This window comes from Schistocerca gregaria, chromosome 10 (assembly GCF_023897955.1).
Source record: "Schistocerca gregaria isolate iqSchGreg1 chromosome 10, iqSchGreg1.2, whole genome shotgun sequence".
NCBI classification, from domain to species: domain Eukaryota; kingdom Metazoa; phylum Arthropoda; class Insecta; order Orthoptera; family Acrididae; genus Schistocerca; species Schistocerca gregaria.
This window is the reverse complement of record NC_064929.1, coordinates 58,728,939-58,801,027: the sequence shown is the minus strand read 5'-3', so window position 1 is coordinate 58,801,027 and position 72,089 is coordinate 58,728,939. Positions and strand designations below refer to the sequence as shown.

Genomic DNA, 72,089 nt, shown 5'->3' with positions numbered 1-72,089 from the left:
TAGTAAAATCTATAAAAAGTAAAGCACATTTGATATTAGAAACCGATGCTAAGGCGATGATGTCTCTATATTCAGAAATCGTATTAAAAATACTTCTATTTGCTGCACATGACTGATGTTGACTAATTAATTTGTCGGTCAGAGGGGAAAGTCTCTTTTTTAAAATCCTGCATACTATTTTGTAGTCAGAGTTTAAAAGTGAAATAGGGCGGTAATTGTTTAAACTTTTCGTCCCTTTGTTTTTCGGTAGAAGTACAATTTTGCTGTCTTTAAAATCTGCAGGTATCGTCTGCTCGTTAAAAATCTCATTGACAATGCATGTAAACGTGTCACCAATTAAAAACCAGAACTTTCTGTAAAATTCTACAGGGAGTCCGTCGGGTCCAGCAGATTTATTCACCGGGGACTTGGTTATTGTCTCACGAACCTCTTCGTTACTGACTTCAGAAAGGATTTCGTCGTTTTCAGAACTTGTCAACTGTGGGGATAAAACACTGAGAAACTCTTGCAGAGACCCCTCGTGAGGTGGGCTGGAGGAATATAATGCATAGTAGTACTGGTATACTGCATTTAGAATCTCCTTCTGAGACGTCAGTGTTGTCCCATTGGGGGTTTTAAGTTCACTAATAACAGTGCGTCGCCTATTCTTTGCATGCCGAAGCAGATGATGTAAGGATGTTGTTTCATCATCTACCACCGACTTCGCCTTTGACTTCAGTTTTAAACCTTCCATCTGTTGTCTTTTAATGGCGAGTAATTTCGCTTTGGTGTGTCTGATGTCTTGTAATCTAATGGTTGACACGTTTGCCTGTTCATAGAGGTCTCGCAACAAACTGTAATAAAATTCCATACTGTTTTTTAACTCCCACGCTCTTTCTCTGCTGTATCTGATACACACTTTTCTCAGTCTCGGCTTTGCAACCTTAAGCCACCAGTCTAATACTGTGGGGTGCCTCTCGATCGATCGCAGACATAAGGTCCACGCATCCGATACCGCGTCTGCCAAATCTTGCTCTTTTAAGAGAGAGACATTTAGCTGCCACTGGTTCCTAAAAATCTGAATCGGCTGTGGAGCTAAATTAATGCACGCCTTCATACTGCAGTGGTCACTAAAATATACAGGTACGATTTCTGAATTTACTAGACATCTTTCCAAGTTTTGGGAAACATAGATTTTGTCTATTCTACTGGGCGAAGTCTGTTTTATATACGTATATTCAACCTTCGTTGGATATTTTAGTTCCCATGCGTCCTTTAGTTTTAGGTCGATTACTAGGCGTTTAAGTTCTAAAGAACCGTTAAAATGTGGTTGTTGATCTTTACGATTTAACACGCAGTTAAAATCACCGCCCATTATAAAACTGTTTGGGTTTCGACGTAATAAATATATAAGTTCCTCTTTATAAAATGCTGCCCTGTCCTGTCTATTACTATTTCCTGAGGGCGCGTATAAGTTAATCAATGTGGTTCAAATGGTTCAAATGGCTCTGAGCACTATGGGACTCAACTGCTATGGTCATCAGTCCCCTAGAACTTAGAACTACTTAAGCCTAACTAACCTAAGGACATCACACACATCCATGCCCGAGGCAGGATTCGAACCTGCGACCGTAGCAGTCCCACGGTTCCGGACTGCGCGCCTTGAACCGCGAGACCACCGCGGCCGGCAATCAATGTGGTACCTAAAACGTTAATACTAATTGCCGTTCCAGATTCCAACCGCTCCACTTGAGATACGGGAATCCCTTCCCTGAGCAGAACCGCTGTTCCTGTATGTGTGTCACAACATACGTTAACAATTGCGGTGTATCCTGGTATTACAAATTCCGTCGTTACAACCTCCTGTAGCAAAGCGATATCGGTTCCAGAGTCATACAAAAATTCCTTGAGAGCAGCTAGCTTTAATGAGGTTCGAATTTTATTTATATTGATCGTTGTGATAGAGTATGCTTGCATCCCTAACTTGCTATTGGCCACGGACAAAGTTGGTCAAAAAAAAAAAAAAAAAAAAAAAAAAACTGTTCTACTTTTGGTATGCTGAAATCCGGTTTAGAACTACAGTCATTCAGAACTTGGTAGCAGTCCTAGTAACACGGTCGCTAAACGTTAGTTTGTCTGCCATTGTCATCCCGCACCTTAGTACTGAGGGGCTGTTCTACATTGAGTGTGTCAGGAGGCTCATCTGGAGCACCTTCTCTGACAATTTCATATCGTATATTTTTCTGTGATTTTACGTCCGACTTGTCCGCTTTTTGTTTGGCTTGGGTGCGAGAAACAGTAAGATTCGGTTGTGGTTTTTGCGTACGGCGGTGGACGCCCTGAAAACCCTGACCTGATTTTGTTGTGGCAACACTCGACGCGGCCGCTTCAGCAGCAGTGTCTAGAGAGACCTGGTTTGTAAACACTGCCTGCTGTTTACATGCTACCTTCGGTTGATGTGACGCTTGCGACGGTGTTTGCTTATTTTCCGGTTCAGGAGTAAACACTTTCACTTGTTTACACTCTGGTGCCGGTTGCTGTGCTGTTGCGGTGTCGCGGTGTTGTTATTCTACCGCTTCCGCGAACTTCCCGTCGGTAAACAGCTGATTATCGCTGTTTACAGCTGGGCAAGTTGTCACTGCTTGGGGGACTTCTACTTTCTCGCTGTCGGCAGCTGCCGTTGCATTTTCTGGCAGTGAGCGAGATGTATCAGAAACTGCAATTAAATCTACTTGCATTCCGTCTTGGGGCACATGCAGATTTTCATCGCCAGCTTTCTGTTTACGTACAGCAGGAGATTGTCGGGAGGTGTCATCATCAGAATGATCATCTGTATGTTCAAGTGGTCGTTTCTTGGTTAGTACGTCTAACTCACGGGCAGAGGAATCACAATTGAAGCGTGTTCCCAGGGGTGGAAAATCACTGCCTTCAACAGCAATAGTTCCAGTACTAAGTACAGGATCCGAACCCTCACCCTGTTTGGCCGTGTTATCGGTTGCCAAAACTTCGCTCAAGGTCATCTTGCGGCGTTGGACTAAATTTGGTTTTAGTACAAAGACACGACGGGGACAGTCCTGCCTTAAATGATCCGATTCATTGCATATATGGCACGGAGGGATTTGACCAGTATAAATCACGTGTGCTTTATGCCCGTCAACAGTTATATGAGACGGGATATTCGTCTTTACTTCCATCTCTACCGAACGAATACCATTGAAGCTCTGAATTTTAAATTGCTTAAACCAACGTTCGTTAACTATATCCTTTACCTCACCATATTGAGACAGGGCAACCTTGATTTTCTCATTATCTATCTCGATAGGTAAATTTAACACCCGCACAGATCTATAAAGAGCATCAGCTCTCCTGATAGCCACTTTACTTGTAGAGCCGTCTCTATGCAAAAATTCGACATGATACCCGAATTTTCCAATAATTTTATCGACCGAAACGGGATCCAAAAACTTTACGAAAACACAGTAGTTGTCAGTATCTAGCTGAGTGGTATGCACCATATCAGAATTTATGCCAAGTACCTGATCAAGCCAATCATGAATTTCCAGAGCAGTCGGCTGAACACGTCGTGTTTCCTTAGCGAAGGCAAAAACCAGCGTATTCTTCCTCACAGTTGTAGCCATGGTATGCAGTAATCAAGGGGAGATTCCGGTAATTACCGAAAACTCCACAAACGACAAATAATCGTCGGTTGAAAACACAAAAACAGAACAAAGGAGACAGAAAAAACACGAGTTACACACGAAGAAAATCAAAAAACTCAAAAACACCGAAACGCAAAGATAAACACTGGAGAAACACTGACTACACGCAGCAACCGTGACACGTCCGTACGCGTCGGCAGCTAGAGCCAGAATACCAACTGAGCTACGCCCCATGCACGACCAAACTGCGCTATTCCCCATTCTTTGCGACTCTGATGCGCACGGACACGATGGTTGGTTGGTTTGTAGCGGTGAAGGGAGCAGAGTACAAAGGCGCGGACACGTTCATATACACAAAAGTTCCAAGTAGTTTCGATGCTCTGGTATTACAAATGCAAATTCCGTCTGTTTTTAACGTCTTAAATTGAAAGAGCCGTCACAAATTGCTCCGTTTTCACTCCTTGTCGACAATCATACAGCACCTGAGGTAACAAACACATCTCGAGCCCCATTGTGCACTCCATTATTCATGCCAACTCAGTGCCTCGCTCTTTACTACTGTGTACCTATCTTGTCGTCCAACTGCAAAACACTGGGCCACAACAAGTTTCCGCGTCTCCATTGCACTGCGCATACTACAAAACGCTCCCCAAACTTGGCACTCACCCACGCAGCCGACTTTTCCGACTTTCCACGACGCTCACGCTAGTGACAGTATTATTTATAGTTCGACGTCGCGCCAAAGCGAATGAGCACATTTCGCCTACGGCTTAGGCCGCCCTCCTAGTGTGGCTGCTCGGTGTCTGCAGGCAGCGAGGGTCTGCTAGCTTCCTGTGTTCGCACCTATGTCACCTGTGCTTGCTTGTCAGAGACAGACTATCGCAAAACATACAACTCACTCCATGAATTGATTGCTACGGCATCTGTTATCAGCAGTCACAACTAGCAACACCAGTAGCAGCCGACTGCACGCAAAGAATAGGAATGTGCAGTGGGATTTACGTGAACTCGGCGCAAGGCAGATCTTTCTGACATAGGCTTGAGAATCTTACGGGAACACTTGTACTGCTTCTAAATTAAGTGTAGGCGTGGCAGGAGGGTGTGTGCCGCGCACTAATAACAGCACGCTTGCCAATTGTGGATGATAATCATTCGCTTGTATCTTCCTAGACCCATCTGCAGGCTGAGAATTATTCCACTTGCATGGCCAGGTGCGCATGTAGGTGTGTTAAAAATTCTGGAGGCACTGTGTATTGATTCCAGTACCTCTCGCATACTAAGCGAGCGCCCTACCATCTGAGCTACGCCCACCCCCCCAAGGCTAATGGTGCTACATACAGCCATATAGACGACACAGACCCTTGCACTCCCATTATTCAGCAGACATACACTACTCTCTATGTATCCGTTAGGGTGTCTTTCAGGTTTCGTGCATTCTGTATCGAATAGTAGTTGGCCACAATGAAAGTGGCACGTATAACGTTGAAAATAGAGTTCGGACACCGCTCTGAGTAAGACGAACGTGTTGTCCACCCTCTAGACTTCAATGAGGTTAAGCCGTGATACCTAAGATAGATCTGCACTCGATGACACCTCGATAACAGCCGGTCCCCACACTTACATCTTGCTCTCCTTACGTCAGTACACATCATATCAGTCTGTGACGCTGGCTTTGCAACATTTTGCGTGCCTTTAGGTTCGCCGCGACCAACACTTACCATGCACTGAACACAAAAAATGGAGGCCCCGCGGCTTGAACCCTGCACCTTTCACATCCGGAGCGAACGCTCTACCAACTGTGCTACGCCCCATGCACGACCAAACTGCGCTATTCCCCATTCTTTGCGACTCTGATGCGCACGGACACGATGGTTGGTTGGTTTGTGGCGGTTAAGGGAGCAGAGTGCAAAGGCGTGGACACGATCATATACACAAAAGTTCCAAGTAGTTTCGATGCTCTGGTATTACAAATGCAAATTCCGTCTGTTTTTAACGTCTTAAATTGAAAGAGCCGTCACAAATTGCTCCGTTTTCACTCCTTGTCGACAATCATACAGCACCTGAGGTAACAAACACATCTCGAGCCCCATTGTGCACTCCATTATTCATGCCAACTCAGTGCCTCGCTCTTTACTACTGTGTACAAATCTTGTCGTCCAACTGCAAAACACTGGGCCACAACAAGTTTCCGCGTCTCCATTGCATTGCGCATACTACAAAACGCTCCCCAAACTAGGCACTCACCCACGCAGCCGACTTTTCCGACTATCCACGACGCTCACGCAACGCTCACGCTAGTGACAGCATTATTTATTGTTCGACGTCGCGCCAAAGCGAATGAGCACATTTCGCCAACGGCTTAGGCCGCCCTCCTAGTGTGGCTGCTCGGTGTCTGCAGGCAGCGAGGGTCTGCTAGCTTCCTGTGTTCGCACCTATGTCACCTGTGCTTGCTTGTCAGAGACAGACTATCGCAAAACATACAACTCACTCCATGAATTGATTGCTACGGCATCTGTTATCAGCAGTCACAACTAGCAACACCAGTAGCAGCCGACTGCACGCAAAGAATAGGAATGTGCAGTGGGATTTACGTGAACTCGGCGCAAGGCAGATCTTTCCGACATAGGCTTGAGAATCTTACGGGAACACTTGTACTGTTTCTAAGTTAAGTGTAGGCGTGGGAGGAGGGTGTGTGGCGCGCACTAATAACAGCACGCTTGCCAATTGTGGATGCTAATCATTCGCTTGTATCTTCCTAGACACATCTGCAGGCTGAGAATTATTCCACTTGCATTGCAAGGTGCGCATGTAGGTGTGTTAAAAATTCTGGAGGCACTGTGTATTGATCCCAGTACCTCTCGCATACTAAGCGAGCGCTCTACCACCTGAGCTACGCCCGCCCCCCCGAAGACTAATGGTGCTACATACAGCCATATAGACGACACAGACCCTTGCACTCCCATTATTCAGCAGACAAACACTACTCTCTATGTATCCGTTAGGGTGTCTTTCAGGTTTCGTGCATTCTATATCGAATCGTAGTTGGCCACAATGAAAGTGGCACGTATAATGTTGAAAATACAGTTCGGACACCGCTCTGAGTAAGACGAACGTGTTGTCCACCCTCTAGACTTCAATGAGGTTAAGCCGTGATACCTAAGACAGATCTGGTCTCGTTGACACCTCGATAACAGCCGGTCCCCACACTTACATCTTGCTCTCCTTACGTCAGTATACATCATATCAGTCTGTGACGCTGGCTTTGCAACATCTTGCGTGCCTTTAGGTTCGCCGCGACCAACACTTACCATGCACTGACCACAAAAAATGGAGGCGCCGCGGCTTGAACCCTGCACCTTTCACATGCGATGCGAACGCTCTACCAACTGAGCAACGCACCATGCACGACCAAACTGCGCTATTCCCCATTCTTTGCGACTCTGATGCGCACGGACACGATGAATGGTTGGTTTGTAGCGGTGAAGGGAGCAGAGTACAAAATCGTGGACACGTTCATATACACAAAAGTTCCAAGTAGTGCCGATGCTCTGGTATTACAAATGCAAATTCCGTCTGTTTTTAACGTCTTAAAAGGAAAGAGCCGTCACAAATGGCTCCGTTTTCACTCCTTGTCGACAATCATACAGCACCTGAGGTAACAAACACATCTCGAGCCCCATTGTGCACTCCATTATTCATGCCAACTCAGTGCCTCGCTCTTTACTACTGTGTACCAATCTTGTCGTCCAACTGCAAAACACTGGGCCACAACAAGTTTCCGCGTCTCCATTGCACTGCGCATACTACAAAACGCTCCCCAAACTTGGCACTCACCCACGCAGCCGACTATTCCGACTTTCCACGACGCTCACGCAATGCTCACGCTAGTGACAGCATTATTTATAGTTCGACGTCGCGCCAAAGCGAATGAGCACTGAAGCAAAGCAAGCGCTGTATCATGTATAAGATACAGAGGCGAGCGAGTGCACGGGACTTACCCTAGTTCACTGCTAGTAGCGTCACGTCATCGTAACGCGCCTGCATATAGTATTGCACCACATTTAACATAAAAGTAAAAATTAAGATTTGTGTGTAAAACTTTGTTAAAGTATAGTTCTATGTAATAATGTTTCAGGTAACAAATCTTAATGTTATAAAATTAGTTGTTTACGTAAAATTCACGTTTTGAAAGAAAAATAGGAGGCGCTAAATAATGACGCTAGGAAGCCAAAATTTGGTGAGAAGGTGCAGTAAGAAGTCATTAATGAGTGGTGCTGGTTTCCAAAACCATAAAACTAAAATTGACTCCAGAATCCGCGTTTTTCGGAAAAATCAGAGGCGCGAAATAATAGAGCTACAATATCGAAAATTGGTAGGATGCTTCAGTTCACCCTAATAATAATAATGGAAATACCACAATCAGTTACCTCTTCTAGTTTTTTAGTAATTTAGTAAAAACTACTTTTGTGAGTAAAATGTACATAAGCATTATAGATTAAGTACTTTAAATTTTAATGATAAAACAAATTCTTTAAGACCAATGATCAGATAGGACAATTAACAAAGCTACACCAAGTTTTAGTCTTGTAGCATAATTAACAGCTGATACAAGTCTTGATAAAGCTATGGTTCAGAGGTAACAATCTACCGTTAGTTCCATTGTAATAATTCTAGAGAGTAAAGTTTTAATTTTAGCGGGTTGAGATTTTCTACGTGCTTCTGTACTGCTCAGATGTATGTATACAAAAATTGAGAAGTTTGTAAAGCTATTATTAAATGTGATATTTAAGATTATGTGCCTGAGATAGCGATCATTTGGAGGCGGCAGGCATCTGCATAGGAACGGAAAGAACAGATGCTCTCTTGGCGGTACGCGCCGGAGCTATATAAAAAGAGCGGCAGAGGCAGTAGTAAGCTCACTCCGCATTAGACCAACGCCTAGTCCACGCGAGCTTAACGTCCGATCGCGCCTCGCCTCGGGTGACGTCATAGCGGGCTGTGACATGCGCGTACTTAGCAATGTAAACGGACATTGAAAATCGCGAGGACTGTACACCGTCCTGGATCGTTTAGACTTCGGTAACAAACTGTTATTGTGCCGTCCGTGTGAAGTATAATTCCGCGTGGCAAGTGGTGGCTAACTCCACTTTTAAGGCGAGCATTAATTTTTTTTTTAACATTATTGCGAACTATTAATAGAGCACCGTTAGTTAGAGTAATGAACTATTCGGGAGGAACTTGCTGTAGAAGTCGCCTCTGAACTATTAAACGATTGGCTGAATTAACAATATTTAATGCCTTTAGCATTTTCAGAAGTTTCGAGTAATTTGTGTGAGCCTTTAAGATAATAAAATCTTGTTTGGAACTTTAAATTTTATTGAAGCAGCCCTAATCCCGTGAAGAACTATGGATATTTTTCGTTTAGCAGGGCTGTACAGGAATGTGGCCGTGCAGACTGGGAACTAAGGTCAGTAAGTTTCCCTTCGCTTTCTGACTGGCCACCAAATTAGTTGCCAGGCTCGCGTGATTTAAGGTGGCAATGTTCAACTTTCATTCAACATTAAACAACGACTTCTTCGCCGTCCCACATATGTTGCATCGGCAATAGTCTGTTACGTGAAATGAACATTCAAACAACTCATTCGACAACTTCTTCGCCGCCCCACATATGGTGCTTATCGGCCGGGAAAACTGAATTAAAAGCAAATAAAAGTGCTCGATGTGTGAAAGCGATTGGTATAAATTAACGAACTCGGTAGGCAATAACAGGACACTGAATTGAACTAGTGTGGGAACAGTGTTACCAGTAAAGGCGGGTGTAGTGTATAAACAATAAGTGTCTACCGCTGTACGTTGGTTAGTGACGATGGTGAGGAAGGCGACGATGCTGGATCGCGGCTGCCGACGGCGCTGAGACTAAAGGAAGACGGTGCGTCATCGCGGAGCTGCGCTGATCTGCGAGACAGCTGCCGGCTGCGCCGAGCGGTCAACGGTGCCTTGCTGCCCCCCCCTGGAGCTATTGCAGTAGGCGATTCCTGTGGCGGTACTCGACGCTACAGCTGCTGCTGCTGCCTTCAATACGTCGCGACGCGTCGCATCACGATTGCTGGTACACCGCGACGACATCATTCGTCGGAATCAAGCATTTAAGTTAAGTCAAAGACTTTTAAAATATTTATTAACTGCTGCTAACAAACTAAAAGATATGGAAAGTAGTGTACATTTCAGAAGGGAACCGGTCTCTGACCAAGAATCCTCAGGATCAGGAATTGAGTTTAATGAGGATGGTTCCATTAATCCCTCAAATATTGAACTAGAACGTAATTTGTCACCAGTAGATTATGACTTTAATTTAAATGAGAGTGCAGGGATGCAATCAATAAGTGAAATAGAAGTCAAAAGGGAGCCAGTAGAGTTGCTAACTTTGTCAGGTAGTGAAACTGAGCTCAATATATCTCCAGCTCAGTCAAGTCAAGAGATACAAAGTATCAAGGTAGAAGCTCCGGATTGGATGCAAATACTGTTTGCCAAACTCGAATCAAACCAAAATAAAATTGAGGCTAAAATTGAGGATAGTAATAAAGAACTAAAAGAAGAACTGCAATCAAAATGGAATAGTTTGAATTATAAGATAGATGCTATTCATCATGACATTCAAGTAGAAGTAGGGAAACAGTTAACTAAAATGCATAGTACTTTCAAATGTGAAATAGATCAAATTCAAAAAAATTATCAAGAGGCAGATGAACTTTTGGAAGTGAGGTTGTCCGAAAGATTGAGCAACAAGTCCAAACTTTGCTCTGACAAAGTTAAAGAGGTACAAATTAAAGTAGATACTTGTCAGAAAAACATTGAGAAAGTAAAAGAAACCTGTACCGAAATTCGTGGTGCAGTGGAACAAAGATGTTCTGCCAGGATAGAAGCAGTAGAGTCACAAGTAGAGGAATTAAATACTAACATTGCTAACCTAGAAAATAGAGTAACCTCTGTTAATTCTAGTCATTCTACTGTACAGCATGTGACTTCAGTTGACGCCGCTTTTATAGGGTGTCGACAGTTTTTGCGCTTTGATCCTGATAAGTACATTCACCCTCTTGAATTTTGGAATGACTTTGAGGATGTTCTCCCCAACACTTGGTCAGAAAGAGAAAAAATTTCATTTATAAGAAGTCATTTGTCAGGTGATGCTTTGCGATGGTCAGCGGATGTAATGATCAAATGTAAAACTTTATCTGAATGTAAGTCTGCATTTCTCAACGAATACTGGTCACATAACAAACAAAATGATGTGTTAAGGGAATTCTGGAGTGGTAAGAAATTTTTCCCAGGGCGTGAATCAGTAAAGGATTTCGCTAGGAAGTGGGTTTCAAGACTGTCACATTTGACAGAAAAGATGAAGCCAGATATGATCATTATGGGTTTAGAAGGTAAGCTGCCGTGGTACTGGCAGAAGAGGATCATTTCCGCCCCTAGAGATAATATAGACAAATTTATTGAATATCTGGAAAGAGTGGAAAGAGTAGCTGCTGCTGAGGAGCAGGTGCAGCAGAATAACAAATCTTCTAACAATCACGTACAAAATAATGGAAACGTGAACGTTAGAAATATGGAAGTTAGGCACACCAAAACAAACTATCGAAACCAAAGCCGTGGCAGAGGAAGAGGGGGTAGATACTCACCACGCTTTCGTAACAACTACTATGACGAAAGTGGAGAAGTAAATACTATGCCATTAAGACAAGAAGGGAGTCATGATGCTACTATATCTAGTGGTGTCACAGATGAACACAACAGGCCGCGTGTGGGAAACTAAATCCCGTCTATGAGGAAACTGGCGCTCACCAGGCGGTAACAGTAACACAGCCAGTAACGGAAACACAGACAATCAGCCAACATACACAGACAGACAACATGGATGACGAAATAAATACAGATAATACCAGTGATGTGTTAAGCCACTCTCACAAAATAGTGGATAGTATTTTGGATACACTAGAAAAATGGGTCAAGGAAGAACAGGAACTCAAGGTAGATAATGGGGAAGAAATAGATAATTGGTTTGAGTCTGATGGGAATAATGATGAAGTAAAAGCTTACATCTTCGATGAAAATGGCAATCTAAAAGCTGAAGTAGAAGTAGCAGAAGTAGAATCAGTACTGCAAAACTTTAGAGAGGAGGAAATGATGAATGAAGGGGGTAGAAATAGTAACGAGGTGAAAGAATCTAGTAGCTGTGTAAACGTGCCACAAATGGTTGAAGGTGACGACATTCTTATGAACAGCAATATTGCGCAGGGACGCAGTTGCTCAGAGGTAGGGGATAGTTTGGCTGATGTGCAGCAAACAAAAGTAGAAAAAGTCGTCAGATGCTTCGATTTAAAGTTAGTGGACAGATTAGAGAAAGCAGCTAAGATTATAGAGCATGATGAGCCCCAGGATGTAAATGTAAATGTAATTGCAACTGATCAGAATTACTTTAGCTGGAAGAACATAGAACGAGATTTATTAGACGAGGTGTGTGAGCAACCTGTTCAATGTAAAATAACTCACCCTGTTATCAAAGTAAACATATCAGGAGTCACTGTGCGTTGTCTGCTTGACAGTGGCAGTGAAGCAAGTGCTTTATCACAAACATTTTTTGACACCATACCCAATAAAGAGAAGTTAACAGTTATGAAAGTAAGTGGCTTAAAGATTATAGGTGCTACTGGAAAAGTCTCTAGACCAGTTCAACACGAAGCTTTGATACCCATTGGTATAAATGACGTAGTAATAGATCATCCTTGTTTGATTGTGCTAGGCTTAAGTGTTGATATGTTGATTGGTACTGATTTCTTATCAAAGTACCAGGGAAAGATCAATTTTGATCAGAACAACTTAATTTTAACTTTACCTGACTCTAAAGTGATAAGAGAGTCTTTTATAGGAAGTCATATAGGCGGTAGTAATGAAACTTGGGAACTGCCTATTAGAGTAATAAAGAATAAAGGATACTTGCAGGAAAATTTGGTTTTCAGTGAGAATGAGGAAAGTGCTAAGGTTGAAGAGAGACACATCCTAAAGGAAATAGAGGAAAAGGTACAATCAACAAAGCAAATTGCTGACGAACAAAGATCAGAGTTAAAGAGTGTGTTAACTAAGCACAGTAATGTATTCTCAAACGCACCTGGTGAAGTTAAAGGTTATGAATGCCATTTGAATATCAAGCCTGGGAAGGTATTTTTTAAGAAGCCTTATCCAATACAGGATGCAAGGGCTTCCCCCACTAGTTTTAAAATTGGTGAGCTAGTGCTGGTCAAAACAAAAGAAAAATCAAAGAAAATTTCTGCAGAAACTAAAAAGTTTATGCATGTATATCATGGACCATTTAGAATAGTAAGTAAACCTCATGCAAATGCCTATCGTTTGGAATATCCAAAGAGTAAGAGAGAACTAGGTCTAAGAAATATTGTGGATCTAAAGGAATTTAAAATTAACAGTAATTAATTACTGTAGGGAGTCTGCCACTCTTTGGCGGATACACGGTTTGGCGTACCGTGCAGTCCCAGCTGGGTGAAACTTTATTTCCTTTTCAAGTTTCATTCCCTTCTTCTGGTCTATCATAACAGGTAAGAATCACATATGTCTTCATGTTGTATATATGCTATTAGGTTTTAAGTATTCTTAGTAAGGATCTACCTAGTGAATGGAAAAACAAAAGTCTGAGTACCAATAAGAGGCAAACATGGCTAAAATAAATAAATTAAAATATTTCATGTAATTGTAAAGGGTTAGAAACTACAACTAAGAGAGACACTTTGCAGTATACGAAGTACGGTATGAATATGAATAATCCATGAGATTATGCAGAAGGTAGTATGTTGCTAGAAATAAGGTTGTCTGAAGGAAAACAGCGTAAGAAGGTAATGCTCATAGAGGCAAGCAATGGCGTTTTAGAATTAAATAAATGGAGATGTGTGGAAGTGGTGTGAGGATCGCACCAAATATATAGAAACAGGACGTCAATAGGCTGACAAAAGGAAAAGGGAGAAAGAAGTGGAGAAATGAAGTATTTTGAATCTGGAAGAAAAGGGAGAAAATGAATAAGGTGAAGAAGTGAAGTAAGTAAATTGATGTAAATGATGTAGGATTAAAGAATAATTCCCTCACGTCTCGTGAAATGGTGAAAAACGCTAAATCTTGCTTGAGGCAAATAAATAGTTAAACAGACAACAGAAACACACAAATATTGGAAAATGCAGATATTTGGAATCGGTATACTGAAAATAACTAATTTCTTTAGTAATTCATACAATAAAGCAAAGTGCTGGTCAGCAAATGACTTCTTTGATGAACTAATCCATACGATAATTAAGCCAGAGTACATTAAAACTAAAAGGTTACTCAATTTTCTAAGTTGAAGCAAGATCTTAATATATTAATTTGCTAAAAGAATTTTCACTATTTAGGAACCTAAAAGATTATTTATGAAAGAAGAAAGTAGGAGCTATTGTATCAGATACGACTTAGTGCTAAATGTCTTTCTGACAACTTCACAATTAGTAAAATAGTGGCAGAATATAAACTATAAAATGTACTTTGTCCTACCTTAGATATAAGTTGAAAACAGAAACTTAGACTGTATTGTCTGTTTCTCAGGGACATGCAGGCTGCATGAATGACTGACAACAAGCGGTAGGGAGATTGGAAGTAGAGACGCAAACCACAGTGAATACAATTTCCTCCCACAATTTTGTCAATCAGTGAAATTAAATGAGTGTTACAATAGGACACCTACCACAGTGCCGAGTATTATAGTAAAAGAAAAATGTGAGTGTGTTGCAGTGATAAAAGTCGTGTGTATTTTCTTTTTCAGGAAGAGACTGATTTTAAAGAAAAGAAAAATAACTATTTTGTAACCATTGAAAAATTTATATTTCCATGTAAATGTATGTAAATAATTTGTGAATGTCTTCTGTACTAGGATTTCTATGTGTATATGAGTATGGTTATTTTGTGTATGTAGTAATAAGGAATTTCCTAAGAAGAAGCAACTTAAGTTGAAAGAGGTATACTAAAGTAATCCATCGCTTGTTTGTTCTTTTAGAAATTTAATTTTGTTCAAAAATAGATTTTCACGAAAATTAAAAAGGGGGTGATGAAGCAAAGCAAGCGCTGTATCATGTATAAGATACAGAGGCGAGCGAGTGCACGGGACTTACCCTAGTTCACTGCTAGTAGCGTCACGTCATCGTAACGCGCCTGCATATAGTATTGCACCACATTTAACATAAAAGTAAAAATTAAGATTTGTGTGTAAAACTTTGTTAAAGTATAGTTCTATGTAATAATGTTTCAGGTAACAAATCTTAATGTTATAAAATTAGTTGTTTACGTAAAATTCACGTTTTGAAAGAAAAATAGGAGGCGCTAAATAATGACGCTAGGAAGCCAAAATTTGGTGAGAAGGTGCAGTAAGAAGTCATTAATGAGTGGTGCTGGTTTCCAAAACCATAAAACTAAAATTGACTCCAGAATCCGCGTTTTTCGGAAAAATCAGAGGCGCGAAATAATAGAGCTACAATATCGAAAATTGGTAGGATGCTTCAGTTCACCCTAATAATAATAATGGAAATACCACAATCAGTTACCTCTTCTAGTTTTTTAGTAATTTAGTAAAAACTACTTTTGTGAGTAAAATGTACATAAGCATTATAGATTAAGTACTTTAAATTTTAATGATAAAACAAATTCTTTAAGACCAATGATCAGATAGGACAATTAACAAAGCTACACCAAGTTTTAGTCTTGTAGCATAATTAACAGCTGATACAAGTCTTGATAAAGCTATGGTTCAGAGGTAACAATCTACCGTTAGTTCCATTGTAAAAATTCTAGAGAGTAAAGTTTTAATTTTAGCGGGTTGAGATTTTCTACGTGCTTCTGTACTGCTCAGATGTATGTATACAAAAATTGAGAAGTTTGTAAAGCTATTATTAAATGTGATATTTAAGATTATGTGCCTGAGATAGCGATCATTTGGAGGCGGCAGGCATCTGCATAGGAACGGAAAGAACAGATGCTCTCTTGGCGGTACGCGCCGGAGCTATATAAAAAGAGCGGCAGAGGCAGTAGTAAGCTCACTCCGCATTAGACCAACGCCTAGTCCACGCGAGCTTAACGTCCGATCGCGCCTCGCCTCGGGTGACGTCATAGCGGGCTGTGACATGCGCGTACTTAGCAATGTAAACGGACATTGAAAATCGCGAGGACTGTACACCGTCCTGGATCGTTTAGACTTCGGTAACAAACTGTTATTGTGCCGTCCGTGTGAAGTATAATTCCGCGTGGCAAGTGGTGGCTAACTCCACTTTTAAGGCGAGCATTAATTTTTTTTTTAACATTATTGCGAACTATTAATAGAGCACCGTTAGTTAGAGTAATGAACTATTCGGGAGGAACTTGCTGTAGAAGTCGCCTCTGAACTATTAAACGATTGGCTGAATTAACAATATTTAATGCCTTTAGCATTTTCAGAAGTTTCGAGTAATTTGTGTGAGCCTTTAAGATAATAAAATCTTGTTTGGAACTTTAAATTTTATTGAAGCAGCCCTAATCCCGTGAAGAACTATGGATATTTTTCGTTTAGCTGGGCTGTACAGGAATGTGGCCGTGCAGACTGGGAACTAAGGTCAGTAAGTTTCCCTTCGCTTTCTGACTGGCCACCAAATTAGTTGCCAGGCTCGCGTGATTTAAGGTGGCAATGATCAACTTTCATTCAACATTAAACAACGACTTCTTCGCAGTCCCACATATGTTGCATCGGCAATAGTCTGTTACGTGAAATGAACATTCAAACAACTCATTCGACAACTTCTTCGCCGCCCCACAGCACATTTCGCCTACGGCTTAGGCCGCCCTCCTAGTGTGGCTGCTCGGTGTCTGCAGGCAGCGAGGGTCTGCTAGCTTCCTGTGTTCGCACTTATGTCACCTGTGCTTGCTTGTCAGAGACAGACTATCGCAAAACATACAACTCACTCCATGAATTGATTGCTACGGCATCTGTTATCAGCAGTCACAACTAGCAACACCAGTAGCAGCCGACTGCACGCAAAGAATAGGAATGTGCAGTGGGATTTACGTGAACTCGGCGCAAGGCAGATCTTTCCGACATAGGCTTGAGAATCTTACGGGAACACTTGTACTGTTTCTAAATTAAGTGTAGGCGTGGGAGGAGGGTGCTTCCCGCGCACTAATAACAGCACGCTTGCCAATTGTGGATGCTAATCATTCGCTTGTATCTTCCTAGACACATCTGCAGGCTGAGAATTATTCCACTTGCATGGCAAGGTGCGCATGTAGGTGTGTTAAAAATTCTGGAGGCACTGGGTATTGATCCCAGTACCTCTCGCATACTAAGCGAGCGCTCTACTATCTGAGCTACGCCCGCCCCCCAGAAGACTAATGGTGCTACATACAGTCATATAGACGACACAGACCCTTGCACTCCCATTATTCAGCAGACAAACACTACTCTCTATGTATCCGTTAGGGTGTCTTCCAGGTTTCGTGCATTCTATATCGAATCGTAGTTGGCCACAATGAAAGTGGCACGTATAATGTTGAAAATAGAGTTCGGACACCGCTCTGAGTAAGACGAACGTGTTGTCCACCCACTAGACTTCAATGAGGTTAAGCCGTGATACCTAAGACAGATCTGCTCTCGATGACACCTCGATAACAGCCGGTCCCCACACTTACATCTTGCTCTCCTTACGTCAGTATACATCATATCAGTCTGTGACGCTGGCTTTGCAACATCTTGCGTGCCTTTAGGTTCGCCGCGACCAACACTTACCATGCACTGACCACAAAAAATGGAGGCGCCGCGGCTTGAACCCTGCACCTTTCACATGTAAAGCGAACGCTCTACCAACTGAGCTACGCCACATGTACGACCGAACTGCGCTATTCCCCATTCTTTGCGACTCTGATGCGACCGGACACGATGGTTGGTTGGTTTGTAGCGGTAAAGGGAGCAGAGTACAAAGGCGCGGACACGTTCATAGACACAAAAGTTCCAAGTAGTTTCGATGCTCTATTATTACAAATGCAAATTCCGTCTGTTTTTAACGTCTTCAATTGAAAGAGCCGTCACAAATTGCTCCGTTTGCACTCCTTGTCGACAATCATACAGCACCTGAGGTAACAAACACATCTCTAGCCCCATTGTGCACTCCATTATTCATGCCAACTCAGTGCCTCGCTCTTTACTACTGTGTACCAATCTTGTCGTCCAACTGCAAAACACTGGGCCACAACAAGTTTCCGCGTCTCCATTGCACTGCGCATACTACGAAACGCTCCCCAAACTTGGCACTCACCCACGCAGCCGACTTTTCCGACTTTCCACGTCGCTCACGCTAGTGACAGCATTATTTATAGTTCGACGTCGCGCCAAAGCGAATGAGCACATTTCGCCTACGGCTTAGGCCGCCCTCCTAGTGTGGCTGCTCGGTGTCTGCAGGCAGCGAGGGTCTGCTAGCTTCCTGTTTTCATACCTATGTCACCTGTGCTTGCTTGTCAGAGACAGACTATCGTAAAACATACAACTCACTCCATGAATTGATTGCTACGGCATCTGTTATCAGCAGTCACAACTAGCAACACCAGTAGCAGCCGACTGCACGCAAAGAATAGGAATGTGCAGTGGGATTTATGTGAACTCGGCGCAAGGCAGATCTTTCCGTCATAGGCTTGAGAATCTTACGGGAACACTTGTACTGTTTCTAAATTAAGTGTAGGCGTGGGAGGAGGGTGCTTCCCGCGCACTAATAACAGCACGCTTGCCAATTGTGGATGCTAATCATTCGCTTGTATCTTCCTAGACACATCTGCTGGCTGTGAATTATTCCACTTGCATGGCAAGGTGCGCATGTAGGTGTGTTAAAAATTCTGGAGGCACTGGGTATTGATCTCAGTACCTCTCGCATACTAAGCGAGCGCTCTACCATCTGAGCTACGCCCGCCCCCCTGAAGACTAATGGTGCTACATACAGCCATATAGACGTTTCAGACCCTTGCACTCCCATTATTCAGCAGACAAACACTACTCTCTATGTATCCGTTAGGGTGTCTTTCAGGTTTCGTGCTTTCTGTATCGAATCGTAGTTGGCCACAATGAATGTGGCACGTATAACGTTGAAAATAGAGTTCGGACACTGCTCTGAGTAAGACGAACGTGTTTCCACCCTCTAGACTTCAATGAGGTTAAGCCGTGATACCTAAGACAGATCTGCACTCGATGACACCTCGATAACAGCCGGTCCCCACACTTACATCTTGCTCTCCTTACGTCAGTATACATCATATCAGTCTGTGACGCTGGCTTTGCAACATCTTGCGTGCCTTAAGGTTCGCCGCGACCAACACTTACCATGCACTGACCACAAAAAACGGAGGCGCCGCGGCTTGAACCCTGCACCTTTCAAATGCGAAGCGAACGCTCTACCAACTGAGCTACGCCACATGCACGACCAAACTGCGCTATTCCCCATTCTTTGCGACTCTGATGCGCACGGACTCGATGGTTGGTTGGTTTGTAGCGGTGAAGGGAGCAGAGTACAAAGGCGCGGACACGTTCATATACACAAAAGTTCCAAGTAGTTTCGATGCTCTGGTATTACAAATGCAAATTCCGTCTGTTTTTAACGTCTTAAATTGAAAGAGCCGTCACAAATTGCTCCGTTTTCACTCCTTGTCGACAATCATACAGCACCTGAGGTAACAAACACATCTCGAGCCCCATTGTGCACTCCATTATTCATGCCATCTCAGTGCCTCGCTCTTTACTACTGTGTACCAATCTGGTCGTCCAACTGCAAAACACTGGGCCACAACAAGTTTCCGCGTCTCCATTGCACTGCGCATACTACAAAACGCTCCCCAAACTTGGCACTCACCCACGCAGCCGACTTTTCCGACTTTCCACGACGCTCACGCTAGTGACAGCATTATTTATAGTTCGACGTCGCGCCAAAGCGAATGATCACATTTCGCCTATGGCTTAGGCCGCCCTCCTAGTGTGGCTGCTCGGTGTCTGCAGGCAGCGAGGGTCTGCTAGCTTCCTGTGTTCGCACCTATGTCACCTGTGCTTGCTTGTCACAGACAAACTATCGCAAAACATACAACTCACTCCATGAATTGATTGCTACGGCATCTGTTATCAGCAGTCACAACTAGCAACACCAGTAGCAGCCGACTGCACGCAAAGAATAGGAATGTGCAGTGGGATTTACGTGAACTCGGCGCAAGGCAGATCTTTCCGACATAGGCTTGAAAATCTTACGGGAACACTTGTACTGTTTCTAAATTAAGTGTAGGCGTGGGAGGAGGGTGCTTCCCGCGCACTAATAACAGCACGCTTGCCAATTGTGGATGCTAATCATTCGCTTGTATCTTCCTAGACACATCTGCAGGCTGAGAATTATTCCACTTGCATGGCAAGGTGCGCATGTAGGTGTGTTAAAAATTCTGGAGGCACTGGGTATTGATCCCAGTACCTCTCGCATACTAAGCGAGCGCTCTACTATCTGAGCTACGCCCGCCCCCCAGAAGACTAATGGTGCTACATACAGCCATATAGACGACACAGACCCTTGCACTCCCATTATTCAGCAGACAAACACTACTCTCTATGTATCCGTTAGGTTGTCTTCCAGGTTTCGTGCATTCTATATCGAATCGTAGTTGGCCACAATGAAAGTGGCACGTATAATGTTGAAAATAGAGTTCGGACACCGCTCTGAGTAAGACGAACGTGTTGTCCACCCTCTAGACTTCAATGAGGTTCAGCCGTGTTACCTAAGACAGATCTGCACTCGATGACACCTCGATAACAGCCGGTCCCCACACTTACATCTTGCTCTCCTTACGTCAGTATACATCATATCAGTCTGTGACGCTGGCTTTGCAACTTCTTGCGTGCCTTTAGGTTCGCCGCGACCAACACTTACCATGCACTGACCACAAAAAATGGAGGCGCCGCGGCTTGAACCCTGCACCTTTTACATGCGAAGCGAACGCTCTACCAAATGAGCTACGCCACATGCACGACCAAACTGCGCTATTCCCCATTCTTTGCGACTCTGATGCGCACGGACAAGTTGGTTGGTTGGTTTGTAGCGGTGAAGGGAGCAGAGTACAAAGGCGCGGACACGTTCATATACACAAAAGTTCCAAGTAGTTTCGATGCTCTGGTATTACAAATGCAAATTCCGTCTGTTTTTAACGTCTTCAATTGAAAGAGCCGTCACAAATTGCTCCGTTTTCACTCCTTGTCGACAATCATACAGCACCTGAGGTAACAAACACATCTCGAGCCCCATTGTGCACTCCATTATTCATGCCAACTCAGTGCCTCGCTGTTTACTACTGTGTACCAATCTTGTCGTCCAACTGCAAAACACTGGGCCACAACAAGTTTCCGCGTCTCCATTGCACTGCGCATACTACGAAACGCTCCCCAAACTTGGCACTCACCCACGCAGCAGACTTTTCCGACTTTCCACGACGCTCACGCTAGTGACAGCATTATTTATAGTTCGACGTCGCGCCAAAGCGAATGAGCACATTTCGCATACGGCTTAGGCCGCCCTCCTAGTGTGGCTGCTCGGTGTCTGCCGGCAGCGCGGGTCTGCTAGCTTCCTGTGTTCGCACCTATGTCACCTGTGCTTGCTTGTCAGAGACAGACTATCGCAAAACATACAACTCACTCCATGAATTGATTGCTACGGCATCTGTTATCAGCAGTCACAACTAGTAACACCCGTAGCAGCCGACTGCACACAAAGAATAGGAGTGTGCATCGGGATTTACGTGAACCCGGCGCAAGGCAGATATTTCCGACATAGGCTTGAGAATCTTACGGGAACACTTGTACTGTTTCTAAATTAAGTGTAGGCGTGGGAGGAGGGTGCTTCCCGCGCACTAATAACAGCACGCTTGCCAATTGTGGATGCTAATCATTCGCTTTTATCTTCCTAGACACATCTGCAGGCTGAGAATTATTCCACTTGCATGGCAAGGTGCGCATGTAGGTGTGTTAAGAATTCTGGAGGCACTGGGTATTGATCCCAGTACCTCTCGCATACTAAGCGAGCGCTCTACCATCTGAGCTACGCGAGTCCCCCTGAAGACTAATGGTGCTACATACAGCCATATAGACGACACAGACCCTTGCACTCCCATTATTCAGCAGACAAGCACTACTCTCTATGTATCCGTTAGGGTGTCTTTCAGGTTTCGTGCATTCTGTATCGAATCGTAGTTGGCCACAATGAAAGTGGCACGTATAACGTTGAAAATAGAGTTCGGACACCGCTCCGTGTAAGACGAACGTGTTGTCCACCCTCTAGACTTCAATGAGGTTAAGCCGTGATACCTAAGACAGATCTGCACTCGATGACACCTCGATAACAGCCGGTCCCCACACTTACATCTTGCTCTCCTTACGTCAGTATACATCATATCAGTCTGTGACGCTGGCTTTGCAACATCTTGCGTGCCTTTAGGTTCGCCGCGACCAACACTTACCATGCACTGACCACAAAAAATGGAGGCGCCGCGGCCTGAAGCCTGCACCTTTCACATGCGAAGCGAACGCTCTACCAACTGAGCTACGCCACATGCACGACCAAACTGTGCTATTCCCCATTCTTTGCGACTCTGATGCGCACGGACACGATGGTTGGTTGGTTTGTAGCGGTGAAGGGAGCAGAGTACAAAGGCGCGGACACGTTCATATACACAAAAGTTCCAAGTAGTTTCGATGCTCTGGTATTACAAATGCAAATTCCGTCTGTTTTTAACGTCTCAAATTGAAAGAGCCGTCACAAATTGCTCCGTTTTCACTCCTTGTCGACAATCATACAGCACCTGAGGTAACAAACACATCTCGAGCCCCATTGTGCACTCCATTATTCATGCCAACTCAGTGCCTCGCTCTTTACTACTGTGTACCAATCTTGTCGTCCAACTGCAAAACACTGGGCCACAACAAGTTCCCGCGTCTCCATTGCACTGCGCATACTACGAAACGCCCCCCAAACTTGGCACTCACACACGCAGCCGACTTTTCCGACTTTCCACGACGCTCACGCTAGTGACAGCATTATTTATAGTTCGACGTCGCGCCAAAGCGAATGAGCTCATTTCGCCTACGGCTTAGGCCGCCCTCCTAGTGTGGCTGCTCGGTGTCTGCAGGCAGCGAGGGTCTGCAAGCTTCCTGTGTTCGCACCTATGTCACCTGTGCTTGCTTGTCAGAGACAGACTATCGCAAAACATACAACTCACTCCATGAATTGATTGCTACGGCATCTGTTATCAGCAGTCACAACTAGCAACACCAGTAGCAGCCGACTGCACGCAAAGAATAGGAATGTGCAGTGGGATTTACGTGAACTCGGCGCAAGGCAGATCTTTCCGACATAGGCTTGAGAATCTTACGGGAACACTTGTACTGTTTCTATATTAAGTGTAGGCGTGGCAGGAGGGTGCTTCCCGCGCACTAATAACAGCACGCTTGCCAATTGTGGATGCTAATCATTCGCTTGTATCTTCCTAGACACAACTGCTGGCTGTGAATTATTCCACTTGCATGGCAAGGTGCGCATGTAGGTGTGTTAAAAATTCTGGAGGCACTGGGTATTGTTCCCAGTACCTCTCACATACTAAGCGAGCGCTCTACCATCTGAGCTACGCCCGCCCCCCCGAAGTCTAATGGTGCTACATACAGCCATATAGACAACACAGACCCTTGCACTCCCATTATTCTGCAGACAAACACTACTCTCTATGTATCCGTTAGGGTGTCTTTCAGGTTTCGTGCATTCTGTATCGAATCGTAGTTGGCCACAATGAAAGTGGCACGTATAACGTTGAAAATAGAGTTCGGACACCGCTCTGAGTAAGACGAACGTGTTGTCCACCTTCTAGACTTCAATGAGGTTAAGCCGTGATACCTAAGACAGATCTGCAATCGATGACACCTCGATAACAGCCGGTCCCCACACTTACATCTTGCTCTCCTTACGTCAGTATACATCATATCAGTCTGTGACGCTGGCTTTGCAACATCTTGCGTGCCTTTAGGTTCGCCGCGACCAACACTTATCATGCACTGACCACAAAAAATGGAGGCGCCGCGGCTTGAACCCTGCACCTTTCACATGCGAAGCGAACGCTCTACCAACTGAGCTACGCCACATGCACGACCAAACTGCGCAATTCCCCATTCTTTGCGACTCTGATGCGCACGGACACGATGGTTGGTTGGTTTGTAGCGGTGAAGGGAGCAGAGTACAAAGGCGCGGACACGTTCATATACACAAAAGTTCCAAGTAGTTTCGATGCTCTGGTATTACAAATGCAAATTCCGTCTGTTTTTAACGTCTTAAATTGAAAGAGCCGTCACAAATTGCTCCGTTTTCACTCCTTGTCGACAATCATACAGCACCTGAGGTAACAAACACATTTCGAGCCCCATTGTGCAATCCATTATTCATGCCAACTCAGTGCCTCGCTCTTTACTACTGTGTACCAATCTTGTCGTCCAACTGCGAAACACTGGGCCACAACAAGTTTCCGCGTCTCCATTGCACTGCGCATACTACAAAACGCTCCCCAAACTTGGCACTCACCCACGCAGCCGACTTTTCTGACTTTCCACGACGCTCACGCAACGCTCACGCTAGTGACAGCATTATTTATAGTTCGACGTCGCGCCAAAGCGAATGAGCATATTTCGCCTACGGCTTAGGCCGCCCTCCTAGTGTGGCTGCTCGGTGTCTGCAGGCAGCGAGGGTCTGCTAGCTTCCTGTGTTCGCACCTATGTCACCTGTGCTTGCTTGTCAGAGACAGACTATCGCAAAACATACAACTCACTCCATGAATTGATTGCTACGGCATCTGTTACCAGCAGTCACAACTAGCAACACCAGTAGCAGCCGACTGCACGCAAAGAATAGGAATGTGCAGTGGGATTTACGTGAACTCGGCGCAAGGCAGATCTTTCCGACATAGGCTTGAGAATCTTACGGGAACACTTGTACTGTTTCTAAATTAAGTGTAGGCGTGGCAGGAGGGTGCTTCCCGCGCACTAATAACAGCACGCTTGCCAATTGTGGATGCTAATCATTCGCTTGTATCTTCCTAGACACAACTGCTGGCTGTGAATTATTCCACTTGCATGGCAAGGTGTGCATGTAGGTGTGTTAAAAATTCTGGAGGCACTGGGTATTGTTCCCAGTACCTCTCACATACTAAGCGAGCGCTCTACCATCTGAGCTACGCCCGCCCCCCCGAAGCCTAATGGTGCTACATACAGCCATATAGACAACACAGACCCTTGCACTCCCATTATTCTGCAGACAAACACTACTCTCTATGTATCCGTTAGGGTGTCTTTCAGGTTTCGTGCATTCTGTATCGAATCGTAGTTGGCCACAATGAAAGTGGCACGTATAACGTTGAAAATAGAGTTCGGACACCGCTCTGAGTAAGACAAACGTGTTGTCCACCTTCTAGACTTCAATGAGGTTAAGCCGTGATACCGAAGACAGATCTGCAATCGATGACACCTCGATAACAGCCGGTCCCCACACTTACATCTTGCTCTCCTTACGTCAGTATACATCATATCAGTCTGTGACGCTGGCTTTGCAACATCTTGCGTGCCTTTAGGTTCGCCGCGACCAACACTTATCATGCACTGACCACAAAAAATGGAGGCGCCGCGGCTTGAACCCTGCACCTTTCACATGCGAAGCGAACGCTCTACCAACTGAGCTACGCAACATGCACGACCAAACTGCGCTATTCCCCATTCTTTGCGACTCTGATGCGCACGGACACGATGGTTGGTTGGTTTGTAGCGGTGAAGGGAGCAGAGTACAAAGGCGCGGACACGTTCATATACACAAAAGTTCCAAGTAGTTTCGATGCTCTGGTATTACAAATGCAAATTCCGTCTGTTTTTAACGTCTTAAATTGAAAGAGCCGTCACAAATTGCTCCGTTTTCACTCCTTGTCGACAATCATACAGCACCTGAGGTAACAAACACATTTCGAGCCCCATTGTGCAATCCATTATTCATGCCAACTCAGTGCCTCGCTCTTTACTACTGTGTACCAATCTTGTCGTCCAACTGCAAAACACTGGGCCACAACAAGTTTCCGCGTCTCCATTGCACTGCGCATACTACAAAACGCTCCCCAAACTTGGCACTCACCCACGCAGCCGACTTTTCCGACTTTCCACGACGCTCACGCTAGTGACAGCATTATTTATAGTTCGACGTCGCGCCAAAGCGAATGAGCTCATTTCGCCTACGGCTTAGGCCGCCCTCCTAGTGTGGCTGCTCGGTGTCTGCAGGCAGCGGGGGTCTGCAAGCTTCCTGTGTTCGCACCTATGTCACCTGTGCTCTCTTGTCAGAGACAGACTATCGCAAAACATACAACTCACTCCATGAATTGATTGCTACGGCATCTGTTATCAGCAGTCACAACTAGCAACACCAGTAGCAGCCGACTGCACGCAAAGAATAGGAATGTGCAGTGGGATTTACGTGAACTCGGCGCCAGGCAGATCTTTCCGACATAGGCTTGAGAATCTTACGGGAACACTTGTACTGTTTCTAAATTAAGTGTAGGCGTGGCAGGAGGGTGCTTCCCGCGCACTAATAACAGCACGCTTGCCAATTGTGGATGCTAATCATTCGCTTGTATCTTCCTAGACACAACTGCTGGCTGTGAATTATTCCACTTGCATGGCAAGGTGCGCATGTAGGTGTGTTAAAAATTCTGGAGGCACTGGGTATTGTTCCCAGTACCTCTCACATACTAAGCGAGCGCTCTACCATCTGAGCTACGCCCGCCCCCCCCGAAGTCTAATGGTGCTACATACAGCCATATAGACAACACAGACCCTTGCACTCCCATTATTCTGCAGACAAACACTACTCTCTATGTATCCGTTAGGGTGTCTTTCAGGTTTCGTGCATTCTGTATCGAATCGTAGTTGGCCACAATGAAAGTGGCACGTATAACGTTGAAAATAGAGTTCGGACACCGCTCTGAGTAAGACGAACGTGTTGTCCACCTTCTAGACTTCAATGAGGTTAAGCCGTGATACCTAAGACAGATCTGCAATCGATGACACCTCGATAACAGCCGGTCCCCACACTTACATCTTGCTCTCCTTACGTCAGTATACATCATATCAGTCTGTGACGCTGGCTTTGCAACATCTTGCGTGCCTTTAGGTTCGCCGCGACCAACACTTATCATGCACTGACCACAAAAAATGGAGGCGCCGCGGCTTGAACCCTGCACCTTTCACATGCGAAGAGAACGCTCTACAAACTGAGCTACGCCACATGCACGACCAAACTGCGCTATTCCCCATTCTTTGCGACTCTGATGCGCACGGACACGATGGTTGGTTGGTTTGTAGCGGTGAAGGGAGCAGAGTACAAAGGCGCGGACACGTTCATATACACAAAAGTTCCAAGTAGTTTCGATGCTCATGTATTACAAATGCAAATTCCGTCTGTTTTTAACGTCTTAAATTGAAAGAGCCGTCACAAATTGCTCCGTTTTCACTCCTTGTCGACAATCATACAGCACCTGAGGTAACAAACACATTTCGAGCCCCATTGTGCAATCCATTATTCATGCCAACTCAGTGCCTCGCTCTTTACTACTGTGTACCAATCTTGTCGTCCAACTGCAAAACACTGGGCCACAACAAGTTTCCGCGTCTCCATTGCACTGCGCATACTACAAAACGCTCCCCAAACTTGGCACTCACCCACGCAGCCGACTTTTCTGACTTTCCACGACGCTCACGCAACGCTCACGCTAGTGACAGCATTATTTATAGTTCGACGTCGCGCCAAAGCGAATGAGCATATTTCGCCTACGGCTTAGGCCGCCCTCCTAGTGTGGCTGCTCGGTGTCTGCAGGCAGCGAGGGTCTGCTAGCTTCCTGTGTTCGCACCTATGTCACCTGTGCTTGCTTGTCAGAGACAGACTATCGCAAAACATACAACTCACTCCATGAATTGATTGCTACGGCATCTGTTATCAGCAGTCACAACTAGCAACACCAGTAGCAGCCGACTGCACGCAAAGAATAGGAATGTGCAGTGGGATTTACGTGAACTCGGCGCAAGGCAGATCTTTCCGACATAGGCTTGAGAATCTTACGGGAACACTTGTACTGTTTCTAAATTAAGTGTAGGCGTGGGAGGAGGGTGCTTCCCGCGCACTGATAACAGCACGCTTGCCAATTCTGAATGCTAATCATTCGCTTGTATCTTCCTAGACACATCTGCAGGCAGAGAATTATTCCACTTGCATGGCAAGGTGCGCATGTAGGTGTGTTAAAAATTCTGGAGGCACTGGGTATTGATCCCAGTACCTCTCGCATACTAAGCGAGCGCTCTACCATCTGAGCTACGCAAGCCCGCCCAAAGACTAATGGTGCTACATACAGCCATATAGACGACACAGACCCTTGCACTCCCATTATTCAGCAGACAAGCACTACTCTCTATGTATCCGTTAGGGTGTCTTTCAGGTTTCGTGCATTTTGTATCGAATCGTAGTTGGCCACAATGAAAGTGGCACGTATAACGTTGAAAATAGAGTTCGGGCACCGCTCTGAGTAAGACGAACGTGTTGTCCACCCTCTAGACTTCAATGAGGTTAAGCCGTGATACCTAAGACAGATCTGCACTCGATGACACCTCGATAACAGCCGGTCCCCACACTTACATCTTGCTCTCCTTACGTCAGTATACATCATATCAGTCTGTGACGCTGGCTTTGCAACATCTTGCGTGCCTTTAGGTTCGTCGCGACCAACACTTACCATGCACTGACCACAAAAAATGTAGGCGCCGCGGCTTGAACCCTGCACCTTTCACATGCGAAGCGAACGCTCTACCAACGGAGCTACGCCACATGCACGACCAAACAGCGCTATTCCCCATTCTTTGCGACTCTGATGCGCACGGACACGATGGATGGTTGGTTTGTAGCGGTGAAGGGAGCAGAGTACAAAGGCGCGGACACGTTCATATACACAAAAGTTCCAAGTAGTTTCGATGCTCTGGTATTACAAATGCAAATTCCGTCTGTTTTTAACGTCTTAAATTGAAAGAGCCGTCACAAATTGCTCCGTTTTCACTCCTTGTCGACAATCATACAGCACCTGAGGTAACAAACACATTTCGAGCCCCATTGTGCAATCCATTATTCATGCCAACTCAGTGCCTCGCTCTTTACTACTGTGTACCAATCTTGTCGTCCAACTGCAGAACACTGGGCCACAACAAGTTTCCGCGTCTCCATTGCACTGCGCATACTACAAAACGCTCCCCAAACTTGGCACTCACCCACGCAGCCGACTTTTCTGACTTTCCACGACGCTCACGCAACGCTCACGCTAGTGACAGCATTATTTATAGTTCGACGTCGCGGCAAAGCGAATGAGCATATTTCGCCTACGGCTTAGGCCGCCATCCTAGTGTGGCTGCTCGGTGTCTGCAGGCAGCGAGGGTCTGCTAGCTTCCTGTGTTCGCACCTATGTCACCTGTGCTTGCTTGACAGAGACAGACTATCGCAAAACATACAACTCACTCCATGAATTGATTGCTACGGCATCTGTTATCAGCAGTCACAACTAGCAACACCAGTAGCAGCCGACTGCACGCAAAGAATAGGAATGTGCAGTGGGATTTACGTGAACTCGGCGCAAGGCAGATCTTTCCGACATAGGCTTGAGAATCTTACGGGAACACTTGTACTGTTTCTAAATTAAGTGTAGGCGTGGGAGGAGGGTGCTTCCCGCGCACTAATAACAGCACGCTTGCCAATTGTGGATGCTAATCATTCGCTTGTATCTTCCTAGACACATCTGCTGGCTGTGAATTATTCCACTTGCATGGCAAGGTGCTCATGTAGGTGTGTTAAAAATTCTGGAGGCACTGGGTATTGATCCCAGTACCTCTCGCATACTAAGCGAGCGCTCTACGATCAGAGCTACGCCCGCCCCCCCAAAGACTAATGGTGCTACATACAGCCATATAGACGACACAGACCCTTGCACTCCCATTATTCAGCAGACAAGCACTACTCTCTATGTATCCGTTAGGGTGTCTTTCAGGTTTCGTGCATTTTGTATCGAATCGTAGTTGGCCACAATGAAAGTGGCACGTATAACGTTGAAAATAGAGTTCGGGCACCGCTCTGAGTAAGACGAACGTGTTGTCCACCCTCTAGACTTCAATGAGATCTGCTCTCGATGACACCTCGATAACAGCCGGTCCCCACACTTACATCTTGCTCTCCTTACGTCAGTATACATCATATCAGTCTGTCACGCTGGCTTTGCAACATCTTGCGTGCCTTTAGGTTCGCCGCGACCAACACTTACCATGCACTGACCACAAAAAATGGAGGCGCCGCGGCTTGAACCCTGCACCTTTCACATGTGAAGCGAACGCTCTACCAACTGAGCTACGCCCCATGCACGACCAAACTGCGCTATTCCCCATTCTTTGCGACTCTGATGCGCACGGACACGATGGTTGGTTGGTTTGTAGCGGTGAAGGGAGCAGAGTACAAAGGCGCGGACACGTTCATATACACAAAAGTTCCAAGTAGTTTCGATGCTCTGGTATTACAAATGCAAATTCTGTCTGTTTTTAACATCTTAAATTGAAAGAGCCGTCACAAATTGCTCCGTTTTCACTCCTTGTCGACAATCATATGCACCTGAGGTAACAAACACATTTCGAGCTCCATTGTGCACTCCATTATTCATGCCAACTCAGTGCCTCGCTCTTTACTACTGTGTACCAATCTTGTCGTCCAACTGCAAAACACTGGGCCACAACAAGTTTCCGCGTCTCCATTGCACTGCGCATACTACGAAACGCTCCCCAAACTTGGCACTCACCCACGCAGCCGACTTTTCCGACTTTCCACGACGCTCACGCTAGTGACAGCATTATTTATAGTTCGACGTCGCGCCAAAGCGAATGAGCACATTTCGCCTACGGCTTAGGCCGCCCTCCTAGTGTGGTTGCTCGGTGTCTGCAGGCAGCGAGGGTCTGCTAGCTTCCTGTGTTCGCACCTATCTCACCTGTGCTTGCTTGTCAGAGACAGACTATCGCAAAACATACAACTCACTCCATGAATTGATTGCTACGGCATCTGTTATCAGCAGTCACAACTAGCAACACCAGTAGCAGCCGACTGCACCCAAAGAATAGGAATGTGCAGTGGGATTTACGTGAACTCGGCGCAAGGCAGATCTTTCCTACATAGGCTTGAGAATCTTACGGGAACACTTGTACTGTTTCTAAATTAAGTGTAGGCGTGGGAGGAGGGTGCTTCCCGCGCACTAATAACAGCACGCTTGCCAATTGTGGATGCTAATCATTCGCTTGTATCTTCCTAGACACATCTGCTGGCTGTGAATTATTCCACTTGCATGGCAAGGTGCGCATGTAGGTGTGTTAAAAATTCTGGAGGCACTGGGTATTGATCCCAGTACCTCTCGCATACTAAGCGAGCGCTCTACCATCTGAGCTACGCCCGCCCCCCGAAGACTAATGGTGCTACATACAGCCATATAGACGACACAGACCCTTGCACTCCCATTATTCAGCAGACAAACACTACTCTCTATGTATCCGTTAGGGTGTCTTTCAGGTTTCGTGCATTCTGTATCGAATCGTAGTTGGCCACAATGAAAGTGGCACGTATAACGTTGAAAATAGAGTTCGGACACCGCTCTGAGTAAGACGAACGTGTTGTCCACCCTCTAGACTTCAATGAGGTTAAGCCGTGATACCTAAGACAGATCTGCAATCGATGACACCTCGATAACAGCCGGTCCCCACACTTACATCTTGCTCTCCTTACGTCAGTATACATCATATCAGTCTGTGACGCTGGCTTTGCAACATCTTGCGTGCCTTTAGGTTCGTCGCGACCAACACTTACCATGCACTGACCACAAAAAATGTAGGCGGCGCGCCTTGAACCCTGCACCTTTCAGATGAGAAGCGAACGCTCTACCAACTGAGCTACGCCACATGCACGACCAAACTGCGCTATTCCCCATTCTTTGCGACTCTGATGCGCACGGACACGATGGATGGTTGGTTTGTAGCGGTGAAGGGAGCAGAGTACAAAGGCGCGGGCACGTTCATATACACAAAAGTTCCAAGTAGTTTCGATGCTCTTATATTACAAATGCAAATTCCGTCTGTTTTTAACGTCTTAAATTGAAAGAGGCGTCACAAATTGCTCCGTTTTCACTCCTTGTCGACAATCATACAGCACCTGAGGTAACAAACACATTTCGAGCTCCATTGTGCACTCCATTATTCATGCCAACTCAGTGCCTCGCTCTTTACTACTGTGTACCAATCTTGTCGTCCAACTGCAAAACACTGGGCCACAACAAGTTTCCGCGTCTCCATTGCACTGCGCATACTACGAAACGCTCCCCAAACTTGGCACTCACCCACGCAGCCGACTTTTCCGACTTTCCACGACGCTCACGCTAGTGACAGCATTATTTATAGTTCGACGTCGCGCCAAAGCGAATGAGCACATTTCGCCTACGGCTTAGGCCGCCCTCCTAGTGTGGTTGCTCGGTGTCTGCAGGCAGCGAGGGTCTGCTAGCTTCCTGTGTTCGCACCTATCTCACCTGTGCTTGCTTGTCAGAGACAGACTATCGCAAAACATACAACTCACTCCATGAATTGATTGCTACGGCATCTGTTATCAGCAGTCACAACTAGCAACACCAGTAGCAGCCGACTGCACCCAAAGAATAGGAATGTGCAGTGGGATTTACGTGAACTCGGCGCAAGGCAGATCTTTCCTACATAGGCTTGAGAATCTTACGGGAACACTTGTACTGTTTCTAAATTAAGTGTAGGCGTGGGAGGAGGGTGCTTCCCGCGCACTAATAACAGCACGCTTGCCAATTGTGGATGCTAATCATTCGCTTGTATCTTCCTAGACACATCTGCTGGCTGTGAATTATTCCACTTGCATGGCAAGGTGCGCATGTAGGTGTGTTAAAAATTCTGGAGGCACTGGGTATTGATCCCAGTACCTCTCGCATACTAAGCGAGCGCTCTACCATCTGAGCTACGCCCGCCCCCCGAAGACTAATGGTGCTACATACAGCCATATAGACGACACAGACCCTTGCACTCCCATTATTCAGCAGACAAACACTACTCTCTATGTATCCGTTAGGGTGTCTTTCAGGTTTCGTGCATTCTGTATCGAATCGTAGTTGGCCACAATGAAAGTGGCACGTATAACGTTGAAAATAGAGTTCGGACACCGCTCTGAGTAAGACGAACGTGTTGTCCACCCTCTAGACTTCAATGAGGTTAAGCCGTGATACCTAAGACAGATCTGCAATCGATGACACCTCGATAACAGCCGGTCCCCACACTTACATCTTGCTCTCCTTACGTCAGTATACATCATATCAGTCTGTGACGCTGGCTTTGCAACATCTTGCGTGCCTTTAGGTTCGTCGCGACCAACACTTACCATGCACTGACCACAAAAAATGTAGGCGCCGCGGCTTGAACCCTGCACCTTTCACATGCGAAGCGAACGCTCTACCAACTGAGCTACGCCACATGCACGACCAAACTGCGCTATTCCCCATTCTTTGCGACTCTGATGCGCACGGACACGATGGTTGGTTGGTTTGTAGCGGTGAAGGGAGCAGAGTACAAAGGCGCGGACACGTTCATATACACAAAAGTTCCAAGTAGTTTCGATGCTCTGGTATTACAAATGCAAATTCCGTCTGTTTTTAACGTCTTCAATTGAAAGAGCCGTCACAAATTGCTCCGTTTTCACTCCTTGTCGACAATCATACAGCACCTGAGGTAACAAACACATCTCGAGCCCCATTGTGCACTCCATTATTCATGCCAACTCAGTGCCTCGCTCTTTACTACTGTGTACCAATCTTGTCGTCCAACTGCAAAACACTGGGCCACAACAAGTTTCCGCGTCTCCATTGCACTGCGCATACTACGAAACGCTCCCCAAACTTGGCACTCACCCACGCAGCCGACTTTTCCGACTTTCCACGACGCTCACGCTAGTGACAGCATTATTTATAGTTCGACGTCGCGCCAAAGCGAATGAGCACATTTCGCCTACGGCTTAGGCCGCCCTCCTAGTGTGGCTGCTCGGTGTCTGCTGGCAGCGAGGGTCTGCTAGCTTCCTGTGTTCGCACCTATGTCACCTGTGCTTGCTTGTCAGAGACAGACTATCGCAAAACATACAACTCACTCCATGAATTGATTGCTACGGCATCTGTTATCAGCAGTCACAACTAGCAACACCAGTAGCAGCCGACTGCACGCAAAGAATAGGAATGTGCAGTGGGATTTACGTGAACTCGGCGCAAGGCAGATCTTTCCGACATAGGCTTGAGTATCTTACGGGAACACTTGTACTGTTTCTAAATTAAGTGTAGGCGTGGCAGGAGGGTGCTTCCCGCGCACTAATAACAGCACGCTTGCCAATTGTGGATGCTAATCATTCGCTTGTATCTTCCTAGACACATCTGCTGGCTGTGAATTATTCCACTTGCATGGCAAGGTGCGCATGTAGGTGTGTTAAAAATTCTGGAGGCACTGGGTATTGATCCCAGTACCTCTCGCATACTAAGCGAGCGCTCTACGATCTGAGCTACGCCCGCCCCCCCAAAGCCTATTGGTGCCACATACAGCCATATAGACGACACAGACCCTTGCACTCCCATTATTCAGCAGACAAGCACTACTCTCTATGTATCCGTTAGGGTGTCTTTCAGGTTTCGTGCATTTTGTATCGAATCGTAGTTGGCCACAATGAAAGTGGCACGTATAACGTTGAAAATAGTGTTCGGGCACCGCTCTGAGTAAGACTAACGTGTTGTCCACCCTCTAGACTTCAATGAGATCTGCACTCGATGACACCTCGATAACAGCCGGTCCCCACACTTACATCTTGCTCTCCTTACGTCAGTATACATCATATCAGTCTGTGACGCTGGCTTTGCAACATCTTGCGTGCCTTTAGGTACGCCGCGACCAACACTTACCATGCACTGACCACAAAAAATGGAGGCGCCGCGGCTTGAACCCTGCACCTTTCACATGTGAAGCGAACGCTCTACCAACTGAGCTACGCCACATGCACGACCAAACTGCGCTATTCCCCATTCTTTGCGACTCTGATGCGCACGGACACGATGGTTGGTTGGTTTGTAGCGGTGAAGGGAGCAGAGTACAAAGGCGCGGACACGTTCATATACACAAAAGTTCCAAGTAGTTTCGATGCTCTGGTATTACAAATGCAAATTCTGTCTGTTTTTAACATCTTAAATTGAAAGAGCCGTCACAAATTGCTCCGTTTTCACTCCTTGTCGACAATCATACAGCACCTGAGGTAACAAACACATTTCGAGCTCCATTGTGCACTCCATTATTCATGCCAACTCAGTGCCTCGCTCTTTACTACTATGTACCAATCTTGTCGTCCAACTGCAAAACACTGGGCCACAACAAGTTTCCGCGTCTCCATTGCACTGCGCATACTACGAAACGCTCCCCAAACTTGGCACTCACCCACGCAGCCGACTTTTCCGACTTTCCACGACGCTCACGCTAGTGACAGCATTATTTATAGTTCGACGTCGCGCCAAAGCGAATGAGCACATGTCGCCTACGGCTTAGGCCGCCCTCCTAGTGTGGCTGCTCGGTGTCTGCAGGCAGCGAGGGTCTGCTAGCTTCCTGTGTTCGCACCTATGTCACCTGTGCTTGCTTGTCAGAGACAGACTATCGCAAAACATACAACTCACTCCATGAATTGATTGCTACGGCATCTGTTATCAGCAGTCACAACTAGCAACACCAGTAGCAGCCGACTGCACGCAAAGAATAGGAATGTGCAGTGGGATTTACGTGAACTCAGCGCAAGGCAGATATTTCCGACATAGGCTTGAGAATCTTACGGGAACACTTGTACTGTTTCTAAATTAAGTGTAGGCGTGGCAGGAGGGTGCTTCCCGCGAACTAATAATAGCACGCTTGCCAATTGTGGATGCTAATCATTCGCTTGTATCTTCCTAGACACATCTGCTGGCTGTGAATTATTCCACTTGCATGGCAAGGTGCGCATGTAGGTGTGTTAAAAATTCTGGAGGCACTGGGTATTGATCCCAGTACCTCTCGCATACTAAGCGAGCGCTCTACGATCTGAGCTACGCCCGCCCCCCCAAAGACTATTGGTGCTACATACAGCCATATAGACGACACAGACCCTTGCACTCCCATTATTCAGCAGACAAGCACTACTCTCTATGTATCCGTTAGGGTGTCTTTCAGGTTTCGTGCATTTTGTATCGAATCGTAGTTGGCCACAATGAAAGTGGCACGTATAACGTTGAAAATAGAGTTCGGGCACCGCTCTGAGTAAGACGAACGTGTTGTCCACCCTCTAGACTTCAATGAGGTTAAGCCGTGATACCTAAGACAGATCTGCACTCGATGACACCTCGATAACAGCCGGTCCCCACACTTACATCTTGCTCCCCTTACGTCAGTATACATCATATCAGTCTGTGACGCTGGCTTTGCAACATCTTGCGTGCGTTTAGGTTCGTCGCGACCAACACTTACCATGCACTGACCACAAAAAATGTAGGCGCCGCGGCTTGAACCCTGCACCTTTCACATGCGAAGCGAACGCTCTACCAACGGAGCTACGCCACATGCACGACCAAACAGCGCTATTCCCCATTCTTTGCGACTCTGATGCGCACGGACAAGATGGATGGTTGGTTTGTAGCGGTGAAGGGAGCAGAGTACAAAGGCGCGGACACGTTCATATACACAAAAGTTCCAAGTAGTTTCGATGCTCTGGTATTACAAATGCAAATTCCGTCTGTTTTTAACGTCTTCAATTGAAAGAGCCGTCACAAATTGCTCCGTTTTCACTCCTTGTCGACAATCATACAGCACCTGAGGTAACAAACACATCTCGAGCCCCATTGTGCACTCCATTATTCATGCCAACTCAGTGCCTCGCTCTTTACTACTGTGTACCAATCTTGTCGTCCAACTGCAAAACACTGGGCCACAACAAGTTTCCGCGTCTCCATTGCACTGCGCATACTACAAAACGCTCCCCAAACTTGGCACTCACCCACGCAGCCGACTTTTCCGACTTTCCACGACGCTCACGCTGGTGACAGCATTATTTATAGTTCGACGTCGCGCCAAAGCGAATGAGCACATTTCGCCTACGGCTTAGGCCGCCATCCTAGTGTGGCTGCTCGGTGTCTGCAGGCAGCGAGGGTCTGCTAGCTTCCTGTGTTCGCACCTATGTCACCTGTGCTTGCTTGTCAGAGACAGACTATCGCAATACTTACAACTCACTCCATGAATTGATTGCTACGGCATCTGTTATCAGCAGTCACAACTAGCAACACCAGTAGCAGCCGACTGCACGCAAAGAATAGGAATGTGCAGTGGGATTTACGTGAACTCGGCGCAAGGCAGATCTTTCCGACATAGGCTTGAGAATCTTACGGGAACACTTGTACTGTTTCTAAATAAAGTGTAGGCGTGGGAGGAGGGTGCTTCCCGCGCACTAATAACAGCACGCTTGCCAATTGTGGATGCTAATCATTCGCTTGTATCTTCCTAGACACATCTACGTGCTGTGAATTATTCCACTTGCATGGCAAAGTGGGCATGTAGGTGTGTTAAAAATTCTGGAGGCACTGGGTATTGATCCCAGTACCTCTCGCATACTAAGCGAGCGCTCTACCATCTGAGCTACGCCCGCTCCCCCGAAGACTAATGGTGCTACATACTGCCATATAGACGACACAGACCCTTGCACTCCCATTATTCAGCAGACAAACACTACTCTCTATGTATCCGTTAGGGTGTCTTTCAGGTTTCGTGCATTCTGTATCGAATCGTAGTTTGCCACAATTAAAGTGGCACGTATAACGTTGAAAATAGAGTTCGGACACCGCTCTGAGTAAGACGAACGTGTTGTCTACCCTCTAGACTTCAATGAGGTTAAGCCGTGATACCTAAGACAGATCTGCACTCGATGACACCTCGATAACAGCCGGTCCCCACACTTACATCTTGCTCTCCTTACGTCAGTATACATCATATCAGTCTGTGACGCTGGCTTTGCAACATCTTGCGTGCCTTTAGGTTCGCCGCGACCAACACTTACCATGCACTGACCACAAAAAATGGAGGCGCCGCGGCTTGAACCCTGCACCTTTCAAATGCGAAGCGAACGCTCTACCAACTGAGATACGCCACATGCACAACCAAACTGCGCTATTCCCCATTCTTTGCCACTCTGATGCGCACGGACACGATGGTTGGTTGGTTTGTAGCGGTGAATGGAGCAGAGTACAAAGGTGCGGACACGTTCATATACACAAAAGTTCCAAGTAGTTTCGATGCTCTGGTATTACAAATGCAAATTCCGTCTGTTTTTAACGTCTTAAATTGAAAGAGCCGTCACAAATTGCTCCGTTTTCACTCCTTGTCGACAATCATACAGCACCTGAGGTAACAAACACATCTCGAGCCCCATTGTGCACTCCATTATTCATGCCAACTCAGTGCCTCGCTCTTTACTACTGTGTACCAATCTTGTCGTCCAACTGCAAAACACTGGGCCACAACAAGTTTCCGCGTCTCCATTGCACTGCGCATACTACAAAACGCTCCCCAAACTTGGCACTCACCCACGCAGCCGACTTTTCCGACTTTCCACGACGCTCACGCTGGTGACAGCATTATTTATAGTTCGACGTCGCGCCAAAGCGAATGAGCACATTTCGCCTACGGCTTAGGCCGCCATCCTAGTGTGGCTGCTCGGTGTCTGCAGGCAGCGAGGGTCTGCTAGCTTCCTGTGTTCGCACCTATGTCACCTGTGCTTGCTTGTCAGAGACAGACTATCGCAATACTTACAACTCACTCCATTAATTGATTGCTACGGCATCTGTTATCAGCAGTCACAACTAGCAACACCAGTAGCAGCCGACTGCACGCAAAGAATAGGAATGTGCAGTGGGATTTACGTGAACTCGGCGCAAGGCAGATCTTTCCGACATAGGCTTGAGAATCTTACGGGAACACTTGTACTGTTTCTAAATAAAGTGTAGGCGTGGGAGGAGGGTGCTTCCCGCGCACTAATAACAGCACGCTTGCCAATTGTGGATGCTAATCATTCGCTTGTATCTTCCTAGACACATCTACGTGCTGTGAATTATTCCACTTGCATGGCAAAGTGGGCATGTAGGTGTGTTAAAAATTCTGGAGGCACTGGGTATTGATCCCAGTACCTCTCGCATACTAAGCGAGCGCTCTACCATCTGAGCTACGCCCGCTCCCCCGAAGACTAATGGTGCTACATACAGCCATATAGACGACACAGACCCTTGCACTCCCATTATTCAGCAGACAAACACTACTCTCTATGTATCCGTTAGGGTGTCTTTCAGGTTTCGTGCATTCTGTATCGAATCGTAGTTTGCCACAATTAAAGTGGCACGTATAACGTTGAAAATAGAGTTCGGACACCGCTCTGAGTAAGACGAATGTGTTGTCTACCCTCTAGACTTCAATGAGGTTAAGCCGTGATACCTAAGACAGATCTGCACTCGATGACACCTCGATAACAGCCGGTCCCCACACTTACATCTTGCTCTCCTTACGTCAGTATACATCATATCAGTCTGTGACGCTGGCTTTGCAACATCTTGCGTGCCTTTAGGTTCGCCGCGACCAACACTTACCATGCACTGACCACAAAAAATGGAGGCGCCGCGGCTTGAACCCTGCACCTTTCAAATGCGAAGCGAACGCTCTACCAACTGAGATACGCCACATGCACAACCAAACTGCGCTATTCCCCATTCTTTGCCACTCTGATGCGCACGGACACGATGGTTGGTTGGTTTGTAGCGGTGAAGGGAGCAGAGTACAAAGGTGCCGACACGTTCATATACACAAAAGTTCCAAGTAGTTTCGATGCTCTGGTATTACAAATGCAAATTCCGTCTGCTTTTAACGTCTTAAATTGAAAGAGCCGTCACAAATTGCTCCGTTTTCACTCCTTGTCGACAATCATACAGCACCTGAGGTAACAAACACATCTCGAGCCCCATTGTGCACTCCATTATTCATGCCAACTCAGTGCCTCGCTCTTTACTACTGTGTACCAATCTTGTCGTCCAACTGCAAAACACTGGGCCACAACAAGTTTCCGCGTCTCCATTGCACTGCGCATACTACAAAACGCTCCCCAAACTTGGCACTCACCCACGCAGCCGACTTTTCTGACTTTCCACGACGCTCACGCAACGCTCACGCTAGTGACAGCATCATATATAGTTCGACGTCGCGCCAAAGCGAATGAGCACATTTCGCCTACGGCTTAGGCCGCCCTCCTAGTGTGGCTGCTCGGTGTCTGCAGGCAGCGAGGGTCTGCTAGCTTCCTGTGTTCGCACCTATGTCACCTGTGCTTGCTTGTCAGAGACAGACTATCGCAAAACATACAACTCACTCCATGAATTGATTGATACGGCATCTGTTATCAGCAGTCACAACTAGCAACACCAGTAGCAGCCGACTGCACGCAAAGAATAGGAATGTGCAGTGGGATTTACGTGAACTCGGCGCAAGGCAGATCTTTCCGACATAGGCTTGAGAATCTTACGGGAACACTTGTACTGTTTCTAAATTAAGTGTAGGCGTGGCAGGAGGGTGCTTCCCGCGCACTAATAACAGCACGCTTGCCAATTGTGGATGCTAATCATTCGCTTGTATCTTCCTAGACACATCTGCTGGCTGTGAATTATTCCACTTGCATGGCAAGGTGCGCATGTAGGTGTGTTAAAAATTCTGGAGGCACTGGGTATTGATCCCAGTACCTCTCGCATACTAAGCGAGCGCTCTACGATCTGAGCTACGCCCGCCCCCCCAAAGACTATTGGTGCTACATACAGCCATATAGATGACACAGACCCTTGCACTCCCATTATTCAGCAGACAAGCGCTACTCTCTATGTATCCGTTAGGGTGTCTTTCAGGTTTCGTGCATTTTGTATCGAATCGTAGTTGGCCACAATGAAAGTGGCACGTATAACGTTGAAAATAGAGTTCGGGCACCGCTCTGAGTAAGACGAACGTGTTGTCCACCCTCTAGACTTCAATGAGGTTAAGCCGTGATACCTAAGACAGATCTGCAATCGATGACACCTCGATAACAGCCGGTCCCCACACTTACATCTTGCTCTCCTTACGTCAGTATACATCATATCAGTCTGTGACGCTGGCTTTGCAACATTTTGCGTGCCTTTAGGTTCGCCGCGACCAACACTTACCATGCACTGACCACAAAAAATGGAGTCGCCGCGGCTTGAACCCTGCACCTTTCACATGTGAAGCGAACGCTCTACCAACTGAGCTACGCCACATGCACGACCAAACTGCGCTATTCCCCATTCTTTGCGACCCTGATGCGCACGGACACGATGGTTGGTTGGTTTGTAGCGGTGAAGGGAGCAGAGTACAAAGGCGCGGACACGTTCATATACACAAAAGTTCCAAGTAGTTTCGATGCTCTGGTATTACAAATGCAAATTCCGTCTGTTTTTAACGTCTTCAATTGAAAGAGCCGTCACAAATTGCTCCGTTTTCACTCCTTGTCGACAATCATACAGCACCTGAGGTGACAGCATTATTTATAGTTCGACGTCGCGCCAAAGCGAATGAGCACATTTCGCCTACGGCTTAGGCCGCCCTCCTAGTGTGGTTGCTCGGTGTCTGCAGGCAGCGAGGGTCTGCTAGCTTCCTGTGTTCGCACCTATGTCACCGGTGCTTGCTTGTCAGAGACAGACTATCGCAAAACATACAACTCACTCCATGAATTGATTGCTACGGCATCTGTTATCAGCAGTCACAACTAGCAACACAAGTAGCAGCCGACAGCACGCAAAAAATAGGAATGTGCAGTGGGATTTACGTGAACTCGGCGCAAGGCAGATCTTTCCGACATAGGCTTGAGAATCTTACGGGAACACTTGTACTGTTTCTAAATTAAGTGTAGGCGTGGCAGGAGGGTGCTTCCCGCGCACTAATAACAGTACGCTTGCCAATTGTGGATGCTAATCATTCGCTTGTATCTTCCTAGACACATCTGCTGGGTGTGAATTATTCCACTAGCATGGCAAGGTGCGCAAGTAGGTGTGTTAAAAATTCTGGAGGCACTGGGTATTGATCCCAGTACCTCTCGCATACTAAGCGAGCGCTCTACCATCTGAGCTACGCCCGCTCCCCCGAAGACTAATGGTGCTACATACAGCAATATATACGACACAGACCCTTGCACTCCCATTATTCAGCAGACAAACACTACTCTCTATGTATCCGTTAGGGTGTCTTTCAGGTTTCGTGCATTCTGTATCGAATCGTAGTTGGCCACAATGAAAGTGGCACGTATAACGTTGAAAATAGAGTTCGGACACCGCTCTGAGTAAGACTAACGTGTTGTCCACCCTCTAGACTTCAATGAGGTTAAGCCGTGATACCTAAGACAGATCTGCACTCGTTAACACCTCGATAACAGCCGGTCCCCACACTTACATCTTGCTCTCCTTACGTCAGTATACATCATATCAGTCTGTGACGCTGGCTTTGCAACATCTTGCGTGCCTTTAGGTTCGCCGCGACCAACACTTACCATGCACTGACCACAAAAAATGGAGGCGCCGCAGCTTGAACCCTGCACCTTTCACATGTGAAGCGAACGCTCTACCAACTGAGCTACGCCACACGCACGACCAAACTGCGCTATTCCCCATTTTTTGCGACTCTGATGCGCACGAACACGATGGTTGGTTGGTTTGTAGCGGTGAAGGGAGCAGAGTACAAAGGCGTGGACACGTTCATATACACAAAAGTTCCAAGTAGTTTCGATGCTCTGGTGTTACAAATGCAAATTCCGTCTGTTTTTAACGTCTTAAATTGAAAGAGGCGTCACAAATTGCTCCGTTTTCACTCCTTGTCGACAATCATACAGCACCTGAGGTAACAAACACATCTCGAGCCCCATTGTGCACTCCATTATTCATGCCAACTCAGTGCCTCGCTCTTTACTACTGTGTACCAATCTTGTCGTCCAACTGCAAAACACTGGGCCACAACAAGTTTCCGCGTCTCCATTGCACTGCGCATACTACAAAACGCTCCCCAAACTTGGCACTCACCCACGCAGCCGACTTTTCCGACTTTCCACGACGCTCACGCTAGTGACAGCATTATTTATAGTTCGACGTCGCGCCAAAGCGAATGAGCACATTTCGCCTACGGCTTAGGCCGCCCTCCTAGTGTGGCTGCTCGGTGTCTGCAGGCAGCGAGGGTCTGCTAGCTTCCTGTGTTCGCACCTATGTCACCTGTGCTTGCTTGTCAGAGACAGACTATCGCAAAACATACAACTCACTCCATGAATAGATTGCTACGGCATCTGTTATCAGCAGTCACAACTAGCAACACCAGTAGCAGCCGACAGCACGCAAAAAATAGGAATGTGCAGTGGGATTTACGTGAACTCGGCGCAAGGCAGATCTTTCCGACATAGGCTTGAGAATCTTACGGGAACACTTGTACTGTTTCTAAATTAAGTGTAGGCGTGGGAAGAGGGTGCTTCCCGCGCACTAATAACAGCACGCTTGCCAATTGTGGATGCTAATCGTTCGCTTGTATCTTCCTAGACACATCTGCTGGCTGTGAATTATTCCACTTGCATGGTAAGGAGCGCATGTAGGTGTGTTAAAAATTCTGGAGGCACTGGGTATTGAACCCAGTACCTCTCGCATACTAAGCGAGCGCTCTACCATCTGAGCTACGCCCGCCCTCCCCTGGGAGACTAATGGTGCTACATACAGCCATATAGACGACACAGACCCTTGCACTCCCATTATTCAGCAGACAAACACTACTCTCTATGTATCTGTTAGGGTGTCTTTCAGGTTTCGTGCATTCTGTATCGAATCGTAGTTGGCCACAATGAAAGTGGCACGTATAACGTTGAAAATAGAGTTCGGACACCGCTCTGAGTAAGACGAACGTGTTGTCCACCCTCTAGACTTCAATGAGGTTAAGCCGTGATACCTAAGACAGATCTGCACTCGATGACACCTCGATAACAGCCGGTCCCCACACTTACATCTTGCTCTCCTTACGTCAGTATACATCATATCAGTCTGTGACGCTGGCTTTGCAACATCTTACGTGCCTTTAGGTTCGCCGCGACCAACACTTACCATGCACTGACCACAAAAAATGGAGCGCCGCGGCTTCAACCCTGCACCTTTCACATGTGAAGCGAACGCTCTACAAACTGAGCAACGCCACATGCACGGCCAAACTGCGCTATTCCCCATTCTTTGCGACTCTGATGCGCACGGACACGATGGTTGGTTTGTAGCGGTGAAGGGAGCAGAGTACAAAGGCGCGGACACGTTCATATACACAAAATTTCCAAGTAGTTTAGATGCTCTGGTATTACAAATGCAAATTCTGTCAGTTTTTAACGTCTTAAATTGAAAGAGCCGTCACAAATTGCTCAGTTTTCACTCCTTGTCGACAATCATACAGCACCTGAGGTAAGAAACACATCTCGAGCCCCATTGTGCACTCCATTATTCATGCCAAATCAGTGCCTCGCTCTTTACTACTGTGTACCAATCTTGTCGCCCAACTGCAAACCACTGGGCCACAACAAGTTTCCGCGTCTCCATTGCACTGCGCATACTACAAAACGCTCCCCAAACTTGGCACTCACCCACGCAGCCGACTTTTCCGACTTTTCACGACGCTCACGCTAGTGACAGCATTATTTATAGTTCGACGTCGCGCCAAAGCGAATGAGCACATTTCGCCTACGGCTTAGGCCGCCCTCCTAGTGTCTGCTCGGTGTCTGCAGGCAGCGAGGGTCTGCTAGCTTCCTGTGTTCGCACCTATGTCACCGGTGCTTGCTTGTCAGAGACAGACTATCGCAAAACATACAACTCACTCCATGAATTGATTGCTACGGCATCTGTTATCAGCAGTCACAACTAGCAACACCAGTAGCAGCCGACTGCACGCAAAGAATAGGAATGTGCAGTGGGATTTACGTGAACTCGGCGCAAGGCAGATCTTTCCGACATAGGCTTGAGAATCTTACGGGAACACTTGTACTGTTTCTAAATTAAGTGTAGGCGTGGGAGGAGGGAGCTTCCCGCGCACTAATAACAGCACGCTTGCCAATTGTGGATGCTAATCATTCGCTTGTATCTTCCTAGACACATCTGCTGGCTGTGAATTATTCCACTTGCATGGTAAGGAGCGCATGTAGGTGTGTTAAAAATTCTGGAGGCGCTCGGTATTGATCCCAGTACCTCTCGCATACTAAGCGAGCGCTCTACCATCTGAGCTACGCCTGCCCTTCCCCGGGAGACTAATGGTGCTACATACAGCCATATAGACGACACAGAATCTTGCACTCCCATTATTCAGCAGACAAACACTACTCTCTATGTATCCGTTAGGGTGTCTTTCAGGTTTCGTGCATTCTGTATCGAATCGTAGTTGGCCACAATGAAAGTGGCACGTATAACGTTAAAAATAGAGTTCGGACACCGCTCTGAGTAAGACGAACGTGTTGTCCACTCTCTAGACTTCAATGAGGTTAAGCCGTGATACCTAAGACAGATCTGCACTCGATGACACCTCGATAACAGCCTTTCCCCACACTTACATCTTGCTCTCCTTACGTCAGTATACATCATATCAGTCTGTGACGCTGGCTTTGCAACATCTTGCGTGCCTTTAGGTTCGCTGCGACCAACACTTACCATGCACTGACCACAAAATATGGAGGCGCCGCGGCTTGAACCCTGCACCTTTCACATGTGAAGCGAACGCTCTACCAACTGAGCTACGCCCCATGCACGACCAAACTGCGCTATTCCCCTTTCTTTGCGACTCTGATGCGCACGGACACGATGGTTGGTTGGTTTGTAGCGGTGAAGGGAGCAGAGTACAAAGGCGCGGACACGTTCATATACACAAAAGTTCCAAGTAGTTTCGATGCTCTGGTATTACAAATGCAAATTCTGTCTGTTTTTAACATCTTAAATTGAAAGAGCCGTCACAAATTGCTCCGTTTTCACTCCTTGTCGACAATCATACAGCACCTGAGGTAACAAACACATTTCGAGCTCCATTGTGCACTCCATTATTCATGCCAACTCAGTGCCTCGCTCTTTACTACTGTGTACCAATCTTGTCGTCCAACTGCAAAACACTGGGCCACAACAAGTTTCCGCGTCTCCATTGCACTGCGCATACTACGAAACGCTCCCCAAACTTGGCACTCACCCACGCAGCCGACTTTTCCGACTTTCCACGACGCTCACGCTAGTGACAGCATTATTTATAGTTCGACGTCGCGCCAAAGCGAATGGGCACATTTCGCCTACGGCTAGTGTGGCTGCTCGGTGTCTGCAGGCAGCGAGGGTCTGCTAGCTTCCTGTGTTCGCACCTATGTCACCTGTGCTTGCTTGTCAGAGACAGACTATCGCAAAACATACAACTCACTCCATGAATTGATTGCTACGGCATCTGTTATCAGCAGTCACAACTAGCAACACCAGTAGCAGCCGACTGCACGCAAAGAATAGGAATGTGCAGTGGGATTTACGTGAACTCGGCGCAAGGCAGATCTTTCCGACATAGGCTTGAGAATCTTACGGGAACACTTGTACTGTTTCTAAATTAAGTGTAGGCGTGGGAGGAGGGTGCTTCCCGCGCACTAATAACAGCACGCTTGCCAATTGTGGATGCTAATCATTCGCTTGTATCTTCCTAGATACATCTGCTGGCTGTGAATTATTCCACTTGCATGGTAAGGAGCGCATGTAGGTGTGTTAAAAATTCTAGAGGCGCTCGGTATTGATCCCAGTACCTCTCGCATACTAACCGAGCGCTCTACCATCTGAGCTACGCCTGCCCTTCCCCGGGAGACTAATGGTGCTACATACAGCCATATAGACGACACAGACCCTTGCACTCCCATTATTCAGCAGACAAACACTACTCTCTATGTATCCGTTAGGGTGTCTTTCAGGTTTCGTGCATTCTGTATCGAATCGTAGTTGGCCACAATGAAAGTGGCACGTATAACGTTTAAAATAGAGTTCGGACACCGCTCTGAGTAAGACGAACGTGTTGTCCACCCTCTAGACTTCAATGAGGTTAAGCCGTGATACCTAAGACAGATCTGCACTCGATGTCACCTCGATAACAGCCGGTCCCCACACTTACATCTTGCTCTCCTTACGTCAGTATACATCATATCAGTCTGTGACGCTGGCTTTGCAACATCTTGCGTGCCTTTAGGTTCGCCACGACCAACACTTACCATGCACTGACCACAAAAAATGGAGCGCCGCGGCTTCAACCCTGCACCTTTCACATGTGAAGCGAACGCTCTACAAACTGAGCTACGCCACATGCACGGCCAAACTGCGCTATTCCCCATTCTTTGCGACTCTGATGCGCACGGACACGATGGTTGGTTTGTAGCGGTGAAGGGAGCAGAGTACAAAGGTGCGGACACGTTCATATACACAAAAGTTCCAAGTAGTTTCGATGCTCTGGTATTACAAATGCAAATTCCGTCTGTTTTTAACGTCTTAAATTGAAAGAGCCGTCACAAATTGCTCCGTTTTCACTCCTTGTCGACAATCATACAGCACCTGAGGTAACAAACACATCTCGAGCCCCATTGTGCACTCCATTATTCATGCCAACTCAGTGCCTCGCTCTTTACTACTGTGTACCAATCTTGTCGTCCAACTGCAAAACACTGGGCCACAACAAGTTTCCGCGTCTCCATTGCACTGCGCATACTACAAAACGCTCCCCAAACTTGGCACTCACCCACGCAGCCGACTTTTCTGACTTTCCACGACGCTCACGCAACGCTCACGCTAGTGACAGCATCATTTATAGTTCGACGTCGCGCCAAAGCGAATGAGCACATTTCGCCTACGGCTTAGGCCGCCCTCCTAGTGTGGCTGCTCGGTGTCTGCAGGCAGCGAGGGTCTGCTAGCTTCCTGTGTTCGCACCTATGTCACCGGTGCTTGCTTGTCAGAGACAGACTATCGCAAAACATACAACTCACTCCATGAATTGATTGCTACGGCATCTGTTATCAGCAGTCACAACTAGCAACACCAGTAGCAGCCGACTGCACGCAAAGAATAGGAATGTGCAGTGGGATTTACGTGAACTCGGCGCAAGGCAGATCTTTCCGACATAGGCTTGAGAATCTTACGGGAACACTTGTACTGTTTCTAAATTAAGTGTAGGCGTGGGAGGAGGGTGCTTCCCGCGCACTAATAACAGCATGCTTGCCAATTGTGGATGCTAATCATTCGCTTGTATCTTCCTAGACACATCTGCTGGCTGTGAATTATTCCACTTGCATGGTAAGGAGCGCATGTAGGTGTGTTAAAAATTCTGGAGGCACTGGGTATTGATCCCCGTACCTCTCACATACTAAGCGAGCGCTCTACCATCTGAGCTACGACCGCCCTCCCCAGCCCCCCCGAAGACTAATGGTGCTACATACAGCCATATAGACGACACAGACCCTTGCACTACCATTATTCAGCAGACAAACACTACTCTCTATGTATCCGTTAGGGTGTCTTTCAGGTTTCGTGCATTCTGTATCGAATCGTAGTTGGCCACAATGAAAGTGGCACGTATAACGTTGAAAATAGGGTTCGCACACCGCTCTGAGTAAGACGAATGTGTTGTCCACCCTCTAGACTTCAATGAGGTTAAGCCGTGATACCTAAGACAGATCTGCACTCGATGACACCTCGATAACAGCCGGTCCCCACACTTACATCTTGCTCTCCTTACGTCAGTATACATCATATCAGTCTGTGACACTGGCTTTGCAACATCTTGCGTGCCTTTAGATTCGCCGCGACCAACACTTACCATCCACTGACCACAAAAACTGGAGGCGCCGCGGCTTGAACCCTGCACCTTTCACATGTGAAGCGAACGCTCTACCAACTGAGCTACGCCACATGCACGACCAAACTGCGCTATTCCCCATTCTTTGCGACTCTGATGCGCACGGACACGATGGTTGGTTGGTTTGTAGCGGTGAAGGGAGCAGAGTACAAAGGCGCGGACACGTTCATATACACAAAAGTTCCAAGTAGTTTCGATGCTCTGGTATTACAAATGCAAATTCCGTCTGTTTTTAACGTCTTAAATTGAAAGAGCCGTCACAAATTGCTCCGTTTTCACTCCTTGTCGACAATCATACAGCACCTGAGGTAACAAACACATCTCGAGCCCCATTGTGCACTCCATTATTCATGCCAACTCAGTGCCTCGCTCTTTACTACTGTGTACCAATCTTATCGTCCAACTGCAAAACACTGGGCCACAACAAGTTTCCGCGTCTCCATTGCACTGCGCATACCAAAAAACGCTCCCCAAACTTGGCACTCACTCACGCAGCCGACTTTTCCGACTTTCCACGACGCTCACGCTAGTGACAGCATTATTTATAGTTCGACGTCGCGCCAAAACGAATGAGCACATTTCGCCTACGGCTTAGGCCGCCCTCCTAGTGTGGCTGCTCGGTGTCTGCATGTAGCGAGGGTCTGCTAGCTTCCTGTGTTCGCACCTATGTCACCTGTGCTTGCTTGTCAGAGACAGACTATCGCAAAACATACAACTCACTCCATGAATTGATTGCTACGGCATCTGTTATCAGCAGTCACAACTAGCAACACCAGTAGCAGCCGACTGCACGCAAAGAATAGGAATGTGCAGTGGGATTTACGTGAACTCGGCGCAAGGAAGATCTTTCCGACATAGGCTTGAGAATCTTACGGGAACACTTGTACTGTTTCTAAATTAAGTGTAGGCGTGGGAGGAGGGTGCTTCCCGCGCACTAATAACAGCACGCTTGCCAATTGTGGATGCTAATCATTCGCTTGTATCTTCCTAGACACATCTGCTGGCTGTGAATTATTCCACTTGCATGGTAAGGAGCGCATGTAGGTGTGTTAAAAATTCTGGAGGCACTGGGTATTGATCCCAGTACCTCTCGCATACTAAGCGAACGCTCTACCATCTGAGCTACGACCGCCCTCCCCAGCCCCCCCGAAGACTAATGGTGCTACATACAGCCATATAGACGACACAGACCCTTGCACTACCATTATTCAGCAGACAAACACTACTCTCTATGTATCCGTTAGGGTGTCTTTCAGGTTTCGTGCATTCTGTATCGAATCGTAGTTGGCCACAATGAAAGTGGCACGTATAACGTTGAAAATAGGGTTCGCTCACCGCTCTGAGTAAGACGAACGTGTTGTCCACCCTCTAGACTTCAATGAGGTTAAGCCGTGATACCTAAGACAGATCTGCACTCGATGACACCTCGATAACAGCCGGTCCCCACACTTACATCTTGCTCTCCTCACGTCAGTATACATCATATCAGTCTGTGACGCTGGCTTTGCAACATCTTGTGTGCCTTTAGGTTCGCTGCGACCAACACTTACCATGCACTGACCACAAAAAATGGATGCGCCGCGGCTTCAACCCTGCACCTTTCACATGTGAAGCGAACGCTCTACCAACTGAGCTACGCCCCATGCATGACCAAACTGCGCTTCTCCCCATTCTTTGCGACTCTGATGCGCGCGGACACGATGGTTGGTTGGTTTGTAGCGGTGAAGGGAGCAGAGTACAAAGGCGCGGACACGTTCATATACACAAAAGTTCCAAGTAGTTTCGATGCTCTGGTATTACAAATGCAAATTCCGTCTGTTTTTAACGTCTTAAATTGAAAGAGCCGTCACAAATTGCTCCGTTTTCACTCCTTGTCGACAATCATACAGCACCTGAGGTAACAAACACATCTCGAGCCCCATTGTGCACTCCATTATTCATGCCAAATCAGTGCCTCGCTCTTTACTACTGTGTACTAATCTTGTCGTCCAACTGCAAAACACTCGGCCACAACAAGTTTCCGCGTCTCCATTGCACTGCGCATACTACAAAACGCTCCCCAAACTTGGCACTCACCCACGCAGCCGACTTTTCCGACTTTCCACGACGCTCACGCTAGTGACAGCATTATTTATAGTTCGACGTCGCGCCAAAACGAATGAGCACATTTCGCCTACGGCTTAGGCCGCCCTCCTAGTGTGGCTGCTCGGTGTCTGCAGGCAGCGAGAGTCTGCTACCTTCCTGTGTTCGCACCTATGTCACCTGTGCTTGCTTGTCAGAGACAGACTATCGCAAAACATACAACTCACTCCATGAATTGATTGCTACGTCATCTGTTATCAGCAGTCACAACTAGCAACACCAGTAGCAGCCGACTGCACGCAAAGAATAGGAATGTGCAGTGGGATTTACGTGAACTCGGCGCAAGGCAGATCTTTCCGACATAGGCTTGAGAATCTTACGGGAACACTTGTACTGTTTCTAAATTAAGTGTAGGCGTGGCAGGAGGATGCTTTCCGCGCACTAATAACAGCACGCTTGCCAATTGTGGATGCTAATCATTCGCTTGTATCTTCCTAGACACATCTGCTGGCTGTGAATTATTCCACTTGCATTGCAAGGTGCGCATGTAGGTGTGTTAAAAATTCTGGAGGCACTGGGTATTGATCCCAGTACCCCTCGCACACTAAGCGAGCGCTATACCATCTGAGCTACGCCCGCCCTCCCGAAGACTAATGGTGCTACATACAGCCATATAGACGACACAGACCCTTGCACTCCCATTATTCAGCAGACAAACACTACTCTCTATGCATCCGTTAGGGTGTCTTTCAGGTTTCGTGCATTCTGTATCGAATCGTAGTTGGCCACAATGAAAGTGGCACGTATATCGTTGAAAATAGAGTTCGGACACCGCTCTGAGTAAGACGAACGTGTTGTCCACCCTCTAGACTTCAATGAGGTTAAGCCATGATACCTAAGACAGATCTGCACTCGATGACACCTCGATAACAGCCGGTCCACATACTTACATCTTGCTCTCCTTACGTCAGTATACATCATATCAGTCTGTGACGCTGGCTTTGCAACATCTTGCGTGCCTTTAGGTTCGCCGCGACCAACACTTACCATGCACTGACCACAAAAAAATAAGGCGCCGCGGCTTGAACCCTGCACCATTCACATGCGAAGCGAACGCTCTACCATCTGAGCTAAGCTACATGCACGACCAATCTGCGCTATTCCCCATTCTTTGCGACTCTGATGCGCACGGACACGATGGTTGGTTGGTTTGTAGCGGTGAAGGGAGCAGAGTACAAAGGCGCGGACACGTTCATATACACAAAAGTTCCAAGTAGTTTCGATGCTCTGGTATTACAAATGCAAATTCCGTCTGTTTTTAACGTCTTAAATTGAAAGAGCCTTCACAAATTGCTCCGTTTTCACTCCTTGTCGACTATCATACAGCACCTGAGGTAACAAACACATCTCGAGCCCCATTGTGCACTCCATTATTCATGCCAACTCAGTGCCTCGCTCTTTACTACTGTGCACCAATCTTGTCGTCCAACTGCAAAACACTGGGCCACAACAAGTTTCCGCGTCTCCATTGCACTGCGCATACTACAAAACGCTCCCCAAACTTGGCACTCACCCACGCAGCCGACTTTTCCGACTTTCCACGACGCTCACGCAACGCTCACGCTAGTGACAGCATTTTTTATAGTTCGACGTCGCGCCAAAGCGAATGAGCACATTTCTCCTACGGCTTAGGCCGCCCTCCTAGTGTGGCTGCTCGGTGTCTGCAGGCAGCGAGGGTCTGCTAGCTTCCTGTGTTCGCACCTATGTCACCTGTGCTTGCTTGTCAGAGACAGACTATCGCAAAACATACAACTCACTCCATGAATTGATTGCTACAGCATCTGTTATCAGCAGTCACAACTAGCAACACGAGTAGCAGCCGACTGCACGCAAAGAATAGGAATGTGCAGTGGGATTTACGTGAACTCGGCGCAAGGCAGATCTTTCCGACATAAGCTTGATAATCTTACGGGAACACTTGTACTGTTTCTAAATAAAGTGTAGATGTGGGAGGAGGGTGCTTCCCGCTCACTAATAACAGCACGCTTGCCAATTGTGGATATCAATCATTCGCTTGTATCTTCCTAGACACATCTGCAGGCTGTGAATTATTCCACTTGCATGGCAAGGTGCGCATGAAGGTGTGTTAAAAATTCTGGAGGCACTGGGTATTGATCCCAGTACCTCTCGCATACTAAGCGAGCGCTCTACCATCTGAGCTACGCCCTCCCCCTCCGAAGGCTAATGGTGCTACATACAGCCATATAGACGACACAGACCCTTGCACTCCCATTATTCAGCAGACAAACACTACTCTCTATGTATCCGTTAGGGTGTCTTTCAGGTTTCGTGCATTCTGTATCGAATCGTAGTTGGCCACAATGAAAGTGGCACGTATAACGTTGAAAATAGGGTTCGCACAACGCTCTCAGGAAGACGAACGTGTTGTCCACCCTGTAGACTTCAATGAGGTTAAGCCGTGATACCTAAGACAGATCTGCACTCGATGACACCTCCATAACAGCCGGTCCCCACACTTACATCTTGCTCTCCTTACGTCAGTATACATCATATAAGTCTGTGACGCTGGCTTTGCAACATCTTGCGTGCCTTTAGGTTCGCCGCGACCAACACTTACAATGCACTGCCCACAAAAAATTGAGGCGCCGCGGCTTGAACCCTGCACCTTTCCCATGCGAAGCGAACGCTCTACCATCTCAGCTACGCCCCAGGCACGACCAAACTGCGCTATTCCCCATTCTTTGCGACTCTGATGCGCACGGACACGATGGTTGGTTGGTTTGTAGCGGTGAAGGGAGCAGAGTACAAAGGCGCGGACACGTTCATATACACAAAAGTTCCAAGTAGTTTCGATGCTCTGGTATTACAAATGCAAATTCCGTCTGTTTTTAACGTCTTAAATTGAAAGAGCCGTCACAAATTGCTCCGTTTTCACTCCTTGTCGACAATCATACAGCACCTGAGGTAACAAACACATCTCGAGCCCCATTGTGCACTCCATTATTCATGCCAACTCAGTGCCTCGCTCTTTACTACTGTGTACCAATCTTGTCGTCCAACTGCAAAACACTGGGCCACAACAAGTTTCCGCGTCTCCATTGCACAGCGCATACTACGAAACGCTCCCCAAACTTGGCACTTACCCACGCAGCCGACTTTTCCGACTTTCCACGACGCTCACGCTAGTGACAGCATTATTTATAGTTAGACGTCGCGCCAAAGCGAATGAGCACATTTCGCCTACGGCTTAGGCCGCCCTCCTAGTGTGGCTGCTCGGTGTCTGCAGGCAGCGAGGGTCTGCTAGCTTCCTGTGTTCGCACCTATGTCACCTGTGCTTGCTTGTCAGAGACAGACTATCGCAAAACATACAACTCACTCCATGAATTGATTGCTACGGCATCTGTTATCAGCAGTCACAACTAGCAACACCAGTAGCAGCCGACTGCACGCAAAGAATAGGAATGTGCAGTGGGATTTACGTGAACTCGGCGCAAGGCAGATCTTTCTGAAATAGGCTTGAGAATCTTACGGGAACACTTGTACTGTTTCTAAATTAAGTGTAGGCGTGGGAGGAGGGTGCTTCCCGCGCACTAATAACAGCACGCTTGGCAATTGTGGATGCTAATCATTCGCTTGTATCTTCCTAGACACATCTGCAGGCTGAGAATTATTCCACTTGCATGGCAAGGTGCGCATCTAGGTGTGTTAAAAATTCTGGAGGCACTGGGTATTGATCCCAGTACCTCTCGCATACTAAGCGAGCACTCTACCATCTTTTTTTATTATCAGATTGACTTGGTATATTTCACGAGAATTCAGACAACCATAGTCAAATCATCATTTAATATTAGCTGCAAAAAAGAAAATCAACAAATTAGGTGAAACACAAATAAAACATTTCTTCTGAAGGGGAAGACCAACTCGTTACCCACCCGTATGAATTTTGGGTGTATATATATACATGTAAAAGAGAGAGAAAAAAAAATTACAAAAAAATACAACAAGGGAGGGGACTCGAGCTCAGGAAAGATACAGGAATCACAGGGGAACTTAACCAACACCTTGACGGTTAAACACAAGAAAAAGCATATTCGCAAAAAGCGTTCAGTATTGTGGTAACCGCTGCCATTTCCAATGCGCAGTTGACAAATAATGGTGAAAAACGCGGGGATCTGGGTCATTACCGCCTTCAATGACGTATTGGACATAGTAACCCAAGAGCCAGACAGTCGTGTTCGTTTTCGTCTGAGGAAAATAAGAGATGTCCGGATGTAAGAAGATGTCGTCTGGGAATGCGGTTTCAGGCCCTCTAGTAAGAAAAGATAATTGACGGCGGACCCAGAGCCAATGATCCCGTCCGCAAGCAACTAGCCTGTGAAGTAAGGTGTCAGTTTGATGACATTCCTCACACTGATCAGTCGGACGAAGGCCAATACGAAAAAGACGATCACCAGTAGGTATCAGACGGTAAATGACCTTATACCACGTTGAAACAATCTCCATCGGCAAAATGGGAAGACTAAGATGAGACCAGACCGTTTTCCATGACGTTGACGGGGAAGCAAGTTCAACAGAAGAAGGGAAACATACTGTACCCCAACGGATTTGTAGCATGTTGGTAGTAATATGCGTCATAGAAAGTATATCAGCACCCAGAATACCGACAAGTACAAAGTATTCACGAATGTGCCGCAATTTAGGATTAATCCGTCCAACATCAACAGGAGGGGTCAGACTGGCCGGCCGGAGGCGGGAAAGTAAACGAGAGGTGACTGAATGCGGAGCCCGCGTACAGGTTAAAACATTGCGGCGGGCAAATAAGATGGACGTCTTCACTTTGATATCTGAAAGACCCAATCCTCCAAGCTTCCGAGGCCTGGCCACAACTTCATACCGGACACGGAAGACATGGCGGCGCCACAGAAATCGACTAGACAGCTGTTTCAGCCTGCGGGCCATCATCGCGGGAAGCGGGAAGACCTGCGCAACGTAGTATATTTTACTGAAGACATAGGTCTCTAAAACCCGTGCCTTGTGAAGGAGGCTAAGGGAACGGCGGTCATGTTCAAGGATCGCCCCGTGAACACGACTCGTAACCTCACGCCAATTTAGTGCCGCCATTTTGATCGGATTACGAACCACTATGATCCCCAAGGTCTTATGGCGATCGACAACCGTCGCCCAAGGAATGACGACATGATCAAAGCCTCCCAACGGCAGGAACGTGCATTTGCGATCATTAATGCAAGCACCAGCAAGACCACAAAATGAATTCAAGGTATCCTTAAGCCGCGGTATGTCCTCGGTATGTCGTACTAAAACCATGACGTCATCGGCGTATGCACGGACTGCAAAAATTTCCCCCAATATATTCCAGCCACGTAAGTGCATGGTGAGATGGCGAAGTAAAGGCTCTAAGGATAGAACAAAAAGTGACATGGATAAGGGGCTTCCCTGGGGTAACCCCCGTCTGATCGATATCCGGGGGGTAGGGTAACCGTTCACAATCACCGAGACACTGATACCGGTAAAAAGATTAGTTAAGACTTGTCGAGCATCATTATTAAAGCCGACAGCGGTGAGCACTCTCGATAAAAAATCATGGCTGACGCGATCGAACGCTTTTTGGAAATCAAGAAAAAGCAAAGCCCCTGGGATATTAGCGGCAGCCGCCACCGAGATTACATCGCGACATTCGAGAACGGAAGTCAGTATCGTGCGTCCAGGCACACAGCTTTGGTGGGCGGCAATAATGGTATCGAGCAGCTTAGAGAGACGGATATTAATTGCTCGAGGGACAAGTTTATAATCAAAGTTAAAGAGAGTAATAGGACGGAGGGAATCAATTGCAGGTCGACCTGTGGATTTCGGGAGGAGGACCATTCTGCCTTCCTGAAAAGGAGCAGGAAGTGAGACTCCCCGCATCACTTCATTTACCATTGACGTTAAGGTGTCACCAATGAGCGGCCAAAATTGAACATAGAACTCCTTAGGAATACCATCTAATCCAGGCGACTTGCGGGACTGCGATCGTGCAACAACATCATATATGTCATCCTTCTGAAAGGGACGCAGAAAGGCGTCGTTTAATTGAGGAGTGACGACGCGAGGCAGCAAGGAGGTAAAGTCGTCAAGAGAGGTTTCCGCCGGGACATGAGTATCGTACAGATCAGTAAAATAGGTGTAAACGAAGTCAGAAATGTCACGGTGAGAGGTGAACACGCGGCCGTCAGCGGTTGTGAGGGAGGCAAGGCACCCACGTTTCCGGCGCGACCGTAAACGGACTAGATGGTAGAGTGACGTCAGTTCCTCTTGTAGAAGGGAACGTGGTTGAGACCTCGTCCGCAGGCCCTCCATTTGAATGCGTTTGAGCTGCAGCAATTTGGCTTTGATGCGCTGTATATCAGTAACCCGGAGGGGAGCATGCGTAGCACTATCGTACAGTTGACGTAAGACAGAATAGTAAAATTCTTGCGTTCGTCGATCTTCTGCCACCTTCGCAGCCCCAAAACGCATGAGAGCCCTGCGGATGTGTGGTTTTGCATACAGTGTCCACCATGCCACGATAGACGGGTACCGGTCCATAGTACGAGAACAACGAGTCCAAATGTCCTCCAGGACGATACCAAGGGAGGTATCTTGCAAATACGCGATATTGAGCATCCAAGTAGGACGAAACAATTTTACCGGTTGTCGCTCGTAATTAAACGTAACGGCTACAGCGCAATGATCAGTAAAACAGGCTGGTATCACATCAACAGCCAGAAGTTGCCCACACAAGGAATCGGAAAGGTAAAAGCGATCGAGGCGACTGCTAGACGTGGGAGTAAAGTAGGTATGTCGCACAAGTGTAGGATAGCGAGAAACCCACACGTCACGCAGGTGCAAGGAGCGCACAAGGTCGTCGAGTTCTTTACTGAAATTAAAATTAGGAGACTGATCTACCGGCCGTAGAACACAATTGAAGTCCCCACCTAAAATTATCTTTGTCGGGGATTTACGAAGCAGGTAAATGACTTCTTCTTTATAGAAACTCGAGCGTGCGGTAGTACAACCCGAACCAGAAGGGGCATAAAGAAGGAGTAAACTGAGATCATAAAACGTGCACCCGATCCCCCTTCCACTGTCGAGTACTTCGAAATTCATCAAAGGAATGCCTTCTCTATAAAACAAGGCAGTGCCCGTAGAAAGTTCGGAAGCGACATTAAAAAACGTCGAGAACCCAGGAATGGAAAACTGGTCGAATAGGACTTCCTGTAAAAAAACAACATCTGCCCCAGACTGATAGATAAACTGTCGCAAAGCAGCGAGCCGAAGCTCAGAACATATTCTGTTAATATTCAGAGTAAGAAATGTATATGCTTGCATGGAACTTCAACCTAGAAAGAAAAACAAAGATCGGTAGAGAGCCGTCAGCTGACGGAGCAGCATACAAGTAATCATACCAGAAACAAGCGCTGAACCACACAGAGAAAAACTACGAAACAGAACCCTCATCTTCCAACTGCTTTTTCTTCGGCCGTGACGCGGCTCTCCGTGGCTGTTTACGGATTCGACTGCGGCTCCGCGGTGCCGACGCTGCAGCGTTCGGCTGCGTAGGAGCATCATGTAGACATTCCGTGTCAGATTGCGAGAGAGAGGCCTCTACATCCCACTCGTCCGCCGACATGGGTTCACGGTGGGACAGTTGGTGAATAACAACGGGATCCACTGGCTCTGGAGAATCAATCAGTTGTTTGATGGGAGGAGGCTGTGACCCAGAGGGGGCGACAGAAATTCCAGAAGGGGGATGCGAAACAGAGTCAATAGGAGAAGTGTCAGAGAGCACCGGAGAAGACACGTGGCAACCAGAAGCAGGTTCCGTCACGGGCGTCTCCGAAGAGGCTGCCGCGGTAGCAGGAACAACGTCAGATAAGGTGTCAGGGAGCTTCTGCAAAGGCATGATAGCACCTGTGGCTTCCTCATCCACGATTTCCGACTGAGAAAGAGAGTCCTTTACCGGAGGCCCATCGGAAGGGCGAACCAATAAGGAAGATTCATCAGCCGCATCATCCTGTGTTCGCCGACGCTTGTTGTGAGAAATAAGCGCGGGAACATCGGAATTAAGGGCAGCAACATCCCTACTCAAGGACAACGGGGGAAAATCACGGCCGTCGTCGGGCAACGGATCACTGCGTCCCTCAGTAACAGTGAGAGATTCAGTCCGAGATCCTTGCGGGAGAAGATCAGCTAAAGTCAATTTTTTACGCTGTTCGTATGTAGGTTTTAATACCACCACACGCCGCGGACAATTAGTACGGAAATGACCAGTTTCATTACAATAATAACATGTTCCTTCCTGGCCACTGTACGTGATATGGACCCTATAACCACATACCTGTAGGTGAGAAGGAATAGGTTTTTTGACCACCATTTCCACCGACCGAATACCACTATATACCTGTAAGCGGTGCTGAGCAGACCAGCGTTCCTTTCGAATATGGCGTACGTCCCCATAAGGAAGCAAAACGGACTTCAGAAAAGAGTCGTCAACCTCGGGCGGAAGGTTAAATACCCGAACATTCGTATATATCACCTCTGCATTTGCCAAGAGAACCATACTAGTGGAACCATCACGGTGCGTAAAGGGTACCTGAGAACCATGACGAGAAAGTAGCCTATCAACCTGGAGCGGGTCAAGAAACTTAACAAAAAACACATATAATTCGCTGTCGAAATATGCGGTATGCACCTGATCAGTAGTGACCTTAACTGTATCGACTAACCAGTCATGTATCTCCAAAGAACCGGGCTGGACGTGACGCGTGGATTTGTCAAAGGTAAAACTGACTGTACCTGTACGCGGAACTTTCGTGGGAACCATGGTGGACATCACGGCGAGAGACGACGCCGCGACAGGAAGGGCCGCACGAACACCAAACACCAGCCGACAACCAGCGATGTGACGCGCACGGAGACCAACACGGCACTAAACTGACAGGAGGAAAACACGCTGCGTTACGGTAGAGGCGGAACTAAGAGCACGACCTAGTCGCCCGACGCGCGAAGCGAGAATATCCATCTGAGCTACGCCCGCCCCCCCCCCGACGACTAATGATGCTACATACAGCCATATAGACGACACAGACCCTTGCACTCCCATTATTCAGCAGACAAACACTACTCTCTATTTATCCGTTAGGGTGTCTTTCAGGTTTCGTGCATTCTGTATCGAATCGTAGTTGGCCACAATGAAAGTGGCACGTATAACGTTGAAAATAGAGTTCGGACCCGGCTCTGAGTAAGACGAACGTGTTGTCCACCCTCTAGACTTCAATGAGGTTAAGCCGTGATACCTAAGACAGATCTGCACTCGATGACACCTCGATAACAGCTGGTACCCACACTTACATCTTGCTCTCCTTACGGCAGTATACATCATATTAGTCTGTGACGCTGGCTTTGCAACATCTTGCGTGCCTTTAGGTTCGCCGCCACCAACACTTACCATGCACTGACCACAAAAAATGTAGACGCCGCGGCTTGAACCCTGCACCTTTCACATGCGAAGCGAACGCTCTACCAAATGAGCTACGCCACATGGACGGCCAAACTGCGCTATTCCCCATTCTTTGCGACTCTGATGCGCACGGACACGATGGTTGGTTGGTTTGTAGCGGTGAAGGGAGCAGAGTACAAAGGCGCGGACACGTTCATATACACAAAAGTTCCAAGTAGTTTCGATGCTCTGGTATTACAAATGCAAATTCCGTCTGTTTTTAACGTCTTAAATTGAAAGAGCCTTCACAAATTGCTCCGTTTTCACTCCTTGTCGACTATCATACAGCACCTGAGGTAACAAACACATCTCGAGCCCCATTGTGCACTCCATTATTCATGCCAACTCAGTGCCTCGCTCTTTACTACTGTGTACCAATCTTGTCGTCCAACTGCAAAACACTGGGCCACAACAAGTTTCCGCGTCTCCATTGCACTGCGCATACTACAAAACGCTCCCCAAACTTGGCACTCACCCACGCAGCCGACTTTTCCGACTTTCCACGACGCTCACGCAACGCTCACGCTAGTGACAGCATTTTTTATAGTTCGACGTCGCGCCAAAGCGAATGAGCACATTTCTCCTACGGCTTAGGCCGCCCTCCTAGTGTGGCTGCTCGGTGTCTGCAGGCAGCGAGGGTCTGCTAGCTTCCTGTGTTCGCACCTATGTCACCTGTGCTTGCTTGTCAGAGACAGACTATCGCAAAACATACAACTCACTCCATGAATTGATTGCTACAGCATCTGTTATCAGCAGTCACAACTAGCAACACGAGTAGCAGCCGACTGCACGCAAAGAATAGGAATGTGCAGTGGGATTTACGTGAACTCGGCGCAAGGCAGATCTTTCCGACATAAGCTTGATAATCTTACGGGAACACTTGTACTGTTTCTAAATAAAGTGTAGATGTGGGAGGAGGGTGCTTCCCGCTCACTAATAACAGCACGCTTGCCAATTGTGGATATCAATCATTCGCTTGTATCTTCCTAGACACATCTGCAGGCTGTGAATTATTCCACTTGCATGGCAAGGTGCGCATGTAGGTGTGTTAAAAATTCTGGAGGCACTGGGTATTGATCCCAGTACCTCTCGCATACTAAGCGAGCGCTCTACCATCTGAGCTACGCCCTCCCCCTCCGAAGACTAATGGTGCTACATACAGCCATATAGACGACACAGACCCTTGCACTCCCATTATTCAGCAGACAAACACTACTCTCTATGTATCCGTTAGGGTGTCTTTCAGGTTTCGTGCATTCTGTATCGAATCGTAGTTGGCCACAATGAAAGTGGCACGTATAACGTTGAAAATAGGGTTCGCACAACGCTCTCAGGAAGACGAACGTGTTGTCCACCCTGTAGACTTCAATGAGGTTAAGCCGTGATACCTAAGACAGATCTGCACTCGATGACACCTCCATAACAGCCGGTCCCCACACTTACATCTTGCTCTCCTTACGTCAGTATACATCATATAAGTCTGTGACGCTGGCTTTGCAACATCTTGCGTGCCTTTAGGTTCGCCGCGACCAACACTTACAATGCACTGCCCACAAAAAATTGAGGCGCCGCGGCTTGAACCCTGCACCTTTCCCATGCGAAGCGAACGCTCTACCATCTCAGCTACGCCCCAGGCACGACCAAATGGCGCTATTCCCCATTCTTTGCGACTCTGATGCGCACGGATACGATGGTTGGTTGGTTTGTAGCGGTGAAGGGAGCAGAGTACAAAGGCGCGGACACGTTCATATACACAAAAGTTCCAAGTAGTTTCGATGCTCTGGTATTACAAATGCAAATTCCGTCTGTTTTTAACGTCTTAAATTGAAAGAGCCGTCACAAATTGCTCCGTTTTCACTCCTTGTCGACAATCATACAGCACCTGAGGTAACAAACACATCTCGAGCCCCATTGTGCACTCCATTATTCATGCCAACTCAGTGCCTCGCTCTTTACTACTGTGTACCAATCTTGTCGTCCAACTGCAAAACACTGGGCCACAACAAGTTTCCGCGTCTCCATTGCACAGCGCATACTACGAAACGCTCCCCAAACTTGGCACTTACCCACGCAGCCGACTTTTCCGACTTTCCACGACGCTCACGCAACGCTCACGCTAGTGACAGCATTATTTATAGTTAGACGTCGCGCCAAAGCGAATGAGCACATTTCGCCTACGGCTTAGGCCGCCCTCCTAGTGTGGCTGCTCGGTGTCTGCAGGCAGCGAGGGTCTGCTAGCTTCCTGTGTTCGCACCTATGTCACCTGTGCTTGCTTGTCAGAGACAGACTATCGCAAAACATACAACTCACTCCATGAATTGATTGCTACGGCATCTGTTATCAGCAGTCACAACTAGCAACACCAGTAGCAGCCGACTGCACGCAAAGAATAGGAATGTGCAGTGGGATTTACGTGAACTCGGCGCAAGGCAGATCTTTCCGAAATAGGCTTGAGAATCTTACGGGAACACTTGTACTGTTTCTAAATTAAGTGTAGGCGTGGGAGGAGGGTGCTTCCCGCGCACTAATAACAGCACGCTTGCCAATTGTGGATGCTAATCATTCGCTTGTATCTTCCTAGACACATCTGCAGGCTGAGAATTATTCCACTTGCATGGCAAGGTGCGCATCTAGGTGTGTTAAAAATTCTGGAGGCACTGGGTATTGATCCCAGTACCTCTCGCATACTAAGCGAGCACTCTACCATCTTTTTTTATTATCAGATTGACTTGGTATATTTCACGAGAATTCAGACAACCATAGTCAAATCATCATTTAATATTAGCTGCAAAAAAGAAAATCAACAAATTAGGTGAAACACAAATAAAACATTTCTTCTGAAGGGGAAGACCAACCCGTTACCCACCCGTATGAATTTTGGGTGTATATATATACATGTAAAAGAGAGAGAAAAAAAAATTACAAAAAAATACAACAAGGGAGGGGACTCGAGCTCAGGAAAGATACAGGAATCACAGGGGAACTTAACCAACACCTTGACGGTTAAACACAAGAAAAAGCATATTCGCAAAAAGCGTTCAGTATTGTGGTAACCGCTGCCATTTCCAATGCGCAGTTGACAAATAATGGTGAAAAACGCGGGGATCTGGGTCATTACCGCCTTCAATGACGTATTGGACATAGTAACCCAAGAGCCAGACAGTCGTGTTCGTTTTCGTCTGAGGAAAATAAGAGATGTCCGGATGTAAGAAGATGTCGTCTGGGAATGCGGTTTCAGGCCCTCTAGTAAGAAAAGATAATTGACGGCGGACCCAGAGCCAATGATCCCGTCCGCAAGCAACTAGCCTGTGAAGTAAGGTGTCAGTTTGATGACATTCCTCACACTGATCAGTCGGACGAAGGCCAATACGAAAAAGACGATCACCAGTAGGTATCAGACGGTAAATGACCTTATACCACGTTGAAACAATCTCCATCGGCAAAATGGGAAGACTAAGATGAGACCAGACCGTTTTCCATGACGTTGACGGGGAAGCAAGTTCAACAGAAGAAGGGAAACATACTGTACCCCAACGGATTTGTAGCATGTTGGTAGTAATATGCGTCATAGAAAGTATATCAGCACCCAGAATACCGACAAGTACAAAGTATTCACGAATGTGCCGCAATTTAGGATTAATCCGTCCAACATCAACAGGAGGGGTCAGACTGGCCGGCCGGAGGCGGGAAAGTAAACGAGAGGTGACTGAATGCGGAGCCCGCGTACAGGTTAAAACATTGCGGCGGGCAAATAAGATGGACGTCTTCACTTTGATATCTGAAAGACCCAATCCTCCAAGCTTCCGAGGCCTGGCCACAACTTCATACCGGACACGGAAGACATGGCGGCGCCACAGAAATCGACTAGACAGCTGTTTCAGCCTGCGGGCCATCATCGCGGGAAGCGGGAAGACCTGCGCAACGTAGTATATTTTACTGAAGACATAGGTCTCTAAAACCCGTGCCTTGTGAAGGAGGCTAAGGGAACGGCGGTCATGTTCAAGGATCGCCCCGTGAACACGACTCGTAACCTCACGCCAATTTAGTGCCGCCATTTTGATCGGATTACGAACCACTATGATCCCCAAGGTCTTATGGCGATCGACAACCGTCGCCCAAGGAATGACGACATGATCAAAGCCTCCCAACGGCAGGAACGTGCATTTGCGATCATTAATGCAAGCACCAGCAAGACCACAAAATGAATTCAAGGTATCCTTAAGCCGCGGTATGTCCTCGGTATGTCGTACTAAAACCATGACGTCATCGGCGTATGCACGGACTGCAAAAATTTCCCCCAATATATTCCAGCCACGTAAGTGCATGGTGAGATGGCGAAGTAAAGGCTCTAAGGATAGAACAAAAAGTGACATGGATAAGGGGCTTCCCTGGGGTAACCCCCGTCTGATCGATATCCGGGGGGTAGGGTAACCGTTCACAATCACCGAGACACTGATACCGGTAAAAAGATTAGTTAAGACTTGTCGAGCATCATTATTAAAGCCGACAGCGGTGAGCACTCTCGATAAAAAATCATGGCTGACGCGATCGAACGCTTTTTGGAAATCAAGAAAAAGCAAAGCCCCTGGGATATTAGCGGCAGCCGCCACCGAGATTACATCGCGACATTCGAGAACGGAAGTCAGTATCGTGCGTCCAGGCACACAGCTTTGGTGGGCGGCAATAATGGTATCGAGCAGCTTAGAGAGACGGATATTAATTGCTCGAGGGACAAGTTTATAATCAAAGTTAAAGAGAGTAATAGGACGGAGGGAATCAATTGCAGGTCGACCTGTGGATTTCGGGAGGAGGACCATTCTGCCTTCCTGAAAAGGAGCAGGAAGTGAGACTCCCCGCATCACTTCATTTACCATTGACGTTAAGGTGTCACCAATGAGCGGCCAAAATTGAACATAGAACTCCTTAGGAATACCATCTAATCCAGGCGACTTGCGGGACTGCGATCGTGCAACAACATCATATATGTCATCCTTCTGAAAGGGACGCAGAAAGGCGTCGTTTAATTGAGGAGTGACGACGCGAGGCAGCAAGGAGGTAAAGTCGTCAAGAGAGGTTTCCGCCGGGACATGAGTATCGTACAGATCAGTAAAATAGGTGTAAACGAAGTCAGAAATGTCACGGTGAGAGGTGAACACGCGGCCGTCAGCGGTTGTGAGGGAGGCAAGGCACCCACGTTTCCGGCGCGACCGTAAACGGACTAGATGGTAGAGTGACGTCAGTTCCTCTTGTAGAAGGGAACGTGGTTGAGACCTCGTCCGCAGGCCCTCCATTTGAATGCGTTTGAGCTGCAGCAATTTGGCTTTGATGCGCTGTATATCAGTAACCCGGAGGGGAGCATGCGTAGCACTATCGTACAGTTGACGTAAGACAGAATAGTAAAATTCTTGCGTTCGTCGATCTTCTGCCACCTTCGCAGCCCCAAAACGCATGAGAGCCCTGCGGATGTGTGGTTTTGCATACAGTGTCCACCATGCCACGATAGACGGGTACCGGTCCATAGTACGAGAACAACGAGTCCAAATGTCCTCCAGGACGATACCAAGGGAGGTATCTTGCAAATACGCGATATTGAGCATCCAAGTAGGACGAAACAATTTTACCGGTTGTCGCTCGTAATTAAACGTAACGGCTACAGCGCAATGATCAGTAAAACAGGCTGGTATCACATCAACAGCCAGAAGTTGCCCACACAAGGAATCGGAAAGGTAAAAGCGATCGAGGCGACTGCTAGACGTGGGAGTAAAGTAGGTATGTCGCACAAGTGTAGGATAGCGAGAAACCCACACGTCACGCAGGTGCAAGGAGCGCACAAGGTCGTCGAGTTCTTTACTGAAATTAAAATTAGGAGACTGATCTACCGGCCGTAGAACACAATTGAAGTCCCCACCTAAAATTATCTTTGTCGGGGATTTACGAAGCAGGTAAATGACTTCTTCTTTATAGAAACTCGAGCGTGCGGTAGTACAACCCGAACCAGAAGGGGCATAAAGAAGGAGTAAACTGAGATCATAAAACGTGCACCCGATCCCCCTTCCACTGTCGAGTACTTCGAAATTCATCAAAGGAATGCCTTCTCTATAAAACAAGGCAGTGCCCGTAGAAAGTTCGGAAGCGACATTAAAAAACGTCGAGAACCCAGGAATGGAAAACTGGTCGAATAGGACTTCCTGTAAAAAAACAACATCTGCCCCAGACTGATAGATAAACTGTCGCAAAGCGGCGAGCCGAAGCTCAGAACATATTCTGTTAATATTCAGAGTAAGAAATGTATATGCTTGCATGGAACTTCAACCTAGAAAGAAAAACAAAGATCGGTAGAGAGCCGTCAGCTGACGGAGCAGCATACAAGTAATCATACCAGAAACAAGCGCTGAACCACACAGAGAAAAACTACGAAACAGAACCCTCATCTTCCAACTGCTTTTTCTTCGGCCGTGACGCGGCTCTCCGTGGCTGTTTACGGATTCGACTGCGGCTCCGCGGTGCCGACGCTGCAGCGTTCGGCTGCGTAGGAGCATCATGTAGACATTCCGTGTCAGATTGCGAGAGAGAGGCCTCTACATCCCACTCGTCCGCCGACATGGGTTCACGGTGGGACAGTTGGTGAATAACAACGGGATCCACTGGCTCTGGAGAATCAATCAGTTGTTTGATGGGAGGAGGCTGTGACCCAGAGGGGGCGACAGAAATTCCAGAAGGGGGATGCGAAACAGAGTCAATAGGAGAAGTGTCAGAGAGCACCGGAGAAGACACGTGGCAACCAGAAGCAGGTTCCGTCACGGGCGTCTCCGAAGAGGCTGCCGCGGTAGCAGGAACAACGTCAGATAAGGTGTCAGGGAGCTTCTGCAAAGGCATGATAGCACCTGTGGCTTCCTCATCCACGATTTCCGACTGAGAAAGAGAGTCCTTTACCGGAGGCCCATCGGAAGGGCGAACCAATAAGGAAGATTCATCAGCCGCATCATCCTGTGTTCGCCGACGCTTGTTGTGAGAAATAAGCGCGGGAACATCGGAATTAAGGGCAGCAACATCCCTACTCAAGGACAACGGGGGAAAATCACGGCCGTCGTCGGGCAACGGATCACTGCGTCCCTCAGTAACAGTGAGAGATTCAGTCCGAGATCCTTGCGGGAGAAGATCAGCTAAAGTCAATTTTTTACGCTGTTCGTATGTAGGTTTTAATACCACCACACGCCGCGGACAATTAGTACGGAAATGACCAGTTTCATTACAATAATAACATGTTCCTTCCTGGCCACTGTACGTGATATGGACCCTATAACCACATACCTGTAGGTGAGAAGGAATAGGTTTTTTGACCACCATTTCCACCGACCGAATACCACTATATACCTGTAAGCGGTGCTGAGCAGACCAGCGTTCCTTTCGAATATGGCGTACGTCCCCATAAGGAAGCAAAACGGACTTCAGAAAAGAGTCGTCAACCTCGGGCGGAAGGTTAAATACCCGAACATTCGTATATATCACCTCTGCATTTGCCAAGAGAACCATACTAGTGGAACCATCACGGTGCGTAAAGGGTACCTGAGAACCATGACGAGAAAGTAGCCTATCAACCTGGAGCGGGTCAAGAAACTTAACAAAAAACACATATAATTCGCTGTCGAAATATGCGGTATGCACCTGATCAGTAGTGACCTTAACTGTATCGACTAACCAGTCATGTATCTCCAAAGAACCGGGCTGGACGTGACGCGTGGATTTGTCAAAGGTAAAACTGACTGTACCTGTACGCGGAACTTTCGTGGGAACCATGGTGGACATCACGGCGAGAGACGACGCCGCGACAGGAAGGGCCGCACGAACACCAAACACCAGCCGACAACCAGCGATGTGACGCGCACGGAGACCAACACGGCACTAAACTGACAGGAGGAAAACACGCTGCGTTACGGTAGAGGCGGAACTAAGAGCACGACCTAGTCGCCCGACGCGCGAAGCGAGAATATCCATCTGAGCTACGCCCGCCCCCCCCGACGACTAATGATGCTACATACAGCCATATAGACGACACAGACCCTTGCACTCCCATTATTCAGCAGACAAACACTACTCTCTATTTATCCGTTAGGGTGTCTTTCAGGTTTCGTGCATTCTGTATCGAATCGTAGTTGGCCACAATGAAAGTGGCACGTATAACGTTGAAAATAGAGTTCGGACCCGGCTCTGAGTAAGACGAACGTGTTGTCCACCCTCTAGACTTCAATGAGGTTAAGCCGTGATACCTAAGACAGATCTGCACTCGATGACACCTCGATAACAGCTGGTACCCACACTTACATCTTGCTCTCCTTACGGCAGTATACATCATATTAGTCTGTGACGCTGGCTTTGCAACATCTTGCGTGCCTTTAGGTTCGCCGCCACCAACACTTACCATGCACTGACCACAAAAAATGTAGACGCCGCGGCTTGAACCCTGCACCTTTCACATGCGAAGCGAACGCTCTACCAAATGAGCTACGCCACATGGACGGCCAAACTGCGCTATTCCCCATTCTTTGCGACTCTGATGCGCACGGACACGATGGTTGGTTGGTTTGTAGCGGTGAAGGGAGCAGAGTACAAAGGCGCGGACACGTTCATATACACAAAAGTTCCAAGTAGTTTCGATGCTCTGGTATTACAAATGCAAATTCCGTCTGTTTTTAACGTCTTAAATTGAAAGAGCCTTCACAAATTGCTCCGTTTTCACTCCTTGTCGACTATCATACAGCACCTGAGGTAACAAACACATCTCGAGCCCCATTGTGCACTCCATTATTCATGCCAACTCAGTGCCTCGCTCTTTACTACTGTGTACCAATCTTGTCGTCCAACTGCAAAACACTGGGCCACAACAAGTTTCCGCGTCTCCATTGCACTGCGCATACTACAAAACGCTCCCCAAACTTGGCACTCACCCACGCAGCCGACTTTTCCGACTTTCCACGACGCTCACGCAACGCTCACGCTAGTGACAGCATTTTTTATAGTTCGACGTCGCGCCAAAGCGAATGAGCACATTTCTCCTACGGCTTAGGCCGCCCTCCTAGTGTGGCTGCTCGGTGTCTGCAGGCAGCGAGGGTCTGCTAGCTTCCTGTGTTCGCACCTATGTCACCTGTGCTTGCTTGTCAGAGACAGACTATCGCAAAACATACAACTCACTCCATGAATTGATTGCTACAGCATCTGTTATCAGCAGTCACAACTAGCAACACGAGTAGCAGCCGACTGCACGCAAAGAATAGGAATGTGCAGTGGGATTTACGTGAACTCGGCGCAAGGCAGATCTTTCCGACATAAGCTTGATAATCTTACGGGAACACTTGTACTGTTTCTAAATAAAGTGTAGATGTGGGAGGAGGGTGCTTCCCGCTCACTAATAACAGCACGCTTGCCAATTGTGGATATCAATCATTCGCTTGTATCTTCCTAGACACATCTGCAGGCTGTGAATTATTCCACTTGCATGGCAAGGTGCGCATGTAGGTGTGTTAAAAATTCTGGAGGCACTGGGTATTGATCCCAGTACCTCTCGCATACTAAGCGAGCGCTCTACCATCTGAGCTACGCCCTCCCCCTCCGAAGACTAATGGTGCTACATACAGCCATATAGACGACACAGACCCTTGCACTCCCATTATTCAGCAGACAAACACTACTCTCTATGTATCCGTTAGGGTGTCTTTCAGGTTTCGTGCATTCTGTATCGAATCGTAGTTGGCCACAATGAAAGTGGCACGTATAACGTTGAAAATAGGGTTCGCACAACGCTCTCAGGAAGACGAACGTGTTGTCCACCCTGTAGACTTCAATGAGGTTAAGCCGTGATACCTAAGACAGATCTGCACTCGATGACACCTCCATAACAGCCGGTCCCCACACTTACATCTTGCTCTCCTTACGTCAGTATACATCATATAAGTCTGTGACGCTGGCTTTGCAACATCTTGCGTGCCTTTAGGTTCGCCGCGACCAACACTTACAATGCACTGCCCACAAAAAATTGAGGCGCCGCGGCTTGAACCCTGCACCTTTCCCATGCGAAGCGAACGCTCTACCATCTCAGCTACGCCCCAGGCACGACCAAATGGCGCTATTCCCCATTCTTTGCGACTCTGATGCGCACGGATACGATGGTTGGTTGGTTTGTAGCGGTGAAGGGAGCAGAGTACAAAGGCGCGGACACGTTCATATACACAAAAGTTCCAAGTAGTTTCGATGCTCTGGTATTACAAATGCAAATTCCGTCTGTTTTTAACGTCTTAAATTGAAAGAGCCGTCACAAATTGCTCCGTTTTCACTCCTTGTCGACAATCATACAGCACCTGAGGTAACAAACACATCTCGAGCCCCATTGTGCACTCCATTATTCATGCCAACTCAGTGCCTCGCTCTTTACTACTGTGTACCAATCTTGTCGTCCAACTGCAAAACACTGGGCCACAACAAGTTTCCGCGTCTCCATTGCACAGCGCATACTACGAAACGCTCCCCAAACTTGGCACTTACCCACGCAGCCGACTTTTCCGACTTTCCACGACGCTCACGCAACGCTCACGCTAGTGACAGCATTATTTATAGTTAGACGTCGCGCCAAAGCGAATGAGCACATTTCGCCTACGGCTTAGGCCGCCCTCCTAGTGTGGCTGCTCGGTGTCTGCAGGCAGCGAGGGTCTGCTAGCTTCCTGTGTTCGCACCTATGTCACCTGTGCTTGCTTGTCAGAGACAGACTATCGCAAAACATACAACTCACTCCATGAATTGATTGCTACGGCATCTGTTATCAGCAGTCACAACTAGCAACACCAGTAGCAGCCGACTGCACGCAAAGAATAGGAATGTGCAGTGGGATTTACGTGAACTCGGCGCAAGGCAGATCTTTCCGAAATAGGCTTGAGAATCTTACGGGAACACTTGTACTGTTTCTAAATTAAGTGTAATCGTGGGAGGAGGGTGCTTCCCGCGCACTAATAACAGCACGCTTGCCAATTGTGGATGCTAATCATTCGCTTGTATCTTCCTAGACACATCTGCAGGCTGAGAATTATTCCACTTGCATGGCAAGGTGCTCATGTAGGTGTGTTAAAAATTCTGGAGGCACTGGGTATTGATCCCAGTACCTCTCGCATACTAACCGAGCACTCTACCATCTGAGCTACGCCCGCCCCCCCGAAGACTAATGGTGCTACATACAGCCATATAGACGACACAGACCCTCGCACTCCCATTATTCAGCAGACAAACACTACTCTCTATGTATCTGTTAGGGTGTCTTTCAGGTTTCGTGCATTCTGTATCGAATCGTAGTTGGCCACAATGAAAGTGGCACGTATATCGTTGAAAATAGAGTTCGGACACCGCTCTGAGTAAGACGAACGTGTTGTCCACCCTCTAGACTTCAATGAGGTTAAGCCGTGATACCTAAGACAGATCTGCACTCGATGACACCTCGATAACAGCCGGTCCCCACACTTACATCTTGCTCTCCTTACGTCAGTATACATCATATCAGTCTGTGACCTTGGCTTTGCAACATCTTGCGTGCCTTTAG

At 47.2% G+C, this 72,089-nt stretch overlaps 4 non-coding genes across 4 annotated transcripts; all 4 read right to left on the bottom strand.

Moving 5' to 3' along the window:
- Positions 1-43,609: 43,609 nt before the first annotated feature.
- Trnat-agu (transfer RNA threonine (anticodon AGU)) lies at positions 43,610-43,683 on the bottom strand. Its single transcript has one exon. It is a non-coding gene; the product is annotated as a tRNA-Thr (tRNA).
- A 9,425-nt stretch (positions 43,684-53,108) lies between these two features.
- On the bottom strand, positions 53,109-53,182 carry Trnat-agu (transfer RNA threonine (anticodon AGU)). The gene has a single exon. It is a non-coding gene; the product is annotated as a tRNA-Thr (tRNA).
- Positions 53,183-61,569: 8,387 nt separating this feature from the next.
- On the bottom strand, positions 61,570-61,643 carry Trnat-agu (transfer RNA threonine (anticodon AGU)). Its single transcript has one exon. It is a non-coding gene; the product is annotated as a tRNA-Thr (tRNA).
- An 8,396-nt stretch (positions 61,644-70,039) lies between these two features.
- Positions 70,040-70,113, bottom strand: Trnat-agu (transfer RNA threonine (anticodon AGU)). Its single transcript has one exon. It is a non-coding gene; the product is annotated as a tRNA-Thr (tRNA).
- Positions 70,114-72,089: the final 1,976 nt, after the last annotated feature.